Source organism: Spinacia oleracea, chromosome 5 (assembly GCF_020520425.1).
Source record: "Spinacia oleracea cultivar Varoflay chromosome 5, BTI_SOV_V1, whole genome shotgun sequence".
Lineage (NCBI taxonomy): Eukaryota > Viridiplantae > Streptophyta > Magnoliopsida > Caryophyllales > Amaranthaceae > Spinacia > Spinacia oleracea.
Genome location: NC_079491.1, coordinates 25,759,767 through 25,831,855, shown reverse-complemented (window position 1 = coordinate 25,831,855; position 72,089 = coordinate 25,759,767). Strand labels below are relative to the sequence as shown.

Sequence of the window (72,089 nt, the reverse complement as noted above, 5' to 3'; positions counted from 1 at the left end):
CTCCGATCCCAATGTTAAAAGCCAAATTCAGAAATTTGAGAAACACAAACTGAAACATAAGAAAGAATCGCTGATGTTTTGAGTTGTTAAAGGGTGTTACAAGGGCATGTTTGGCTCTGAAGTCTGAAATAGTGCAAAAGCTTTTAAAACTTTAAAAGACAAAAGACAGTATAAATACGCTGCTAATTACCTAACAGTTCATTAACATCTCAGCAAAATAAACAAAACCATCAAAGACTAAAAATGCTTTACTTCATAAAGTGTCTTTATGTAGTATGATGCATCTTCAAGAACCTACTTACAAGGAGAAATCCAGTGTAGTGTGATGCAAAGCCAATTGAAAACATCATAAATAAACATCTCAAAGTAACAACGCGAGACCTTTACATGAGGATGAGACGGCCTAGAGAAAAAATGACTTTCCAACAGTAAAGTTACTCCCTTCGACCCTTTTTATTTCCCCAAGGCCAATCAAAGAGGGACAGAGGGAGTAGCTAGAAAGGACAACCTCAAGTCTGTATAATACTAATTAGATGTAGAACTTGCAGAAGAAAGTAGGATTATATGCAACAGTTGATGCTCAAAATTAAACTCTAAAATTAAAAAATTAATTGCAAACCAAGCTAAGACTATTCTTAGTAGCAAAACTCAATACCAATGAATTGAAGTAACTAATAAGACTTCTTATAAAAAGTAGATCCAGAAATTTATTATAAATATATATCAACAACAAGCTCTGCACTCCGCAGTTGCAATATTGTTCAATTGATGAATTCCTTGTTACACCAATGCTCAAGAAAGAAAGACCAAGATGAATGTCAACTAGGAAACTACAATTTCTGATGTTAAGGGAGGCTCCTTCTCTAACAACATTTTGGCATTCAAGTACGCCATTAGTAATGGTGACAGTAACAATGTAATTTTCCAAACAAGGCATAATCAAATGCTCGTAAAAAATTCATGAAAAAACAAATGCCTGCGGCTCTAAGGCTCTGAGTTATGGCCACTCTATGGGAATGTCTACTTATGAGTGTTATTTTTACTGAAACTGATCAATTCAGCTATTTCAGCTTGATTATACCTGTTTTCTGAAAACTAAAACTAAACATCATTCTTCCCAATCCAGCTATTTTAGCTTGATTATACCTGGTTCCTGAAAACTAAAACTGGACATCAATCTGCCCAACATAAGGTCTTATTTTTATTGCTCATGAACTTTTCCAGTTTTAAATAAAAGAGACAAAAAAGAAAGTAAACTAATTTCTGTTAATTATGAGAATGTTAATTATACTGGTGTAAACAGAAGGGACCACTGAAGTCTATGAGATTTTAATTATGCCCGAATAATCTCATCATATGAGACTCAAGTAACAAAGAATTCTAAATTCTAAATCTCAAGTCTTTAGAAGCTGCACAACTTTTGTTTTTTTGAAAGCTGCACAACTTGGACTGATTGTACCAAAACCATTTTAACACACAAAATCAAGCAAGAACATCATTCGTAATCTTAACATAAGCATCGGCATGAACAAAAACCAAAACAAAAACCCTACCGTACAAAGTCAATATCAAATCCAATTAAAAATACACAAATTTACGATCTTCAAAGATACCAAATTATACGACAAAATATCTAATTTTTACCTCACTTCAAAAATCCAAATCAAAGTAACATGTCTATACAATACCTACCAATCAACCAAATTTCATACGCCCATATAAAAATCAGATTATCAAGCAAACACGTTCAAGAGAAAACTAATTACTGAATCATATATGTAAAAAACCTTAGAAACCAAATCAAATTCATGGCGGAAAAAAAAAAACATGAAAAATAAATGAAGATATACCTTGCTCTGTTAGCTGTTGTTTGAGCTCCGCGACTTACTCACCATACGAAACCTCCAAGGTTGATAAACTTTACAATGGAAAAATTGGAAACTATTGTATCAATTAAAGTCGGAAATTTAAATTCAGATTTCGAAAATTAGGGTTCTTTTATTCAGTTTCGATGAGCTGCAGAAATAGTGATCTGCAAGAATATAAATTGGGGATTTTGATTGAGAATAACGGAGTGAGAAGTTTGAGATGAATGAATTCGCTGCGAATTCAATTAGATCTGAAATTGAGAGGTATTGGGGGTTATTTTCGATGTACAGGGAAGGGAGAGAGAGAGAGGAAGGGGTTATGGTTTCTGACTTTCTGACCTTCTAATACGGAGTAATAATTTAATAATTGAGGAGCAGACCTTTTATAGAGCTAACGGGTCTCTTCTTCTTTACTTAGTGGACCCCGTCTCTACGAGAAACCTTTTATCTAAGATAACGGGTCTTTTTTTTGCGGCCAGATGACATAAGAGACCTCTTATTTGTAATACGAGGTCTTATTAAATAAAGAGACCCGTTAAGTACTCTAACGGATCTGTTTTTTTAGATCTCTTTGGATATTTTTGTAGTAGTGCATCTTGGATCCTACAAAGCCAGAACAAGTCGTCTTTATTGGATGCGATGTGCCTGACACCATCAGGTCGGAGCTTAGAACATTTCTCAAAGCCAACGCAGATTGTTTCGCATGGTCCCATGAAGATATGCCAGGTATCATCCTAGACGTCATCACTGACAATCTCAGTGTTGACCCACACCACAAACCTGTCAAGCAGAAACGACGAAAGTTCGCCCCAGAACGCAACCAGATTATCAACGACGAGGTTCAGCAACTACTAGACACTAGGAAGATCAGGGAAGTGAAATACCCAGATTGGCTGGCCAACGTCGTAGTAGTCAGAAAGAAGAACGGGAAATGGCGTGTTTGCATAGACTTCACCGACATCAACAAAGCATGCCCTAAAGACTCCTTTCCACTACCCCACATCAACGCCATGGTTGATGCTACTGCGCGCTGGGCATGAAATGCTCACCTTTATGGACGCATTCAGTGGATATAATCAGATTCTGATGCACCCAGACGATCAGGAGAAGACCACCTTCATCACGGAACGTGGAACTTACTGTTACAAAGTCATGCCCTTCGGCTTGAGGAATGCTGGCGCTACCTATCAACGCCTCGTCAACAAGATGTTCTAAAAGTAGTTGGGAGACACTATGGAGGTTTACATCGACGACATGCTGGTAAAGTCCAAGAAAGCTTCAGATCACATCTCGCACCTCCAGCAAGCCTTCGACGTCTTACGAGAATACAACATGAAACTCAACCCCACCAAGTGCTCGTTTGGAGTCTCCTTTGAAAAATTCATAGGTTACATGGTCACTCAAAGAGGAATCGAAGCTAGTTCCGACCAGATCCGTGCAATTATCAATCTACAGTCACCACGAAATCAAAAAGACGTGCAAAAGTTGGCAGAAAGAGTAGCTGCTCTCAACCGTTTCATTTCCAGGTCGTCAGACAAATGCAAATTTTTTACGACATCCTCAAGAAAAATGAGAAGTTCAGCTAGACCGACCGGCACGAAGCTGCGCTACAACAACTAAAACATTACTTGTCAGAGTCGACAATTAGTGCAGTCCTGGTACGGGAAGAAGACGGCAAGCAACTACCCGTCTACTATGTCAGTAAGTCCTTACTTAGCGCCGAAACAAGGTACTCACGTCTTGAAAAACTTGTACTTGCCTTAATTGTTGCTTCTACCAAATTACTCCCTTATTTTGAGTGTCATCCCATAACTGTTAGAACTAACTATCCCATGAAGTCATTCATGAGGAAACCTGAGTTATCTGGCAGGATGTCCAAATGTGCAATACAGTTAGGTTGTTACGACATCAGGTATGAACCTCGCACAGCCATCAAGTCACAAACCCTAGCAGATTTTGTGGCTGACTTAAGCCCAAGTATCCAACATGAAGTAGACAAGGAAGTCAACATGCTAACCGATGATGGACTCTCGTCAACATGGACCTTACACACTGACGGCTCCTCCAACATACGAGGGACAGGTCTAGGTATTGTGCTAAAGTCGCCACAAGGGGACACCATAGTGCAATCTGTCTGTTGCGAGTTCAAAGCTACCAAGAACGAGGCGGAGTACGAAGCCTTGATCTTAGGATTGTCACTAGCACTCGACATGAGTATCCGTCGACTCAAAGTACGTTGTGATTCATTATTGATTATCAGTCAAATTAAAGGTTCGTATGCAGCAAAGGATTCTAAGATGCAGGGCTACCTGGAAATAGCAAAAAGACTCGTCAACAAGTTCGACTCATGCACCCTACAACAAATACCAATAGATCAGAACACCCAGGCTGATGCCTTAGCCAACCTTGGCTCAAATATCAATCCTAAGCTCACCTCAATCCCCGTAGTCCACTTGATGTATCCAGCCATCACCATAGACAACCTACCCATCACTGAACAAACTCCACCAACTCAAATGCCCACATCATGGCGCGACCCCTACATACATTGGCTCAAACTGAAGGAAATAATGCCCTTCCAAGTATGCATTTAATGTTAAGTCTAATAAATGCGGTTCAGTATTAATTAAACAAATTAATAATTCAGTGAGATCAAGTGAGCTGAATGCCTAGCTAGAGGCCGCTTCAGTTCAAGTGGAATTAATGATATTAATCCACAGCTTACTCTTGACTGAACCCGTAGGGTCACACAAATAGTATGTAAACGGATCAAGTATTTAATGGCATTAAATACTCTATCTATGGTTATTCGGAATCGACGGATCTTGGTTTCAGTGGGAGCTAAGATCGTCAAAGGCAAGTAAATGAATACTCCGGAAACGATGATATTGCCGGAAACGGAAATATGGATCGTATCGGAAATATAAATATTATCCAAGTCGTAGATGTTGCCGGAAACGGAAACATGGTACATATCGGAAAATATTATCGGAAATGGAAATGTTGCCGGAATCGGAAATATTGCCGGAAACGGAAATATTGTCAGAATCAGAAATATTATCGGAATCGAAAAATAATTCCGGAAACGGAAATATTAACTATTTGTTCGAAACGGAAATTAATTCCAGAATCGGAAATGTTAAATATTGTTCGTATCGGAAATGAATTCCGGAATCGGGAATTTAATCGGAAGCGTATCGTACGAATTAGCATCGGACGAGACTTGCTAGACGAAGGCCCAGCACGAAGCCAGGCCATCGCCCAGCAAGCCACATGCATCAACACACGCCAAAGCCTCGCCAGGCCCAGCGCAAGGCCAGGCCCAGCAAGGCATGGTGCGCGCGCTCAGCGAATGGGCTGCGAACATTGGGCCAAGGCGCCGTGCAGCTTGCGTGGGCCGCGAGGCATGCGCGCGGGCTGTGCGGTGCTCGTGCTCGTGCTCGTGTGCGTGCTATACGAATCCTAAAGCTATCAGAATTCGTGCTATGATTACATCCTAATCCTAAAAGATAAAATTAATTATTTAGAGTTTTAAAAGGATTCTAATTAATTAATTAGTATTCTAACAGGATTCGAAATCCCTTTCCATGGTTCTATAAATATATGTCTAGGGTCATAAATTTATACACGAGTTTTTTTAATAAGTATTCATACAATAAAAGCTGTGATTTTTGAGCAGAAAAATCAGTCACATTACTTGCCATTTAGCCGAAAATAATAGTACCTTAAGGGCGATTCTAGTTGGTTAATCTTAAGGCGGATCTGGACGTGCTGTGGACTATCTACGGAGGGACGAAACTTGGAGTCCTAAAGACTTGTTCTTGTTCGGTTCGGGCGCAGCTAGGGAGGGCACGCTACAAAGTGTATGCATCTGAATAATGCTAACTGATTATGTGTAAATAATATGTTTCCTGGCATTAAGGTTTTTCCGCATGATTTATGTTTTTCATATGTATCATAACCTAACAGTGGTATCACGAGCCTCTTATTATTTACATAATCTAAATTGCATAACATGTTTAAATTTTACAAATTTGCAAAGAATTAAAAGGGGTGATTAATTTTCGTAATTGTTAATTAATTGCAAATCGCGTTTATTTAATTATATGTACGCAGTTTTTCGGCAGTTTATTCGTTACTCATCCAAATCGAGTGATTTTTGTGTCAATTCCGCATGTAAAAGGCATTCTAAAATTTTGACAAAAATAACTATTTTTCGGCCGGACCCAGAATTCCCAAATTCGAAGCCTAACTATGACTTTTCGGAGGTTTTAGTTTTTCGAACGTAAAAGTTTGTAAATTTAAGATGTTAAATTGAATATTTGCGATTCTTGTTGATAAATCTTGAATTTTTGATTGACCTACTGTATATGTTTAACAATTTTGAATGCCTAGACTTGTTAAATATACAACCTAATTTGTAATTATGATTAATTTGTTAAAATTCGAATAATTTAGAATTGATTTGATTTTCATAATTAATTAATGATTTAATTAGGTATCCATGATTAAAAACCACCATAAAAATTGTTAATTTATGATAAATTTTAAATTTTTATGACCTAGATTTGAATCCATGTTAATCGGAAATTAATTGATTAATAAATTTTCGATTTTTCGCCCTAAAATTATGAAATTAATATGATTTATTAATTTGTCATTAATTTTGAATTAAAAATTTTAAATTTTTATGAAATACGCTCATGAATGTTGCACGCACAAAGCAATGGAAGCTACGTGTTACCCTTAAGGGGTGTTGTATAGTGCGGGCACGCGACGACGAGCAAGGGAGCTCATCGCCCGTGCGGTACGAATGTAGCGAGCAACAAGCTAGGCGGCACGCAAGGTTGGAAGCCTAGGCGTGCATGCTGGACTATGGGCGAGGGCAATGGGCAAGCACATGCGATGAGCAAGATGCGTGTGGGCAGCGATGTGCTGCGCCACGACGCACCAGGCCCGCCGAGAGATAGGCAGCCACGACACAGCACGAAGCTGCGGGCAGCGTAGCCAGCAAAGCTGCGTGTGTGCGTGGCAGAGGGGCAGTGTTCGTGTGGCTGTGCTAGCCGTGTGCAACGATCAATGGCACGGGGCATGGGGCCTCGTAGCTCGATGGGGCTTGGGCGCAAGCCCAAGTGCCTCGTCTTGCGACAATTGATGCGTTTCGTTTTAATTTTAGATGTTCAGTTCGGAAATAATTTTGATTAATTTTAAAATTAATAATTTAAATTGTTTTCTCGGATTTTAATTTTGAATATTATAATTATTATAAATTTTAATTTATACTAATTATTTTACTGAAATTAAACCTTGAATTAATTTAAATTCGTTTAATTCAACTGAAAATAAATTAAATAAATGGATTCGATTATAATTTTATATGAGCTTTAAATTTTAATTAAACTTGTATGTTTCCGGTTAGACTAGAAATACATTTTTATGTTTAAAATTAGTAAAGCATATAAAGTTATTGGTTTGAGTGGGAGCATTTTTAGTCATAAACTCTTGATTAGGTCTACAAATCCTTTAAGGTTAAAATAACTTGATTAGAATTAATAAGGACTGAATAATTGGTAGATTATTGGTGCCCTTGATTAATTGCTGCAAATATTTATGTGATGCATAACAATGTGTTTTACTAACCAGCTATGTGGTCCATTCATGATAATGAATGGGTGAATGGTATATATTGTATATGTACTGTTTTGCAGGTTATGAGGTGACTAGTATGGCCCAAATAGGATAGAAAATATGGTTTGTGTACCATTAAATTTGAATGTAATTGGTCTAATGCACCAAAGTTTGTTTTTCAATTCAAATATGGTCTGCGCACCATCAAATAGTTGTAATTAGTTTAATTATAGCTTATCCTATTTGAAGAAAATGGCGCCTCCCACGGTGAAATTCAAGACTGAGTTTCCAATCCATTTTCAAGACGGACTTTGAAGTTGAAGCTTCAAGATGAAGTCGGGCCATACTAGATCACATTTATCTTATGCATGCTTTAAGTTATTTATTGCTTTTAAATATGTCTTAAATATGCATGAGATTGTGGCTTGATTATGTTGCATGATTAAGGATTTTAGTTCACTTAAAATCTAACCAACATAGTAAGAGCCTTAAGTTCCAAACTTAAAAATTGAGTTAAAAGGTGCCATGCCAAAATAACACATACTTAGATAACCTTTACATCAATCTTAGTAATAGTTTTCCGCCATAGCGAGGTGTTACTTATTGATTCTAAAGGGGTAAGGTACACAAACAATTGTGAGTACATGTTAGTTTTGGTGAAACTCAACGATATAAGTAAGGAGTCCTTTTATGTCGTGGCAAATTCGATAGGTTTACCTAATAAGTTCTTAGACGTACCTATCAACCAAGAGTAGTTCTAGACTATTAGCAAAAGGCTTTTGCTTACCTAAAAGATTTTAGAATTGAGTCAAAATACATAATGTGCTTAATTCTTCAATGGTTTTTAGGGTCTTGGAATCATTTTATTCACACCTGCCGGAACACATAACTTGAATAAAATGCTTAATGAACATGAAATTATGCATGTATGCTAGAATTTAAGTTTATTAAGAGAAACTGTGAATGATTATTTATTTGTTTATTCTTTTTCTATTGTAATTTTACTATGGCAAACAACAATCAAAACATCATCATGGGTTCTGAGCTTATGGTCAAGCTGAACCTAACAAAATTTCTTGAATGGGAAGTTAAGCTAGTTGAAATAGTCAGACTCAATGGACTTGAGTATGTACTGTTACATCCCATGCCAAGCTACTATATATGTGTAACACCCCGACAATTCTCCCTTTTCTAAAATACTCTTTTAATGTAAAACATAGAGAATTATCAAGGCATTATCGCCCGTGTGAAAACGTAACGGCTTATTCAGAATTTTGCAGCGGAAACATAAAACTAACTTTTAGGTTTATAAATATTCGATTACATATTAAGTTCAAAAACCAATTAACGAAAATAAGGAAATACGAATAGTACGACAAATTTCAAGTCCAAATTAACAAACCAAATCACTTGGCAAAACAAATCTAAATATAAGCTCTCTAATCCTGATCCCAATGATGCATCATCTTCAAACCTGTAGATGGCAACGCTTATTGATCCCTAGAGACTGCTCACCAAAATGGGTCATCACAGGATCAATAAGGCATAGCCATGATCAACACACACACAAACAAAGCACGTAATCAGCAAAGCTGAGTACTACATATTAAATCAATAATAATAATCCTAACATGATTATATTAAACGATCAATCCTAACATGATACTAATAAAACATAAATAAGGGCAGACAAAACATATTAATTTGAAGATCACACTTGACTAGACTAGGCTAGACTGGACTAGAACTTTTATAACAATAATATTATTTTAATTTAAATAGACAATGGACCGAGTTTTCTAGCTAGAGGCTTCACTAAGGAAGACGAGGTATGGGCGCGACTCCGTAACCTCAGTGACCTGCGATATCGAGGAACGTTTGAATAAAAATAGGACACGGTGATCAATCCGGTCCGAGATAAAGGCCATGGGCTACCACCATGAACCCCAACTCCTGTTTGTCCGTCACTTTAGACGTGCACAGTCTAAAGCTATTGCTACTCAGTTTCACTTTACATGATTTACAAATTGAAACCTTGTTATGACTCAACAATCACATAAGGCATACAATCCACATATGTTCACAACTGTTTTTATCTTGGAATTAAGTAAGTGATCACAAAGGTATCAAACAAGACTCATTCCAATTAAATCCAACCTTTCCTTTAATACTGATCAACCCCTCTATATGGGTATAAGATTTCAACTTACTAAACAAGGTCTACGGCCCTCATAAAGTTGTTAAAAACTAAAAGGGAACAATGAACAATCGATCTGAATCAATATATATATAAAATAATATAGTGTTCCCAATCAAACATGTTTGCATCAATCATCTACTAACATGTTATAATCCTTGTAACGAAATACATATGTTCAACATGTTCATCCAACAATATTAAACATGAAATTCCTAACTAATCAGGTTCATCAATAAATTTCAACTTGGTTTCAACAGATAACACACATTCCAAGCACACAGGTATGTACGTACCTTGTGTAAACAAACTGATACGTCACTTTAACACTGTCAAATGTGCCTAAAGAGAATTCTCCACCTAAACCAACCAACACATATTCCCAATCAATTTCTAATCATTCGCAACCATAATAAAGCATTCCAAATACATCCTAAACATATTTAGAACATTCTCCCATATCGAAACTTAACTAATTAACCTCAAAGCATAATAATAATTATATTAAGGATCCCAAATCTTAAACTCCAATAAACTTTCCTTTTTAAATTTCCAGCAATCTAAAATAATTAAAAGCTTACTCAAAATATATTTGACATCTTTAAAATCATAAAAATAATAACTTTAATAATATATAATCGTTCTATTATGATTTAAAGCCATTAAAACTTCAAAAGTCACACTTTACTACTTAAAGACACTAATTTAACCAATATAATATAATATGAAAATTAGTAACTTTATTATGTAATTCGTATAATCTGAAATCTATAATTTAAATCATAAAAACTATAACTTTAATTAAAGAAAACATAATTCGAATTAATAAAACATGATTAAACCCTAACTTATATTTTAATCAACCAAAACTGAAAATAATTAGTTTATAATATCAACACCAAATCTGAAAATCATATTCAAACCATAAAGATTATAAGTTTAAATCAAGAACATAAATCAAATTATAAAAAAAAAAAAATTAAACATTAATTAGTTTTAAGGGTTTAGAAATAACCAAATAAAGGAGGGGGAGAATGTGCTGGCCGACGGACAGAGGCACGACGGCGGAAGGGTCGCTCGCCGCAGAAGGGTCGGGGCGGTCTCGGAGGTTGGACACCGCAACTGGTGGCGCGGGTGGTTGGTGATTTCTATGGTTGCGTGCGAAAGGAGAAAACAAAGAGGAGGAGAAGAAAAGCAACGGCTTGACTGCAGCAACGGCTAGTGCGACGGCCGACGGGGTAAGTGGTCGACGGACGCGGCGGCACTGGTCTGTGGTGGAGGGCTGTCGGAGGTGGTTTGCTGCTTCGACAAATAGAACAACGAGTGAGGGGGAAAACGAAAGAGAAAAAAACGAAACAAGGGGTAAACGACGAGAGGGGAGAGGAGGAGGAGATTACCGGCGACGCAGGGGCGGCTGAAACGCCGGTGGGGTGGCTGACGGCTGAGAGCAAGGAATGGAGGCTTGAGTATTTTGCAATTCACGTAAATCTTGAGGAGAAGGAAGGGTTTTGTTTTCTTGTTTAGTTTTTACGTGAATTGAAAGAGAAGGGAGTAGAGTTTTGGGTCTTATTATTTGGGCTTCACCCAATTGGGATAGCATTAAGATTGAGGTTGTTTGAATCCAAAAATGGTTAGGATTGTTTTTCCAAATTCAATTGAACGTATTTTCGTAATTCGAATTCTTTTCAACGTAAAATTCTAAAATTATTTTTGATTTCGTAAACCGTTAAAATACTTAAAATGTAATTAAATAAAATAGATAAACGTTAATTATATATTTATTACTAAAATTCGTAAATTCTATTTAAAATATAAATAACTATACGTTAAATTATATTAATAAAATTTATAAATTTACGGGGGATTACAATCTACCCCTCTTAAAAGAAGTTTCGTCCCGAAACTTGACACTTATATTCACACCTTTTTCAAAAGTTTTCAACTTATTCATACTAAAGAAGTACTTGTGCCACTCATGTCCACTCTTTTGCCAACTTAAAGTTGTTTGTGTTACTTATGAACACACTTTTCTTATGCAGAGAATCTAATTACTTGCATCAACATGTATAAGTTGCTAAAAATAAGCATAAAATGCATAAAAAATACCATAAAAATAGGTAAAAAGTGCGAATTTCTATCGCATTCTACCCCCTTAAAGAAAACGAGTTATGCCCTCGTAACTCATCTCAGGGAATACTTTGGATATTTCTACTTCAACGAATCATGTCCCCAACGCTATACTTCCACTAAAATCGTAACAAGTGGGATTTCTACACTTCTTTCCACACAATGCCTCAACAGGTGCATCTTAAAGCTCGCATAGTAACTATTGTTGCAAGAAATTCAATCGACTCTAGGTGGTTTTCCCAATTACCCTTAAAGTCAATAACACAGGTTTTCAACATATATTCCGTTAGTAATCTCAATCTGTCTATCGGTTGCAGGGTGGAAAACAATACTCATTTTCAATGTCGTCCCCAAGATTCATTGGACCTTTTTGTCACAATTTCAGACTCTTATGGTCGGTAAGGATCTTACATGTTTCCCCATAAAGGTAATGTCTCCAAATATTCGCAGATAACACAATAGTAGCTAGCTTTAGGTCATGAGTAGGTTAATTAGTCCCATAGGGTTTCAACTAACGCGACAACATGTGCAGAGGTTAAATGTTCTTTTCAAACTTGGAAAGTTTACTCCCATTTCTCACTCCACTTTAATTTCGATTCCTTTTTCAAACAGGTTGGTCATTGGTTTTGCTTTCTTCCAAAATATTTTCCCAACCTCCTATAATGGTCATCTAGGCTTAGAAAACTACTTTTATCAAACGCGTTCTTTGGAGTAGGTCACTTACTCACAGCTTGAATCTTAGCAGGATCTACAGAAACTCCTCCTGCTCAACTTTTCCTTTTTACCAAACCTCATTACGCCTTTAATAGATGTATAACTTTTGGCTTAACTCTTATATCTTACACCAATTCATGTGTTTCCTCCCGTCTTTTCAATACAACAAATGATTTCTAACGATCCTGGACCACTCGAATCTTCTCTTAAATTTATTCCCTTACGTAACATAGTTCTCAATCAATTTAGTCCTTCACTTTTCCGTCGGTGTCACTTATACACATATGACTTCAAAATTTGTATACTTCATTTAATAAAACTAGATTCTTTCTAAGAGTCTCCAAGTAATTCTCAAGTGTTTGTCATGCTCTTTCTCATTCCTTGAACAAATCGGGATATCATCAATAACATAATAACGAACTTAATTCGGAATTCGTATAAAATCTCATTGATCAAATCCATAATTAATGCAGGTGCATTGGTTAACCCAAAAGACATTACTTTAAACTCACAATGACCATAACGAGTCCTAAATAAGGTTTGAGACCCTTATCAGCTATTCTCAATTGGTGGTACTTCAAACACAAATCAGTCTTCGAGAACACACTCGCCCAATTCAATTGATCCAATATGTCATCTCTCCTAGGCTAGGGGTACTTGTTCTTGATTGTGTTTAGTTCCCTAAATCGATGCATAATTCCATACTCTTAACAAACAACATAGGAGCTCCCCACGGTGATGCACTAGGCCTAATATATTCCTTGACCAAACAACTCTTGCAACTGTGTCCTAATTAGCTTATTTCAGGAGGTGTCATGCTATACGGTGTTTTAGATATAGGTGTTGTTTCAGGATTTAACTCTATAGTGAACTCAAATGCTCTAGCTGGTGACATACTCGCAATTCCACTCGAAAACACATCAATGAATTCATTCCTATTGGGAACATCCTCGATCTTCACTCCAACTTATTTTCTCCCAACTAGCACGCTACAGAGAAATAGCTCACACTCCATATTCATCAATTCCTCACTTGCATTACCGAAATAACTAAGGGTTATTGGAATGCTCAAAACGTCTATATGAGGTCAACCTTCTAATAGGGTTCCTTAAACTTACTTTCTGAATTACACAGTCTATCTTAGCCTTGTACAAACTTAGCCAATCCATCCCTAGAATTACATCTAGGTCCCTAAAATTAAACTTTTGTCAAATCAGAAGGGAGAACGCAATCTTTTGTCTTCAAAGGCAAGTTCTTAAATAATCTTATACACCTTATGGTTGCACTAGTATACATAATAACAGGTAAATCAATCATTCAAAATCTACTAACTTCAGACTCTTAATACAGATGACAAAACGAAAGAATAAGTTGCTACCGAATCAAATAATGTTTTAACTAGCACGAAGTTTATAGAAAAAAAAAGTACCATGAACTACGTCTGCAGAACGTTCAGTTTCATTTCTACTCATCACGAACAGTTTTCCCGGAGCCTTATTCTGGTTGTTGTTCTTATTGGCAGACTTACTGTGGTTTCCCTAGGTGTTTTGCGACCCTATAGGCTTCGAACTCTAATTTCTTGACTGGTTAAATCCCGACTTCACCTGGTTACCACTCCCATTACCATTTTGTTCCTTTTTCTGCTTAGTAAAGCACTCATACTTCCTATGCCCCTTTTTCTGACAATAGTTACAGTTCATTAATTCTCCCTTACAATTTCTACCAGGATGGTTGTTATTGCACATCTTACAGTGATACACTCTCTCAGATTGGTTCCTATTGTTGTGCCCCTGACTGTTTCCTCCTCGAAAATTTCCATTTCCATTTCCATTCCTATTCTCATTCATATTCCTCTTGAAATTCCCTTGGTTTTCCCGGACATTAAACTCTTTTCGTTTCTCCCCAACAACATTTTTCTTGTCCCTTATGGACTGCAAACCATAAATTTGAGCGGTTCTCTCACACACATTATCTAAAGATGTAAAGGTTTCTCCACCTAATCCCAACTGAATCTCATCGGTCAACCCTTGCTCAAACCTCTGAGACTTTATCTCTTCTGTGGCTACAACCTCAGGTGCAAACCTCGACAATGCTATAAATTTGTTATAGTAATCAGCAATGGTCATACTTCCCATCCTAAGGTTTATGAATTCTTGTGCCTTTTGCTTTCTCATAAAAGGATTCCTTAAGGAAGTAACAAACGAATCCCAATTGAATCCCTCAACAACGCTAAGTCTAGCCCCATTTTCTCTCCACCATAAATAAACTTCATCTTCCAAGTACAGTACAACTTGACCCACTCTAATGTTCTCAAGACAGTTCACAACCCCAAACAATTTCTCAAACTCTCTAACCTAGTTCTCTAAAAAGGTAAGATCAACTTGCCCCTTAAAGTATGGTGGCTTAACTTTGGCTAGTCTCTCAAACATGACCCTAGTAGAATCAGGACGCTCAGTTCTCTCTTGAGCCAGTCTTTTCGTCAAAAGACGAATAGCAGCAACTAACTCACTATTGTTGGCCATTCTACAAAACGACCTGAAATTAATATATTCTACTTTAGGTTCGAAACTTCACTCATTATCCTAACAAAATACTCACATCCAAACACGACTTTCTTCATAAAGAGATATTTTATTCCTGAAAGAAACAACTTAACGTCTCAATAACGATTTCCCAACCAAACCATAATCAAGGTTCAATAAAGCAATAAGTTCGATGGAATCAAACAATCTCTCTAATGCACATTTAAATGCAACACTTAAACACTTAACACATGCACATAGCAAGTAACTTCTTATGCTAGCAATTAAATACTAATGCACATATAATTCTATCCTATATGCCCTTTCCTATATTACCCATCTCTCATAATAAATTATAATAGGTCAAACATTGAAGAATTTAAAGAATAAAACAAGAACGATTAATAAGAAATAATTTTATTAAACGAATTAATAATAAACGAATAAATAAAATAAAGATTTTTTTTAAACGAATAAATAATAAGAAATTTTTGTTAAACAAATAAACAATAAACGAATAAATATTTATTAAACGAATAAATATTAAACGAATAAATATACTTAAGGAATAAGATTTTTATTTTTTTGAATATATTTAATTTAATTTCGAAAAGAAAGAAAAATCATCTCACGACACGAGCTGACGACAACCATGAGAAGCGAGATATTTTTTGAAATCGATTGATCGCCGAAAAGGTACGAAGTTGGACTAATTAGGAAACATTGGGCCCAGGTCCGGGCAATGCTCATTTATAGCACAGAGATGAAAGACCAATTCATAAAACGAAAAGTTTCGATTAAATAAGTTAATTTCTAACTTAAATAAGAAATATTAATATACTTTCAAACAAAATAAAATGAATTTGGTCCCCCAAAAAAAAGTACGCATTTTTGAACGATATAATGAATAGGAGCTCAATTCTAGGAAATTCGTTTTAGAAAACTAGCTAGTTTAGGAGCCTAAAAATCATTGAAGTAAAACCATAAGCTTCTAGATACCACTTTGTAACACCCCGACAATTCTCCCTTTTCTAAAATACTCTTTTAATGTAAAACATAGAGAATTATCAAGGCATTATCGCCCGTGTGAAAACGTAACGGCTTATTCAGAATTTTGTAGCAGATACATAAAACTAACTTTTAGGTTTATAAATATTCGATTACATATTAAGTTCAAAAACCAATTAACGAAAATAAGGAAATACGAATAGTACGACAAATTTCAAGTCCAAATTAACAAACCAAATCACTTGGCAAAACAAATCTAAATATAAGCTCTCTAATCCTGATCCCAATGATGCATCATCTTCAAACCTGTAGATGGCAACGCTTATTGATCCCTAGAGACTGCTCACCAAAATGGGTCATCACAGGATCAATAAGGCATAGCAATGATCAACACACACACAAACAAAGCACGTAATCAGCAAAGCTGAGTACTACATATTAAATCAATAATAATCCTAACATGATTCTATTAAACGATCAATCCTAACATGATACTAATAAAACATAAATAAGGGCAGACAAAACATATTAATTTGAAGATCACACTTGACTACACTAGGCTAGACTGGACTAGAACTTTTATAACAATAATATTATTTTAATTGAAATAGACAATGGACCGAGTTTTCTAGCTAGAGGTTTCACTAAGGAAGACGAGGTACGGGCGCGACTCCGTAACCTCAGTGACCTGCGATATCAAGGAACGTTTGAATAAAAATAGGACACGGTGATCAATCCGGTCCGAGATAAAGGCCATGGGCTACCACCATGAACCCCAACTCCTGTTTGTCCGTCACTTTAGACGTGCACAGTCTAAAGCTATTGCTACTCAGTTTCACTTTACATGATTTACAAATTGAAACCTTGTTATGACTCAACAATCACACAAGGCATACAATCCACATTTATTAACCACTGTTTTTATCTTTGAATTAAGTAACTGATCACAAAGGTATCAAACAAGACTCATTCCAATTAAATCCAACCTTTCCTTTAATACTGATCAACCCATCTATATGGGTATAAGGTTTACACTTACTAAACAAGGTCCACGGCCCTCATAAAGTTGTGAAAAACTAAAAGGGAACAATGAACAATCGATTCGAATCAATATATATATAAAATAATCTAGTGTTCCCAATCAAACATGTTTGCATCAATCATCTACTAACATGTTATAATCCTTGTAACGAAATACATATGTTCAACATGTTCATCCAACAATATTAAACATGAAATTCCGACATAATCAGGTTCATCAATAAATTTCAACTTGGTTTCAATAGATAACACACATTCCAAGCACACAGGTATGTACGTACCTTGTGTAAACAAACTGATACGTCACTTTAACACTGTCAAATGTGCCTAAACAGAATTCTCCGCCTAAAACAACCAACACATATTCCCAATCAATTTCTAATCATTTGCAACCATAATAAAGCATTCCAAATACATCCTAAAAATATTTAGAACATTCTCCCATATCGAAACTTAAGTAATTAACCTCAAAGCATAATAATAATTATATTAAGGATCCCAAATCTTAAACTCCAATAAACTTTCCTTTTTAAATTTCCAGCAATCTAAAATAATTAAAAGCTTACTCAAAATATATTCGACATCTTTAAAATCATAAAAATAATGACTTTAATAATATATAATCGTTCTATTATGATTTAAAGCCATTAAAACTTCAAAAGTCACACTTTACTACTTAAAGGCACTAATTTAACCAATATAATATAATTTGAAAATTAGTAACTTTATAATGTAATTCGTATAATCTGAAATCTATAATTTAAATCATAAAAACTATAACTTTAATTCAAGAAAACATGATTCGAATTAATAAAACATGATTAAACCCTAACTTATATTTTAATCAACCAAAACTGAAAATAATTAGTTTATAATATCAACACCAAATCTGAAAATCATATTCAAACCATAAAGATTATAAGTTTAATTCAAGAACATAAATCAAATTATAAAAATAATAATTAAACATTAATTAGTTTTAAGGGTTTAGAAATAACCAAATAAAGGAGGGGGAGAATGTGCTGGCCGACAGACAGAGGCACGACGGCGGAAGGGTCGCTCGCCGCAGAAGGGTCGGGGCGGTCTCGGAGGTTGGACACCGCAACTGGTGGCGCGGGTGGTTGATGATTTCTCTGGTTGCGTGCGAAAGGTGAAAACAAAGAGGAGGAGAAGAAAAGCAATGGCCTGACTGCAGCAACGGCTAGTGCGACGGCCGACGGGGTAGGTGGTCGACGGACGCGGCGGCGCTGGTCTGTGGTGGAGGGCTGTCGGAGGTGGTTTGCTGCTTCAACAAATAGAACAACGAGTGAGGAGGAAAACAAAAGAGAAAAAAAACGAAACAAGGGGTAAACGACGAGAGGGGAGAGGAGGAGGAGATTACCGGCGACGGAGGGGCGGCTGAAACGCCGGTGGGGTGGCTGACGGCTGAGAGCAAGGAATGGAGGCTTGAGTATTTTGCAATTCACGTAAATCTTGAGGAGAAGGAAGGGTTTTGTTTTCTTGTTTAGTTTTTACGTGAATTGAAAGAAAAGGGAGTAGAGTTTTGGGTCTTATTATTTGGGCTTCACCCAATTGGGCTAGCATTAGGATTGAGGTTGTTTGAATCCAAAAATGGTTAGGATTGTTTTTCCAAATTCAATTGAACGTATTTTCGTAATTCGAATTCTTTTCAACGTAAAATTCTAAAATTATTTTTGATTTCGTAAACCGTTAAAATACTTAAAATGTAATTAAATAAAATAGATAAACGTTAATTATATATTTATTACTAAAATTCGTAAATTCTATTTAAAATATAAATAACTATACGTTAAATTATATTAATAAAATTTATAAATTTACGGGGGATTACACTATGCCAGAGACATGACCCCTGAAAGATTTTCCGCCTGGGATGCGGATTTCAAAAAGGTTATGAGTCTCATGCTGAACAATACCCCTGATGAATGGGCTAGAAGGTTGGTAGCTTACGAACCTTTTACGCTCATCAAGAATCTGAGGGATATCTGTCATGGAAGCACGGAGGATAGGGACCTAAACGTCCATGAGGTGATTGAATCAATGTCTGGTCTAAAGGTTAGTTCTCCTAACAGGTGTTATAGGATGGAGGTCCAAGAAACACATGTTCAGCTCCTTCGCACTAAACAAAGGGTAGGCGTCCCACTAAGGTTCCATGTGGAACTTATGCTTTCATATTTTGATCGCCTAAGTCTGCTAGGAACACCAATAAGCGAAAGGATGGCAGTCTCTATCTTGCTCAATTCACTGCACAGTGGGTTTGGTCGCTTCAAGCAACTATACCTAAGTGAACCAAGAGAAGAAACAGTTGCAGAATTTGTTCACCTTGTCAGAAAGGCTGAGATAATACTCGACTGTGAAGCCAAGGATTTACTCAAGGCTAAAGGGAGACCCTTCAAGAAAGGTGGAAAGTCCAAGGGCAATGCTAAATTAAAGCAAGACAAGTCCACAACAAGCTGTCTTTATTGTGATGGAATAGGCCATTACAAAAGAGAATGTCCAAAGCTTAAGGAAGATCAGAAGAATGGAACAATCGTTCCATCTTCAGGTATTTTCGTTATAGACTGTATACTTGCTAATTCAACTTCTTGGGTATTAGATACAGGTTGTGGCTCACACTTATGTTCCAATTCACAGGGACTAAGAAGAAGTAGAAGGTTAAGCAAGGGTGAAGTCGACCTACGTGTGGGAAATGGAGCAAGGATTGCTGCATTAGCTGTAGGAACTTATTATTTGTCGTTGCCCTCTGGGCTAGTTTTGGAACTGGAAGACTGTTTCCATGTTCCAAGTCTTACTAAAAACATCATTTATGTTTCTTCCTTAGATGCTAAGGGATTTTCCTTTTTAATAAGAGACAATAGTTGTTCGTTTTATTTTAAAGAGATGTTTTATGGATCTGCTAGATTAGGCAATGGACTTTATTTATTAGATCACGACAAACAAGTTTATAACATAAATACCAAAAAGGCCAAAAAGGATGATTCAGATCTCACTTATCTGTGGCATTGTTGATTAGGCCATATTAACTTGAAACGCATGGAAAGACTTCAAAAGGAAGGAATTCTAGAACCATTTGACTTAGAGGATTATGGTAAGTGCGAATCATGTTTACTTGGCAAAATGACAAAGCAACCTTTCTCTAAAGTTGGAGAAAGAGAAACTGAACTATTGGGTCTAATCCATACATATGTATGTGGACCAATGAGTACAAATGCTAGAGGTTGTTTCAGTTACTTTATCACTTTCACTAATGACTTCAGTAGATATGGTTATGTCTACCTAATGAAGCATAAGTCTGAATCCTTTGACAAATTCAAGGAATTTCAGAGAGAAGTAGAGAATCAATTAGGCAAGAAGATCAAGGCACTGCGGTCTGATAGAGACGGTGAATATCTGAGCTATGAATTTGATGACCATCTGAAAGAATGTGGAATTCTATCAGAATTGACTCCTCCTGGAACACCACAATGGAACGGTGTGTCGGAACGGAGGAACAGAACCTTTCTAGACATGGTTAGATTAATGATGGGTCAGGCCGAACTTCCAATAGAATTTTGGGGACATGCACTAAATACAGCTGCACTCACTATAAATAGAGCTCCGTCTAAAGCTGTTGAAAAGACTCCATATGAGTTATGGTTTGGAAAGCCTCCAAAAGTGTCTTTTCTTAAGATTTGGGGATGTGAAGTATACGTCAAACGATTAATTTCAGACAAACTTCATCCAAAATCTGACAAATGTATCCTCGTGGGCTACCCAAAGGAAACAAAGAGGTATTACTTCTACAATACATCTGAGAACAAGGTGTTTGTTGCTCGAGATGGTATCTTTTTGGAAAAGGATCACATTTCCAAAATGACAAGTGGGAAAAAGTAGACCTCGAAGAAATTCGAGTCGAACAACAAACTCTAGAGAATGCTCAAGATGACTTTCAGGATGAAACTAAGAGATCTTTAGAAGAATCTGGTGAGAATCAAGGACTATCTAGAGATGTAACCCCGCGTAGATCGCAAAGATATAGATCTCAACCGGAAAGGTACTTAGGTATTTTGACGAACTAGAGGTATGACGTTCTATTACTTGAAAGTGATGAACCTGCGACTTACAAACAAGCTATGACGAGCCCTAGCTCCAAGCAATGGCAAGAAGCCATGCAATCTGAATTAGACTCCATGTCTGAAAACCAAGTTTGAGATTTGGTCGATTTGCCAGATGGCTACCAAGCCATTGGAAGCAAATGGGTTTTCAAACTGAAAAAGGACAAGGGTGGGAAACTAGAAGTTTTCAAAGCTAGATTGGTTGCAAAAGGTTACAGGCAAGTCCACGGTGTGGATTACGATGAAACCTTTTCACCAGTTGCAATGCTAAAGTCTATTCGGATAATGTTAGCAATCGCTGCATATTACGATTACGAAATATGGCAGATGGATGTCAAAACCGCTTTCTTAAACGGCGTTTTAACAGAAACTGTGTTTATGACACAGCCTGAGGGTTTTGAGGATCCAAAGAATGCTAAAAAGGTATGCAAGCTTAAGAAATCAATCTACGGATTAAAGCAGGCATCAAGGAGCTGGAATATACATTTTGATGAAGCAGTCAGTGACTTTGGTTTCATCAAGAACGCAGACGAATCTTGTGTATACAAGAAGGTCAGTGGGAGAAAAATTGCTTTTCTAGTATTATATGTCGACGACATATTACTTATCGGAAATGACATTCCTATGTTGAACTCTGTCAAGATTTGGCTTGGGAAATGTTTTTCGATGAAGGATCTAGGAGAAGCACAGTACATACTGGGCATCAAGATCTACAGAAATAGATCTAAAAAGATGATTGGACTTAGTCAGAGCACTTATATCAATAAGGTACTTGATAGGTTCAAGATGGCAGACTCCAAGCGAGGCTACCTACCCATGTCTCATGGAATGACTCTAAGCAAGACTCAGTGCCCAAAAACACTTGATGAGCGTAGACGAATGAGTGGGATTCCATATGCATCATTGATTGGTTCAATAATGTATGCTATGATATGTATACGCCCGGATGTTGCGTACGCACTCAGTGCTACGAGCAGATACCAGTCAGACCCAGGAGAGGCACATTGGACTGCTGCTAAGAATATTCTGAAGTACCTGAAAAGGCACAAAGATGACTTCCTGGTCTATGGTGGAGGTGATGAATTAATTGTTAAAGGCTATACGGACGTGTAGACACCTACTTTTGTCCCCATTCCCGAAAGGGAAGGTTCGATGATGAAAACATAAATCTCCACTTGACAACGCATCTCCTATAAAATAACGAATCTCAAATCCCCTTTTCATTTCACCCGAAACCTGCTATTTATGGAAACCTGCTAAAAATAGTAACTGCCGTAATGGGCAGCTGTTAAAAGTGGCAAGTCATAAAAGATAGAAACCTGTCAGAATTAGGTGTTGCACTCCAACATAAATCCTAAATGAGATAGAAACTGCGAGAGAATCCTATTCCTAATACGATTCGAAAATAAGAGTTACGTATTGATCGAAATCCTAACGAGCCTAGAGTTCGTAACGGGCCCAGACGCATTCCGTCATAAAATTAATACGCACTAAAAGACTCGATTAAGTCTCATACACTCCGGATTCTAAGAGTTCGAATCAGACAAAGAAACAGCCCAAAACAGCAATTTCAACGCCCAGCCATGGGCGCTGAAATTGCCTGGATCCTATTTTCAACGCCCAGAGCTTGGCGCCGAAATCTTCGGCGCCCAGACCTAGGCGCTGAAAATACCTGGTACGTGTTTTTTCCTAATTCCTCGTGGATTAGAGTTCTGCAATTCTATCTTTCCACGAACTCTTTCCTATAAATAGACCCTTAAGTTCGACGTGAAACACAACACACAATTCATATTCTGAGTATTGACTCCAACCCTTAGCCTAAGCCTCACGCTGCGAAATTGTTCACGCCTTCTGTCGCAATCGATCCATAAATCGAACAGAACGTATCTTGTCCCATAATTTGAGATTCGTTAAATAAAAAGGAGAAATAGCAAAGTCAAAGTGGTTAGTTTTCTGAGAACCGTGACGCACTTCTCAAGGGTGCGTCGTAATGTGCCCCTTCTCGATGATTTAATTGCTTTCCTCGCCCTTTTTATGAACTGTTAAACTAACTAAATCTGATTGTTCTACCATGCCTAACAAATATAATATTTTTGGGAAATTGGATTATCATGCTAGGTCCCTAAATGCAATCTAAATCAGATAATCGCGATCGATCTAGTATTATATGTTGCATATTGCTAAAATCAACTCAGATTAGTTTAATAGTTAACGCATGTCCCTTCAATTATTTATGCTGAGCTAGTAAGGATATCCTGCCTCTGGAGTTATCGACGAGCGAAGTACTCCTCTCGGTAGTTACAGTCCCCCGAACCCTCAATCTCTACCTTGCGGGTGTATGTTGAGAGATCCCCACACCAGGGATCATAAGGGAACCTACGGCCGTCGTGGTCAAACATAATTGCACTCCCTTTATGTCACGATAACCGGGTTTTGTCAGTTTTTCTCATTGTTGTTAAAAACTGAATGGCGACTCCTATATTACTAGTCAATTGGGTGTAAACTCACAGGAAATCCAATTACACTTGATTGAATATAAAAGAATCGTCACACCCACGAGGGACGAGGTCACGCATTAGCCTCGTGCTTTTTCGACCCCCTGACAGTGGCGACTCCGCTGGGGACAGTGAAGCAAATACTCGTACTTGTAGGTAATCAAAATATCCGAAGGGTGAAACGATCCTACCCCGCGTTTATTTCCCCATCAAGTTGGGACGACCTGAAAATCAGCATATTAATGTGAATGGGCAGAACCGCATAACGAATCTCGACTCCCTCGGGAGTTGGGACTAAGGATACCTTTTTCCGCCAATAGGGGGGTGCATACGCCGCACATGTTTCCCACTCGGTACTTGTGCAGGTAGTACACCTATATCGAACCCAATCGCTCGCCCATTAGGTCCCTCTCGCCTGCATGCCCCCTTGGCTTGCACTTGCGGGTTGGCCTCTTGGGCGAAATTCGTCTGTTGAAGACACTACCTCGACCAGGGCATGTGTTGGATCTACGAAAGAAGCGGTACCAAGCTAGGCGCAAATACTACCCATAGAAGCCTATCATAAACTACGTGACATATTTAATTTTCAAATCCATGTTTGTAATGTAGTTATATGTAGCGAACTATGTGACTATGTTATGATTGTGCGTACGAATGATGCTAGACAAATAATTCTAGAAAACCAACGACCTTAAAAATTGCCCAAACATTCATGAACCAATTGGCCAAAGAGTTATACTAAAATACGTGTTCCGCAAACCCGAACGATCGCCACAAAATTAGCGACGCTCGGGATGGCCTGTAACGAATCCCACAAACGCTGCACAACGCGTAAAGGATGTTATAAGACAAGCACGCAAAATTAAAGTCGCAAAAACAAAAGCGGACGAAAGCAGAAAACGAGAACCAGCCAGGGACGCATTTTCAGCGCCCCTGGCTGGGCGCCGATATTTCTCACGCCCTTCTTTGGGCGCTGAAGTTGCTGCCAGCCAGGGACGCATTTTCAGCGCCCCTGGCTGGGCGCCGATATTTCTCACGCCCTTCTTTGGGCGCTGAAGTTGCTGCCTGGCCTTTTGGTCAGGCACAACAGCCTCGGTGCCCACGCATGAAGAAAATACGTAGCAAAAAAAAAACTTTTCGAAAAAAATTGCTACGAGGGCGTATGAAAAAGCACTCGATTCTAAAAGCGACTTATAAAAAAATAAATAACTCTTTGTGTCGTTGTTAGGCCTCCTACGACGACGATGATCGGCTCCAAAACCGAGCACGCTAATTGAAATAACCTTGAATGTCACATGGGCAAAGTATTCAAAAAAAAAATAATGTTCAAATGAAATTTTTTAGGAAAAATAATGTTCGAATAAAAAGCAAATCCGAGTCTAGACTAGGCTATGCCAAAGTACAATCTAAATCCTAAGTCTTAGTTGTCTTATCCATAGAATCGGTCCTAATGCTTGGTGTCGTTCTGCAAGTCAAAAGGTTAAACCATATTGAGTCTCCCTTCCTAACATTTAAATCAATGAGCACCCATATGTAATTGTCATCCCTTGCTAAGAGTCTACGGCCTCAATACTCTCTCTCACCAATAAAAAGAATATATTATAGTATTTGCAAAATGGAACGGTCACATTCTGAAAATCATTCCCCCATAGTCGCACAACCCCCAAAGTGAGCCTAAGGTGTCAATACCATTAGCAAAAATTAATGGCCTCAAGGCTTATGATCACATTGGGTCACGACTATCATAGTCCTCTCGAGCCACTCGCTCCTTTAAATACTCCTAAGTACGGACTAAAAGATTTTCCATGAATGCAACATGACCAACCATGAAAATACCCAAATCGGCATACCATAAGGCTACCATTGGGGTAAAGCAATACACACTAAGAGAGAAGCCGCACTAATGATTCTAGTCTTGCAAAAATAAAAATTCGGCCTCCCCAATTAACTACCTTGCCAACATTAAGCAAAATGGCGCATGACAAATGAACACCCAAGGGTTAAAATCTAAAGTGTCAACCAACAAAAGTTATGGTCCAATTAGCCTAAGTCTGAGAGTCGCTTGGTCAAGTATTATAGGCTTACGACATGTCATTATTTTGAGTCTAGGCCACCTCCTTGTATTCATACACGGGTTATAATCAGAAAGATTGATGAAAGTTTGAGTCTAAATCACAACTTCCAGTTAAAATCCGAGAAACTGGAATCTGAAAAAGAAGCAAAAAATTATTTCGATGTAATTCTTTCGTTAAATTTCAATAAGGTAAAAACAACATTTTGAATCTATGCTATTTGCACATTTTAAGAAACGACTAAATACGCTTGCAAAGTAAGACAATTTAAAGGTCCACCCTAGGCCTACTAAAGTTAAAGGTCCACTATAGGCCTACCAAACGAGGCTCACTCAGTCTCGCCTCGTGACTCAAAGACCTCAACCATCTACCTTTTAGCCCAAATAAAAAAAAAATTGAAGTATTTATGTTGGGGAGAAATCCCACGCAAAAAGAAGAAAAATAGAAAGAGAAAAGAGCAAGCCATGAAATACTTAAAAAGAAAGAGAAAAGGGAGAGCGAAAAGAGCGAGCCATGGAATACTTATCCCGTACCTCCCAAAGTGCAACATTTACCCAAGTAAACGAAGGAAAAGAATCGAGTCAACCAATCCAAATCATAAGATTCTACGATATCTACCCTTTCCAATCCTTATGCTCTTAGACGCCTTCGCTCTGGGGTCCCTGTTCAGCTCATGTAACCCATCCATGTTCTCAATGCCATAACCCAAGAAACCATTACCTCGACTCTTGTCCTTGAACTTGTTGTCAACCGCAAACCACGCACGGCCATTGACACGTGCGTCATACCCGTTATTTCCAAAGTCCAAGCCCATTATTACACCACCGTTAGCATAATGACCATATAACTTGTTTGAATACATCCTGTTGATATACCCTTGAGCCGTCCCCATGCTACTCATTGGCCTTGGTAGATGTAAACTCATGACACTAGTTCGAGGCTGCAAATTGTGAGCCCTAGCAAATATAATCCTCATGCTTGACCAATACCTATACAAATTTTCCTATCTCATTCAACCCATCTTTCAAACCGTCTTGAGTCACGAATATAAAAAAAAGAAATGAAGAGTACAAAAAATGTAAATAATACAAAAGCAAACTTTGCAAAGCGCCTCTACAGTTAGTCTAAAAAGGAAAAGAAACATCTAGCGCACCAAAAAAGATCCGCCCAGAAGTCATTTTCAGCGCCCATAGCTGGGCGCCGAAATCTTTAGCGCCCCAGCCTGGGCGCTGAATCTCTCTGCTTGCCAAATTTTGTCCAGAAGTGCTCGTCATTTTATCCGCACATGCACGGAAAAATAACGAACACTTGGAGGGGTACAGCATGTATTCAGATATACGTACCACCAAAAAATACATGTACTCAAAAAAAATATATAAAACAAATTTTTGGCTTACGGCAAGGCAACAGATTAAAATAATAATAAACTTCACTTATTCCACCGTTTCAAATAATATGTTTCCACCTCAGAACGTACTTGTTTAAAATCGGCATTCTAAGAAACCATTTTCTAGGCTAAGAACTACGCAAGACCTGATTCCAAATTAAAATCATTTAAGGCGGATACGTAGGCAATCCATGATTCGGTCCAACCAATTTGCAAAAATATTAAAAGCCTATAGAATAACAAGAATAAGAAATCGAGTCCCTTATTGAAATTTAAATACTTGCAACCCAAGTCGAAAGAAAAATAGAAGTGAAAGGCAGAATCCAACTCATCAAAATGCCAAAACGAGCACACATCGAAAAATAATAAGGGCACGTACTCTTGCCAGAAGGAGCACTCACACTCCTAGGCACTTAGCCAAGACTCAAAAGACCGCTTTGCCTCAATTGAATGGGGGCTAGCGCAAGCGTCCGTGACCTCTAAAATACTCGACTTGACCCTCCCTAAAGCGAACTAACTCACTTAAAGACTTTCTTTCACCACTAGACATAGTCATTCGCTTAAAGACCTTCTTTCACCACTAGACACAATCATGATCGCCAACAAGTAGTAAAGGCAGTAAGCTTGCAAAACAAAAAAAAGAGAATTGTTCTACGGCATTGCCCCATTGTTCCTTCGAACTCAGGGCACCCGTTCATGGTAATTCAAATGCTTGCGAACCCGACATGTGACACGGGCATCTAAAGTCAAAATTTGAAAGCATCATTAATGGGAAGACATAACAGCAACTGGGGGCTAAAAAATTGAAATTAAAGAACTAGGGAAAGAGCTAAGTATACCTTGACCTTTTTTACAGACATACACCAAGTAAATCTAAGTCGATTTGAAAACGGTTATATTCTCGCAATCCTGGAAAAGATGGCCCTAAAAGCCTAAAGCATATGCCAAACGGGCACAATATATCTTGACGCCTGCACCCTGGCTTTCAGCAAATCCTTAGGCAGCATTCCAAAAATCGTAACAGTATTTTGATTCACTCATGTAATCCTGTACGAACCTTTCTATAAGTCAACCTACTTAGGACACCTCGGATTGTACACAGTAGGACTCGGATTTTAAATAATTTTCAAAAGATTTTTAAAGACTTCTTCGAACATAATAAAGTGTCGTTGGTTTAAGCTTAGTATGCGTCTATCTCAACGTTGCAAGTGAGTCAAAAAGATTTTTAAATATTATTATGGGTAAAGAAAGGCACCTAGCTTTTGGTCATGGCACACTTCGACATGTGACTACCTTGACCATGGCAATGTCGCACAATACGACATTTACAAGAAAAGTAGCAGATCACTACTCGAACGTACCTCGCACTAAACGAGTCTGGTTCAAACTATTCATGATCCGTGTCACCATGAATGCATAAAAAACGTATGCAAAGCATTATAGCACCAAGCCAATCCCGTAGCTACAATTGGGGCTTGAGAAAAAACACTCTAAAAATGCTCGAAATGACGATTTTATCGCAAATTCTCGACGCTAATGCTATACATACATCATAGGGGCACGATCCTAAGGTCTAATCATGTAAAACGAACCTTAGAATGGCTACAACCCCTCCCAAATTCTAAACGCTACTTAGAATATATAAAGTCGCCCCACTAACAAGGGTAACTGAAAATCGCGAGTCACCAAAACTCCGATCAAACCACTGCACATAACGCTCGCCCTATAAAGAGCCCGTTACACAGTCTACCTCGTTCCAAAGAAAAAGCGAAAGAAAAAAAATCAAGGATAAAAACTGTCAAAATATACCCAGAAATCATTTTCAACGCCCAGAGCTGGGCGTCGATATCTTTAACGCCCCAGCCTGGGCGTTGATTCTTTCTGCTAGACAAGTTTTGCCCAGATATAAAAATAAGAAAGAAACACCTATGAATCCTCGCATCGAACGAAGTAATAAGCCGTGCAAACCCATGCAGAAGGTGCTACACTTGTTCGAACACCTGAACGAGGCGTGATGAAATCCTCCAATGCAAAAAATAATAATGATATCCCAACACCTGGAGGAATGTTCTAAGACACGCCGTTAGGCCACACAAGCCTACGTCGCACCATAAGTTCAACCGGCCCACGGTACAAGTCTAAAAAAAGAGGATAAGGCATATCGCACTAATGCGGGTACGACCAAGAGCATGTGTAAAAGAGGCAAAGACTACTTATAGCCCAAATTCAAAATGCAAGCCACACGACTTCTACATTAAGGATTGAAAGTAGCAAAATATTACCTACCACGAAAGGGATAGCTCGCACCTACACGAGCGGAACCCCAGGGCATCTGTCTCGAAAGAACCTACAAAAAATCGTACGCCAAAAGGAAGCATCCCAACATGCATACTTGGGGGCTCCAAGCTACGAAACGACCATAGCAAAATAAAAAAAAAATCTCGAAGCAAATGTTTGAACAATCGAAAGGGCACGATGTTTGAGCCCACTTCATGAATGGGCCTGAACCCTATCAAGCTTCTAAGCAAACTATTCAAAATCAGTCATTGCTCAAAAAAATGATTCAAACAAACTGATTAATGGACCGCACACAATGGCCATTCTATGAACGCTCGTTCGCACATACATATCATCATCGAACATTCACGAACACGTTCAAAAGGAAAAATATACAACAACAAGAGCGGTCAAAGTCTTACGCCTCAAGATATGTTCCTCGGGCCATATAGACTCGCCCAACTATCGCAATAACTGTACGCCTTAAGAGCAACAATTCCTTAAAATAATCGCCCCAAAGCGACAAGCACCGTAGTCCACCAATCGGCTACGGCTTCTCAAGAAAATCATCACGTTCTAAAAACAAAGAAAAAATGAAAGAAAAGAGAATACATAGAACTTCCAAGTGAAATAAACGAATGAACAAAAGGCCAACTGTGTCATCAAAAGACCAGCCCAAACAACACTTTCAACGCCCCACCTGGGCGTGAATTATTTCAACGCCCAGGCCTGGGCGCCGAAAATGTACCCAGGCTCAAAAAAGGCCCTGACTTCTAGTGGGCCCTGCCATACTCATTCGACTTGAAAATTGCCGAAAGTCGTACCTCACGACTTTGTCAAAGTAGCACACCACTACAAAGATCGCTCGCACTTACGAGCACGATCCCAAACACGATCAAAGACATTACAAAATGCGTAGGAACCTCTTTGACAAAAAATGACCGTCAAGCACGAGTGCTTGGGGGCTCGAAAGAAAATATATATTTCAAAAGAAAAGTGTGCAAAGTTAAAACGGTATTCCCAGACTACGCTGTACGAAGTCCCGTGTTTGGATGTCTCAAAAAATAAAACCGGTTTACGACCTCAAGACAAAGGTCGCCATTGACACTTATACATAGTCCCCTAATCAAGGACCCAGGTAGTGGCAAGATTGAGCCATAAAGACTAGCTCAAAACCATGAAAGATGATGACCACAAGACAATGGTCCGTCTAAGCACGTTGTCAACCCACATTCAGGTTACAACTAAATCCGAGCATCCCTCGAAAGAATTCGCTCTTGCAAGAATGAATAAAAGAAATTCTCAAAAGAAATCACGACTTGCCCACCTCAATCGGGCAAGATCGCGCCACGAACCACGCAAGTTCCAAATCAAGGAAAAAACGAATTCAGGGATGACCACCCTTAGCGGACAGGGCTCGCCCACCTTCAGCGGGCGGGGTCTGCGTCACTAGGCGCGCAGGTCCTCAGTTTTCCAAAAATGAAATTTTCAAAAATAAAAAATGAAACAGGCTCGCCATCTTCAGCCGGCGGGGTCTACGGCACAAACCACGTAGGTCCTTATTTTCAAAAAAATGAACATAAAACAAATTTCAAAATAGATTCGTCCACTTCTATCGGACGGGGTGTCCACCCTTAGCGGACAGGCTCGCCATCTTCAGCCGGCGGGGTCTACGTCACAAACCATGTAGGTCCTTATTTTCAAAAAGCACAAACAAATTTCAAAATAGATTCGTCCACTTCTATCGGACGGGGTGTCCACCCTTAGCGGACAGGTTCTCCATCTTCAGCCGGCGGGGTCTACGTCACAAACCATGTAGGTCCTTATTTTCAAATTTCAAAAACAGATTCGTCCACTTCTATCGGACGGGGTGTCCACCCTTAGCGGACAGGCTCGCCATCTTTAGCCGGCGGGGTCTGCGCCACTAACCGCGCAGGTCCTTAGTCGCTGCAGCGATAACTTTTTCTGGTTTTCCCTTTTTCCAAAAATTAAAGGGCTGGTTTTCCCTTTTTCCAAAAATTAAAGGGCTGGTTTTCCCTTTTTCCAAAAATTAAAGGAATGGTTTTCCGTTTTTTCCAAAAAGAGCGATGTGCTGGATTTTCCTTCGTTTTACGTCCCATAAAAACAAGGGGGTTTTCTCGTTTAGCTAGCCCTGAAAATGAGAATCTTTAAAAACATTTTTACCTCGTGGTTGGGCTTGGCCAGGCCCAATTACACTTTATAGCTTTGATTTCGAAAACATCTGTAGCTACTCCCAATGACAAAGTGAGGAAGTTTCTACACTTCTTTAGATCCTTCCAATGACAAAGTGAGGAAGTTTCTATACTATCCGTTGACAAATTCCAATGACACGTGAGGGATATGTCGACACTTCAAGTGATAACCCTTAAGTCAAATGTTATCACTCGGGGGCTCGTGAGACCCTCGCCAAAACAGGTCACCATGGCTTGTGCGACGCACTCCGTCTAATACTTTGACCATCGTCTTACTCCAAGACTTAGTCAAAGTGGGGGCTAACTATAGACACCTACTTTTGTCCCCATTCCCGAAAGGGAAGGTTCGATGATGTAAACATAAATCTCCACTTGACAACGCATCTCCTATAAAATAACGAATCTCAAATCCCCTTTTCATTTCACCCGAAACCTGCTATTTATGGAAACCTGCTAAAAATAGTAACTGCCGTAATGGGCAGCTGTTAAAAGTGGCAAGTCATAAAAGATAGAACCTGTCAGAATTAGGTGTTGCACTCCAACATAAATCCTAAATGAGATAGAAACTGCGAGAGAATCCTATTCCTAATACGATTCGAAAATAAGAGTTACGTATTGATCGAAATCCTAACGAGCCTAGAGTTCGTAACGGGCCCAGACGCATTCCGTCATAAAATTAATACGCACTAAAAGACTCGATTAAGTCTCATACACTCCGGATTCTAAGAGTCCGAATCTGACAAAGAAACAGCCCAAAACAGCAATTTCAACGCCCAGCCATGGGCGCTGAAATTGCCTGGATCCTATTTTCAACGCCCAGAGCTGGGCGCCGAAATCTTCGGCGCCCAGACCTAGGCGCTGAAAATACCTAGTACGTGTTTTTTCCTAATTCCTCGTGGATTAGAGTTCTGCAATTCTATCTTTCCACGAACTCTTTCCTATAAATAGACCCTTAAGTTCGACGTGAAACACAACACACAATTCATATTCTGAGTATTGACTCCAACCCTTAGCCTAAGCCTCACGCTGCGAAATTGTTCACGCCTTCTGTCGCAATCGATCCATAAATCGAACAGAACGTATCCTGTCCCATAATTTGAGATTCGTTAAATAAAAAGGAGAAATAGCAAAGTCAAAGTGGTTAGTTTTCTGAGAACCGTGACGCACTTCTCAAGGGTGCGTCGTAATGTGCCCCTTCTCGATGATTTAATTGCTTTCCTCGCCCTTTTTATGAACTGTTAAACTAACTAAATCTGATTGTTCTACCACGCCTAACAAATATAATATTTTTGGGAAATTGGATTATCATGCTAGGTCCCTTAATGCAATCTAAATCAGATAATCGCGATCGATCTAGTATTATATGTTGCATATTGCTAAAATCAACTCAGATTAGTTTAATAGTTAACGCATGTCCCTTCAATTATTTATGCTGAGCTAGTAAGGATATCCTGCCTCTGGAGTTATCGACGAGCGAAGTACTCCTCTCGGTAGTTACAGTCCCCCGAACCCTCAATCTCTACCTTGCGGGTGTATGTTGAGAGATCCCCACACCAGGGATCACAAGGGAACCTACGGCCGCCGTGGTCAAACATAATTGCACTCCCTTTATGTCACGATAACCGGGTTTTGTCAGGTTTTCTCATTGTTGTTAAAAACTGAATGGCGACTCCTATATTACTAGTCAATTGGGTGTAAACTCACAGAAATCCAATTACACTTGATTGAATATAAAAGAATCGTCACACCCACGAGGGACAAGGTCACGCATTAGCCTCGTGCTTTTTCGACCCCCTCACAGGACGCAAGTTTCCAAACCGACAAAGATGATTTCAGATCACAGTCTGGGTTTGTCTTCTGCCTCAACGGAGGTGCAGTAAGCTGGAAAAATGTTAAGCAAAGCACCAGTGCGGATTCTACAACTGAAGCGGAGTACATTGCTGCACATGAAGAAGCAAAGGAAGCTATATGGCTAAGGAAGTTCATAGGTGAAGTTGGTGTAGTCCCCTCCTTTAAAGGACCAATAGCCCTATATTGTGATAATAATGGAGCTATTGCACAGGCAAAAGAGCCTAGACACCACCAGAGAGTCAAGCATGTACTTCGTAGATTTCACCTTCTACGAGAGTTCGTTGAAAGAAAAGAAGTCGAGATAAGCAAGATTGGAACTGATGACAACATATGAGATCCATTGACTAAACCTCTGCCGCAGGCGAAGCACAACTCGCACACTGCAGCTATGGGAATCAAGCATATTGGAGAATGACTTTGATGTCCTTGTTTAATGTTTTAAAGTTTTAGAGTTTAATACTTTGTAAAACATTATTGGTTAATCATTCACAATAAATGAATAGAATTCAGTTTTCCATTTAATTTGTTGTTTATTAAATGATGAGTCCCTTCAAATTGACGATATATTCAAGATAGACTGTCAGGACCAGTCCTGTGACTAAGAAATATCTATCAAGTGAACTTGAATGTCAAAAGTTGAAAATGGTCCCTGGTCGGAGTATTCTATAAAGATGGACGCATAGAAAACGTTAGACGACTAGAATGCAAGATGACTAGTAGTTCTGTTTCTTGAACTATGTGGACATGGCAATGTCGTAATCATTTGCATAGATACTTACTTTGAGAAGACTAGTAACGGACAGACCTATGAAACTTTACAGTATGAGATGAAAATCTGTCATAAGTAAATTTCATTAAAATTATTAGACACTAATCCTCAATACCTGAGTGATTTGAGATTACTTGTTGGAGAACTGCTTACTTTGACGTTGTCAACCGTCGCACCGTAAAAGGAGGCTATAAAGGCAACGCTCAGGTAATCACCTATCAAACGAAGTCTAATCTGAAGATCGCAAGATTGGGATTGTCCTACAATAAATCGGGATGAGATGCTGAAAGTTTTACAAGGCCACTCGGAGAGCTAGAAACTGTAAAATGCATGGTCGTTCTCAGATGAATCATAGGCTATGATTATCTGTTTATTTGATCAGTTGAACTCTGAAACCGAGAAACACCTCTGGACATAATAAGGATGACAACTCTTACCTTATGTTCAAGAGCAAGCATCGAGCGACAAAGGAATTAGGAAATGCACACTTGTCCCTAAGGACAAGTGGGAGACTGAAGGAAATAATGCCCTTGGTCCAAGTATGCATTTAATGTTAAGTCTAATAAATGCGGTTCAGTATTAATTAAACAAGTTAATAATTCAGTGAGATCAAGTGAGTTGAATGCCTAGCTAGAGGCCGCTTCAGTTCAAGTGGAATTAATGATATTAATCCACAGCTTACTCTTGACTGAACCCGTAGGGTCACACAAATAGTACGTAAACGGATCAAGTATTTAATGGCATTAAATACTCCATCTATGGTTATTCGGAATCGACAGATCTTGGTTTCAGTGGGAGCTAAGATCGTCAAAGGCAAGTAAATGAATACTCCGGAAACGATGATATTGCCGGAAACGGAAATATGGATCGTATCGGAAATATAAATATTATCCAAGTCGTAGATGTTGCCGGAAACGGAAACATGGTACGTATCGGAAAATATTATCGGAAATGGAAATGTTGCTGGAATCGGAAATATTGTCGGAAACGGAAATATTGTCAGAATCGGAAATATTATCGGAATCGGAAAATAATTCCGGGAACGGAAATATTAAATATTTGTTCGAAACGGAAATTAATTCCGGAATCGGAAATGTTAAATATTGTTGGTATCGGAAATGAATTCCGGAATCGGAATTTAATCGGAAGCGTATCGTACGAATTAGCATCGGATGAGACTTTCTAGACGAAGGCCCAGCACGAAGCCAGGCCATCGCCCAGCAAGCCACACGCATCAACACACGCCAAAGCCTCGCCAGGCCCAGCGCAAGGCCAGGCCCAGCAAGGCATGGCGCGCGCGCTCAGCGAATGGGCTGCGAGCATTGGGCCAAGGCGCCGTGCAGCTCGCGTGGGCCGCGAGGCGTGCGCGCGGGCTGTGCGCTGCTCGTGCTCCTGCTCGTGTGCGTGCTATACGAATCCTAAAGCTATCAGAATAATCGTAAAAGATAAAATTAATTATTTAGAGTTCTAAAAGGATTCTAATTAATTAATTAGTATTCTAACATGATTCGAAATCCTTTTCCATGGTTCTATAAATATATGTCTAGGATCATAAATTTATACACGAGTTTTTTTTTAACAAGTATTCATACAATAAAAGCTGTGATTTTTGAGCAGAAAAATCAGTCACATTACTTGCCCATTTAGCCGAAAATAATAGTACCTTAAGGGCGATTCTAGTTGGTCAATCTTAAGGAGGTTTCGGACGTGCTGTGGACTATCTACGGAGGGACGACACTTGGAGTCCTAAAGACTTGTTCTTGTTCGGTTCGGGCGCAGCTAGGGAGGGCACGCTACAAAGTGTATGCATCTGAATTATGCTAACTGATTATGTGTAAATAATATGTTTCCTGGCATTAAGGTTTTTCCGCATGATTTATGTTTTTCATACGTATCATAACCTAACACAAATACCATACCATCCCACCTGGAATCACCCACGAAAAATCCTTCCGTATGAAAGCCTACAGGCTCATCCTAATCCATTGGGTACTGTTCAGGAAGTCAGTTGCAGGACCATATATGAGATGCTTAGATCATGGCAAGATCGAGTCGACACTGAGGAACATCCATGATGGCGAATGCGGAAATCACGCTGGAGGAAGAAGCTTGGCCCACAAAACTCTAACCATGGGATATTTTTGGCCAACTATGAAGAAAGATGCAATTACCTTCGGTAGGAAATGTGACTCTTGCCAACGGTTCACATATATCTCTCACCAACCTTGTGAAGAGCTCCATCCTATCTTGTCCCCCTGGCCCTTCATGAAGTGGGGAATGGATATAGTGGGCCCCTTAACACAGGAGTCGGGGCAACGCGTCTTCATGTTTGCAATGACCGATTACTTCTCCAAATGGATCGAAGAAGAAGCATTCAAACGAGTCTGAGATACTGAAGTCATATCATTCATCAAACGGAACATCCTTAGTCGTTTCGGAATCCCCTACGAGATCGTCTGCGACAACGGTTCTCAGTTCATCAGCAACAAAGCCAAAGAATTCTGTGGCAGGTACAACATTACCTTACACACCTCAACACCAAGGTATCCTCAAGCAAATGGCCAGGCCGAATCAAGTAACAAGATCATCATCAACAACCTCAAGAAACGCCTCAATGATGCCAAAGGAAGATGGGCAGACGAACTACCTATGATCCTTTGGGCTGACAGGACGACACCCAAGACGGTAACTAATCATACTCCTTTCTCTTTGGTCTTTGGTTTCAAGGCAGTCATCCCTCCCGAAGTCGAACTCCCCACAGCAAGAAGTAGTTTCATGACACCAGGAATGAACGACTCAGTCCTGTCCTATGACATCGACACCGTTGACGAGCTTAGAGAAGCAACACTGGTCAGGATGGCATCCTACCAACAGACAGTCGCAAATAGTTACAACAAGAATGTACGAGTTCGAGCATTCCAACAAGGAGATTGGGTTCTGCGCAAAGTCTTTCCCAACACCAAAGATCCGTGACATGGAAAGTTGGCTCTAACATGGGAAGTCCCTTATCGTTTCGAAAGACGAAAAGGTCATGGTGCATACAAACTGGCAGAAAGAGATGGAAAACTGATACTGAGAAGCTGGAACGCGACACACTTAAAGTTGTATCATTTCTAGTCTCTAACTTATTGTGTACAAGCATGTTTTCTTTTTTGCAAACACCCCACTTGCAGAGATGAACAGGTCACTATTGCTGGAATCAAACTGACGACTCCGAGACGGGGGACAACACAAACCCGTCGCAGTCACTACACAGAGGGTAACAACCACGCTAGACGATTCCCAAACCAGATAAATAACTCAACAATTCAATCCTCTCTTTTCTTATTTGTCCATTTTCTTACCATTACTGACTTAAGCATCGGAGGGCCGTTGGCACACTCAACGGTCAACTTTGACGCCTTTAGCTCGTCTTACAGAATAAAAAATTATGACGATCCATCTTGGAACAACTTCAAGGCGTATACATATATTTCACAAATCCTGTTGAACCATGGGAAACCATTTACAATTACACTTACATTTACAATTTACAATTTACATTTACAACGTTACATCTTACACATTACAATTTACATCTTACAAGTTGGGCCATACAAAACGCCTGGGAAACGTTGGCCAATACAAAATGCTTGGGAAACATCGGCCAATACAAAATGCCTGGGAAACGACTTACACGTTACATATTACAAACTATAAGTTACATTGTACATCTTACGGTTTGCATCTCTACCGGAATACAGGATCATATTTCCCACACTTTACAGCACATCATCCGTCGAGCTGAAGTCGTCAGAACAAGGTCAAGTGTCGAGAAACCTGCAAAAAAGACAGCAAACCAGCAACAAACAAGAAAACACACCAAAACTCACATATGCCACACACACAATCAATACCTGAAATCCACTAAATATTTCAAAAGATCTATTCCCTAAAAACAAGCCACAATGTTTTCTGACCACCTACGGGTCGTCCAAAACCAAACCAAAGTATTCTTAACAGTACCTACAAACACTTATATCTAAAATCTTATCAGGGGGACTACTCCAGAGGATCTTCCGGGCCTGCATTCTCCCTTTGCTCGACATTGCCTGGTGCCAACTCGACTTCGGCGTTGGGACTGGTTGCAATTGTGCCCTACTCAACGTCTTCCTCGTCACTCTCGGCACCAGGGGGGACATACTCCTCAGGGAATGCAGTGTTGAATTGGGAAATCTCTTCCTTTGGAGTCCAAACCATCCTGCTTGCCATCCAAAATAAAATCCTTCATCAAACTCAGGCCGAACATCGAAGTCGACATTCTCTATTTGTTTACCATCACTTGGTACCGTCTCGACGTTGGTGTTGGGACTTGTGGTAGTTGTGCTTACCTCACCATCATCATCGTCATCCTCGGCACCAGGGGGGACATAATCATTAGGGAATGCTCGACGAAAGTCATTGATATCAGCTTGAGGGGTCCAACCATTATGCTTCCCATCCAATAATACCTTCATCAAGTCGGACCTGGTCTTCCACATATAATAACCGGCACACTCCCAATTTTTCTTCTTGACCTTGTCCAGCGACGCCTTCAACTCGACATTTTCAGCAGACAACACCTCCATGTCGTCCGTGAGAGTTACAACATCAACCGACGACTTCATCTCGTCAATCTCTAGCGGAACGACCTGTCGGCCCCTACAAAAACACCAATTATGGACAACTCAGTCTCGTCACCCCATATCTTCTACTTATTTATTTTTTATACTAACGCTAATCGTTTACCTGTTAATATTGTCATTTTCTCAAGATCAGTTGGCATTCTTGTTGTCATCATTACATCTTGCCGGTTGGTAAGAAGTCGGGAAGTTTTTTTCCTTCCTTTCTGAAGATTAAACCCATTCTCTCCTTTGAGCTTCTCGGAAGAATTCGAAAATGGTTTGGGGACAATTGTTTGGGCGAAAAAATACCCTCCTCGTGACGTGGTAAGGTGGACCATTCAAAGGGTCATATGACAACCATCAAGACAGTAATAAAAGTTATGAGCATTGATCAAGGGAAACAGCTAAAGTAAAGGAACTGTTACTAATATTGAAAGCAATGCTGAAATCAAGGGACGGTTACATGCATTGAATGATATGGGAGTTACACCCAATTACTCCTTGATTAAATGCTCGATGTATGTTACAAAACAATGATTCATGTATAAATAGGAAATGATAGGCTAATTGTATGCATGCCATCACTAGTAGAAAAAACCCTTGTTGCAGCGGGCTTTTAGACCCCTGTTGCAGCGTACATCGTATGCTGCAACTGGGGGGCCTGCAACAAGTCTGGACTTGTTGCAGCGTACAATGTTCGCTGCAAAAAGTACTTTTTTTCAGCGTACATATGCATGTACGCTGCAACAAGTGTAAAAAAATTGGCCAAAATTTTGACTTTTTGCAGCGTACAAATTCATGTACGCTGCAAAAGACCCCACCTATTGCAGGGTACATCTATTTGTACGCTGCAACAAGTCTGAAATTTTACCAAATTTTACACCCGTGTTGCAGCGTACACATATATATGTACGCTGCAACAAAGCAATTTTGGCGGGAAAATTTTTGTTTTGTTCAGGGATACCTAGAGTGCTTTGCACCAAATATAGAAACCTGTCACAACAATAATAAAATATCCCAACCTGTATAACAAATATAAAAACAATAATTGTTGTTTTGTATACATGAAACCAAAGTGCACGTACATTTAAATATATGTTCCAATTTCAATGTAAGTATACATTTTAATATAAAAGATTGTTCTATAACATCTAAACCAACTCGATCAAGCGCGCTCAGGCCAATAATAAATATTTGCTGGTAAAACACTTAGGCCATTGCTCACGAACCACATCAATTTCCTCACTAGCATAAGGCGCATTCCTTAGAGTATAGACCTTTACAAAAAACAAAAATTTCAATTAAGCATTAGATTAAATGAAAATTAAATGCAAATTCAAGCAACTAATGACAATGTCCTAATAGTCTAGAATACGAATCAAGAGTAAGGAAAATGTTATTTTAGCCTAAATATGACCTATAACGATTCAATGAGCCTTAAATGTGCATAAATATATTGGAATGAGTTTAAGAAAATTCAAACTATGCATATTAATCATGTAATAAGAATAAAACGAGTCCATAGGTTCTTTAGTTCAAAGTTGGAAGCGTAAATGTCATTTTAGCTCTAAATATGACCTATAGCAATCTAATGAGCCTTAAATGTGCATAAATAGATTGGAATTAGTTTAAGAAAGTTAAAATATATGCATATTAATCATTTAATAAGAATCAAATGAGTCCATAGGTTCTTTAGTTCAAAGTTGGGAGCGTAAATGTCATCTTAGCTCTAAATATGACCTATAACGAATTAACGACCCAATGATCCTTAAATGTGCATACGCATATTAGAATGAGTTTTAGAAAGTTAAACTATGCATATTAATCATGTAAATAAGAATCAAATGAGTCCTTAGGTTCTTTAGTTCAAAGTTGGGAGTGGAAAGGTCATTTTAGCTCTAAATATGACCAATAACGACCCAATGAGCTTTAAATGTGCATACATAGATTGGAATGAGTTTTAGAAAGTTAAAAATATGCATATTAATCATGTAATAAGAATCAAATGAGTCCATAGGTTCTTTAGTTCAAAGTTGGGAGCGTAAATGTCATTTTAGCTCTAAATATGACCTATAGCGACCCAATGAGCCTTAAATGTGCATACGCAGATTAGAATGAGTTTTAGAAAGTTAAAATATGCATATTAATCATGTAATAAGAATCAAATGAGTCCTTAGGTTCTTTAGTTCAAAGTTGGTAGTGGAAATGTCATTTTAGCTCTAAATATGACCAATAACGACCCAATGAGCTTTAAATGTGCATACATAGATTGGAATGAGTTTTATAAAGTTAAAAATATGCATATTAATCATTTAATAAGAATCAAATGAGTCCTTAGGTTTTTTAGTTCAAAGTTGGGAGCGTAAATGTTATTTTAGCTCTAAATATGACCTATAAATATCTAATGAGCCTTAAATGTGCATAAATAGATTGGAATGAGTTTCAGAAAGTTAATACTATGTATATTAATCATGTAATAAGAATAAAATGAGTCCTTAGGTTCTTTAGTTCAAAGTTGGGAGCGGAAATGTCATTTAAGCTCTAAATATGACCTATAGCGATCTAATGAGCCTTAAATGTGCATAAATAGATTGGAATTAGTTTAAGATAGTTAAAACTATGCATATTAATCATGTAATAAGAATCAAATGAGTCCTTAGGTTCTTTAGTTCAAAGTTGGGAGCGGAAATGTCATTTAAGCTCTAAATATGACCTATAGCGATCTAATGAGCCTTAAATGTGCATAAATAGATTGGAATTAGTTTAAGAAAGTTAAAACTATGCATATTAATCATGTAATAAGAATCAAATGAGTCCATAGGTTCTTTAGTTCAAAGTTGGGAGCGTAAATGTCATTTTAGCTCTAAATATGACCTATAACGACCCAATGAGCCTTAAATGTGCATACACAGATTAGAATGAGTTTTAGAAAGTTAAACTATGCATATTAATTATGTAATAAGAATCAAATAAGTCCTTAGGTTCCTTAGGTTCTTTAGTTCAAAGTTGGGAGCGGAAATGTCATTTTAGCTCTAAATATGACCAATAAAGACCCAATGAGCCTTAAATGTGCATACATAGATTGGAATGAGTTTTAGAAAGTTAAAAAAATATGCATATTAATCATTTAATAAGAATAAAATGTGTCCTTAGGATCTTTGGCACAATTAAAAGAGAAGGCCAAATCACGACTTCTACTTATTGCTGAAAAGAGGAACATAAAACTTACAATACCCCGCACAAGCAAACCCGCTACTTTGGCAGCAACAGGGTATCGGGCAGCATCTTCATTGGCCTAAATATATAACGAGAGACACACTTTCAGAGGGATGCTAGTGGACCTCCAAGGTAATCACATAGTTATAATTATCAAGGAAATTTACTATTATCCCATCCTATACATAGAAAGCAGATTACATGTCCACTTATCAGTAAAGGGTTTCTGCCCTCATCAATAAGAACAGAATCGACCTCATCAAAAATTGCAAAATGAAATGGCTTTGGCCTGTTTACAATTTCTAGATTAAACTCTCATAGGGCAAAAAAAGAAAAATCAAACAGAAATTCAATATTATTTGGAGAAGTACCATCTCATCACAAGCTCTCCACTAGTTTTCTGAAAGATAGGACACAGAAAGCCATTTGGCATGATGTTTACATTAAATATTAGAATAGATGGAAACATAATATGAAGCAATAGATTTCTCGTTTACGCCTCATAATATATACAAAAAGAAATTGCGGATTTGAAAGTCTTCCTTTAAATTCAGCAAGTCAAATAGATTTTTACTTCTTTAACAATAGCACATATTACTGCATGAATAACATTTGCATGGAAAAAAAGCACTAGGATATTAAATTTAAGGCACCAACTGTATGTCTGTGTATTTCAGCTAGTCAAATTGTTGAACAGGTAGACATGATTATCAAATGAAAGAACAAAAATACCTGCTTTCAGCAAAACTGTTTGTAGGCATTTCTTCAAAGCTGCACGCAAACCAAGATAAATATAAGGGGCCAAGAATAATCAATGAAGATGAGGTGCAAAATCTTAGATGAAAATAAAGAATTACAACACAGCAAAAAATAAGAGAGAAGAATGAGATCCCACCCCATCTGAAGGAAAATATCTTTCAATTGCTTCCGTACCTGAAACATCGAATGATGTCAAATGTAAATAAAAAAAATGATTACCAGTTGATGGGATGAGATGATAAGAACATATTAAGATAAAGAATCTGTCAGGAAGAATTTAGCTTGTAGTAATTTACAGACTTAGCATTCTGCTTCCATGAAGAAACAGTTCATCCATTTTATCTTATCTTTAGGCTTTCTCTTGCTGGTTAATATCATATTCCTCAATGCCTCATTTTGCAAAATATAACTATATTGCATGCAGAATTGCAGATCCCTTTTACAATTTTGTATTGGAGTGCATCTAGTCATCCAACATAATATTCTACAATATAAGTTGATAAACAAAATAAACCCGAATTGCAGTCGGCATAACCAAGGTTGAAACTGATTGTAACCGATAGGCGGCAGTACGATTAAATATCAAGCAAAGTAAACTAGTTAAGCATACGCTTATCTGAGATGTATTTGTTAATTTGGATCTTGTAAAAGATATACTCATTGACATGTAAATGATTACACATCATACAGCAGCAAGAGGTTTTCTCACCCTTTGCCTTTTCACTATTTTACTACCATCATATTTATTTAGTTTTTTTATCTTTTAAGAGGGCCAATTGAAAGAAAACTACATTGATGGGAACCAAAGAAGTGCCATAATGTCATGCAATTTTAATCAGAATTCGACCAAGTAGCATGCAATAACAAGAACTATTTAACGATATGAGCTTGAGAACATTTTCACATTAGAACGGTGTCAGACGTACACCACACAGATACAACATCCAAATAGAAGCTCATCTGGTAAGAACCTGAGATTTGATCGAATTTTTGCAATTATGCTTTTGTCTGAATTTGAATATAACAAATTCAGACAAAAGAAAACTTCAATCGAAATGATTCATACAAAAGCATAATTGCAAAAAATCAATCAAATCTCCAACCAATTTAAACTAATCGTCAAGCAATACTATCAAATCTGCAAGAAATACATGAAATTTGAGCATAAAAAACCCTAAACTTCTGGAATTTAATAAGAAAAAAATAGCAGGGAAGGAAAAATCAGCAAACTACACTTTTCTACCTACCACTCACGGAAGAAAATGAGCTAGTTTATCAAATGATTACGCAATCTAACAACAATAGGATCTGTTTATGCCGATTTCAAACAAACAATTGACATTAAGGTATGACAAAAAAACAAACATATAATCACAACAATGGCAGAAATTAAACAAATCAATAGCTAAGAAGACTGTTCCTTTTTCATACAAATTTATACGAAAATCTAAGAGATTGAATCAAAAGTTATTACAATAACATAATAAACAAAATCTGAATCCAAATCTGACCACTTTGTCCAAAATCAATCCAAATCCAGTAACCAATTAAATTGCGGATTAGGGTTCTTCACCATATTAATTTTCCATATATATTCTCTGTAAATCAAAATGCAATAAAATTATCAAATTAAAAACATAAAATAGCTAATACAAGTATACAACTCCAAATTCAAATATTACAACTAACCTTCGTTGTTCGCAATTCACTTATGTAGATTTTCACTTTTTCATCACTTAGATCCATTCGAAAATCAAAATCATTCTCTGTTGTTCGCAATTTCATTCTCTCGAGATCGTTTAACAGATGATTTCCTGTTGTTTTGTATCCCACCAGCAGCATCTGTATCCTTGGGTGTTACAGCAATCTCAGAAACTCGGTGAAGATTAGTCTGCATCTGAATCTATCGGTTCAAAGTTCAAAATCTGCAAACAAAAACAGTCAATTTATTAAGCCTAAACAAACTGTGTCAGTTATTGTGACATATACAAGTATACAACAATATTGCATACCTCTCTGACTGATCAAGAGCGAATTCAAAGAATATCCTGTCAGTATCAGGTGAATGCAGCAGCTCTTCATTCAAGGGACTGAGGATGGATGACTCATTACTACTGTATAATATACTGCTCCGAAGATACATGCTAGTACAACTCTAACTGGTGAAATTTTGACCAAATGCTTTCTTATGTCTAACTGAAGATGGTACTGAGCAATACCAGCTGAAGCCAAGGAACTGTTGGCATCACTTGCAGAAGTCCCTCTAGCAGAAGATGTCGGTAAATGACTTGCAAGGCTAATCTTGGCACTGGATGCAACCAATGGAAGACAAGCCCAACCATGGCCACACCGTGAAGGATAAACATGAGGTACACATGCTGAGATAACTTCTTGAACAAAATAAGTAGACATGATATCTGCTACATTTTCAGCTGCTTCGGTGCTGCCTTGCTCAAAAACTAGGCGAGTTACAAGCTGTACAAAAAGCATGAAAATCATGAAAGGCCTTAACATACACCCTGGTAGCTTTCCAGCGGCATGATTATAATTTCTTTTACATCGCGCCTACATGAATTAAGATAAGCGCACAGAAACAGCCGAAACAGGCATAAACTCAGACCCGACACCAAACCAAACCATATATGGGTGAGAAAGTAATTTTGTTCACTGTAAAAGGAAGCTATGTTTCATGTGACTGCCACCAATACTACCCAACTACATAAGATAATAAGGCTGTAAAGTAAAGAATAAAAGCTTATTTAGAAAACGGAAATGAGCAGCCGAACTCCCAGCCTAAACAAGTAAACTATCTGAAATGTGAAATCAGTGAGGAACAACATAAGTCGAATATCTAAGAACAATGCCGGAGAAGCCATCCAAGTATACTTTGAAATTTCACAAGCTATAGAATTTCCATCCAATTCAACATAAGAGAATCCTAAACCATCAAACTTGCGAGCCAGTTTATAATTTTGCAACCTATAAATTATTGATTGTATGAGATATCGAATTGTACCAGCTGTCCTAATCTTATTTTAGGCTCCAATTTGAAATTCTACCGTAACAAGCTGCTTTATGTTCGTAACCCTAGTTTTCTGAACCCCAGATTATTTTCATACAGATTCAAACTCAAATTCAGATTCATCAATCAATTAAACAAAGAAATTAACTACATGAACCATATGCATAAGTAAATCAACTAATTAAATTTATTACAAACCACATTTACCATAATATTTAAACAACAAATCCAACAAGGTTTTCAATAATTGCATAAATTTAACAAATCAAACAAGATTATACCTCATTTGCGCTTGTTCTTTCCTCAAAATTAATCAATGCATTTCTTTTGCAGCAGATAGGAACCCCAACTCCAATCTTCTGAAACCTCCTTGACCTGCTAATTTTGGAACGAACAGAATATTGAGCAATTGAAACACGGGAACAACCCCATGACTTCTAGGGTTTTTTTTTCCGGTATAGGTGAGAGGAGAGAGAAAAAGAAGTGTGCGTGGTCGTCTGGGTATGCCCTCACGTCCACCACTGAGTGTGGTGTTTGCCGGTCCGTAGAGGAGATCTGAGGAAAGAAGAAGAAGGGGGAAGGTCAATTTGAGCAGGCTTTGAAAATTTTCAGATTGAAAATATTCTAAGTTCAGCCCTAGGGCGACTGACGAGGAGGCGAGAATAGAGGACCCACTGGCGACTGGCGAGAACCACCGACGAGGAAGCTACATTGATTACGACGCAGGAAAGCTGAGGGAAGAAGAAGGGAGTTGAGCTCGGGAGGCGTGAGTATGAAATTTTTGGTCTAGAGTTTTGAGATTATTTTGGTCTAAATTGAACTAACCTGCTAAACCTGGTTGGGTTGCAGCGAAAAACTTTTACAATGTGTTATTGCAGGGGGCTTTTACAATGTACGCTGCAATAGTAACGGGCTATTGTAGGGGGCTTTTATAACGTACGCTGCAACAAACTTTTTTGCAGGGAACAATTAATTTGTACGCTGCAACAACCCTTTAAAGGGTTTGACCCGCGTTGACCGACTGCTTGTTGAAGCGTATTAATACATGTACGCTGCAACAAGGGGGCTGCAACAGGGGTTTTTTCTACTAGTGCATTCACACTTGACAATAATATACTACCCCTCTCCCCCTTTTCTGTAAGAGTTTTCCACCTTTGTTCCCACCATCTTTATATTATCTTGCTCATTCGGATTGTTAGCACCCCTTCCTCCGACGAATTCGACCCTAGGTAAAATTCGTCCAAAACAAGGTAGTACTATACAAGAGGTATTTTTATCAAAATTACATTTTAATAGAAAACAAGTTTATTGGTAGTTTGTTACCAATGAAGAAGTACAAGTATCTCCCCTCCTCCAGGTTTACAAAATTTTGGGTTAACTTCTTAGGACAAAAATACTCAAATTAATTTCTTTTTTCGGCCCCCTCTCTTCGGTTTAGTCTTGTTTTATTGTTAATTTCAATAAATTTTTGTATTTTGAGTGCTCTCTGATGGGTGTTGCATGTTCTACCTAGTTTAGTTTTATGAGTTTAGTCTAGTACAAGTTATTTTCTTGGCAGTGTAATATTTATCAGAGGTCGAAAAAGGTCAATTCTTCTACGACATCAGATGATCGAATCAAACGACAATCACTTTCACGGTTACAACAGACTTATAGACGCCTTCGCTGAAGAAGTCTGTAAAACATATCAATATAAATAAGACAGGGGATAAAAAACGATCAATATGCAACGACTATATATAGTACGTTTTGGGGAAAAGACGTTTTTATTTGATTCAATTGTTGTGTATATGTTCGACACAAATCTCTTTGTAGATGTATTATGACTTTTATGAGAACGTGTTACAAAAATACTACATGCGTTTTAAAATGATTTTTTCGGTTACTATTTGCACAAATTTTAAGACAACATAGGAAAAGTGTGTAAAAAGGTGAGGTGGATATAATAAAGTATTTCATGTGTTTCAAAAATTACACCAACTTTGACCATATATTTTACTAATCTATTAAAAGCAAATGTTATCAAGTAATATTTCATTGAATTGATCTCATTATATAATTTCATAATACTATATTTTATAATTCTTTTAGGACAAGATAATTAGAGATAATTATGGTCAAATTGGTATCTTGGCAAACGTGCTAGTTAAAGTGTTGCAATTTTTTTGAAACAGAGGAAGTCTGGATAAAGTATGGTAGATGGGCAAAAAGGTGTGTGGGTGTAAGAAGAAAAATGAATAAAGTAAAAGAAAATGAGTAGAAATTTGTAAATGTTGTGGGGTAATATAGTAAATTTTTATGTCAAAAAACAGAATAAAACAAAGTATAAAGAACATTATGAATCAGAATAAATCGAAAAGTGTAAAGATCATTTTGAAACGGATGTATTCCCTCCGCCCCTTAATACTCGCCCCGCTTTAATAGACACATCGTTTTAGGTAATTTAATTGACTTATTAATTTATTAGGTGGTAGTTGATAGTGAGGTACTTTTTTAATATAGTTAATGGAAAATGTGTCAAATAAAGGGGTGGGGGGTTGGGGTGGAGTGGGGGTTGAATTTTTTTAAGGTTTTTTAGGAAGTAGGAATATATGTAGATCCATAGTTAATTGATAGAAATGATATACGTTGTAATATTAGTACAATTATACCATTTACTAGTCTTATATGCACGCGATGCGTGCGAGATAATATCAGAACTTTAAATTGTTCTATTACAACTACTGACCAAAAATAATATGCCACAAAGTTCATTTAAAGAAAAATTATACATCATGCTTATTTAAATAGCAACTGACGATAGAAAATTATACATCATCCCTATTTAAATAGCAACTGAGAAAAGTGATATCATTAGGTTTATGGTTGCTAATTGCATATGCTTAAATATATTGAGAGCCACCCTCGTGTACCCACTTTGAGCATAAGCAGATATCATTGCGGTCCGAGCAATAAGATCATTTGGATGAAGCTGGTCAAATAGCAGCCGAGATGGGTCCGCTCACCAAACTTTTCATACATTTTCAAAAGAGTTGTCCTAACAGAAAAAAATACTGCATTAACATCCACACTTCCACAACATACAATAGTAATACTAATAGTTCAGTTTGATTTCCCTCAAAAAAAAAAGTTCAGTTTGTTAAACTGTTACCTGTGCAAGAATAAGCCCCGAGACTCGAACAGGTTAGGACTGAGGTCACAGGAAATGCATCATACGTACAGGATTGACCACTTTGAGGTGAGTGACCACAATTATTTGATAATAATTGTGTCCTTTCTCATTTACTAATTAGCGTGTTGAGTCTTGAATTGTTATTCAGATTTTAAGTTGAGAAGCTCACTAATGGTATCAGTAGCACATTTATAACAGACCTGCTGCAAGGCAGACAGTGAAACAATCATGTCCTCAATATCCGTGATAATTTGTAGACCCGAAGTTTATCACAAATTCACATTAGCTTATTCTTCATCTATAGGAATGAAATTAGGAATTCTCATCATTTGGGTGATCATGCACCTTTATACAGAAGGATGTTACTCCATCTTCTGTATCGTAAATATTTCTTTAATGATCAGGAAATCACCCAAACTCTTCTTGACTATGCTAACACTGATATTATGTCTTTCAGTCACATTAAATTGTCTAATGAAGTATTAGTAAAATGAGATTACTTTTCCCTCTCTATGGCCAATGTACATGACACACCAATGACAAACTGAATCACTGTTTTTATTGATGAGACATGGAGATCGAAGAAGAAAATAAGATTAGCATCAAAATTTAATCGCACAGATAAATAAAATTTCTCGAAGAAAGCCTAGAGATTCCAATCAAACCAAATATCAAAATCAATAATCAGATCGTAAATTATGCGACGTTACCTAATTCATTAGTCCATCCAGCAGTATTCAACACTTTATGTGACGTTAAATTGCAATTTCCTATTCCTATACCTAACCAAACACATTACTGAACTACTGAAGTCAATAAAATTACACTAACAATAGTCATTCATACTACACTAATTTAATTAAGACAAACATAAAAATATTTTCATCTACCAAAAGCAAAGAACCTTAAAAATAACAAACTCAATTGAAAATAATTGGGTGAAATAAGCTCATGTTTGGAAAGGAACCACTCCTGCCAGTAGGCTCTACAACATTTCCTTTTTAACATCACCATCTTCAAATCTTCCCTTCATCCACTTTTTTTTCTTATGCATTTTTTACAGAACCTTAAGATTTTCTTTCTTAACATCAAATTTTTTTAACATCACCTAATTAGCATTTATTTTTATTGGATCTGACCCTCTAACTCCGCCACAATTAGGGAATTTAAGTCTGCAATACACAAAATCCCATTGCTGACTCCTCTTTACATACAATTACGATCTAGATACTCAAGCATTGCCAATTACTTAGACTATCACCCAGATTAAGCAAACTACAAATATTAGGTGTACTTTGGACCAAATCAATCAAATTTAAACCAAATACAGACACACTGTAGTAATTAAAACCAATTATCAACAAACCCTAAAAGATCAAAGCTTTTTACCAATTGTTCCTTTAAACCCAAAAACAAAACTCCAGCAAATTCACCATAAACCATGGAAGTAATCAAGAAACCACTAACATATAACAACTAATCATTATCTATAAAGATCAGAAATTTGCAACTGGGTATCAAGTATTTCGCAATTTCATGTCCCCGGTTTTTCGAAATAGACAGAAAGGTTAACTCCAATTCAAATTTAAGGTAATAAATTGAGATTGAATTTATGTCTTGCTAATTAATGCAATTTAATCCAAAATCAATTGAAATCAATCAATTGAAGTATTATATGAAAATTTTGAAATCAGATTAACAAAAAAAGATGCATAAATTCATACTTGTATAAGGAGTCTCCGAAGTCAGATCCAGACAATTGAGGGAAAAGGGGATCGCGGAGATGGAGAAGAGCAGAGGGAAGGAGAAGATGCGAAGACAACGACTGGAGGGGGGAAATCTAGGGTTTGATAGACTACTTCAACTTCGGTTTGTTTGCATTTACAGTCTCCATAACATTGAAGTCTGGCATTGTCATTTAGTTGAGCTAGTATCTTTGAATAAGCTGCTTCTGCCACCCTGGTTTAATGACACTGGCAGATTCCGTTCACACGTGGACAACCCTCTAATTTGCAGTCATTGAGGCTGCTACACCGATCTGGCTTTGTTTCAGTTCCAGATTCTTTTGAAAGTGTTAAACCTGCTAAGACTCACAATGATGTATTAGATACTTTTAATAAATGCTAAATTATTAATTGTAGTGTCACATCTGTAGTTATGTAAATAGTGGGAAGAAGAATAAGCAATGCACTTCTGATAGGGAAGGGATTGTGTTTTCTTTACCAAATGAAATAGTGAAGAGGATCACCAACAGAACTCAGACCGCCAAAGCGAAAGCTTTAGTCAAGCGAAAACTTTTGTGAACCAATTTCTTTTACAAAAATAAATAAATTAATGGATCTGTCACCCAAGTCACCACATCATAAGCACAATTATACTTATGACAACAATATAGTTATGGAGTAGGAGAGAAATATGTGAAGCATTAAGCAAAATCATACACTCCCAAAATTAATCAAAACAGAAGAGCAAAACCCATGTTATCAACAAACCTAAGTAGGTGATCTCTATGCCTCTATACCAAAAATAACAACTCACTCGTCAAAATAGTTTCTCGGCGCAATCCGGAAACCTCAACCGCAAAATTGATGAGAACAGTTACTCTTAAATTTTGAATTTATCCAGAAATAGCAACAAAAGCTAATAGTTTTAGGTACATGATCTCATTTAGCACCAAATCTTGGCGTTGCAAATTACATCAAAGATTTTAAACAAATAGAAAAACCTTTGTCGAAGTCGTAACTACAAAAACACAATGCACTAATATTTACCAATTTACTTAAAACAAATTATCAATTGAAATCTCAACTTAATTATCCCGTGTAAGGAAGAATCACGTTCACTTATATCGACAAAAAAATTAAATTAAAAAAAAAAAAAGAGATTCTGTCCATCGGAATTCGACTAAAATAAGGGAACACACACAAAAATCAACAAAAACCCACACTGATGCACCAGAAAACAGAGCAGGAGCATAGAAATCATGGCAAAAAATCACCTATCCCAGTAACCCTTCATTCATTATGCACAAAGCGCAAATTACAAATTAATTAAGTACCCTTCAATTCCAAATAAAAGAACTTAAATTGAACCCTAAAAAAATCCAAATCCCCAAAAATTTAGAACATCCAAGTTCATAATTTTCAAAAGAAAAATCCAGAAGAACTTGAAACCTCAAAATTCAGACTTTTTGGGAAAAATTGAAAGTTCCACCATATCTACATTGAAATCAAACAAATTAACCTCAAATCAAATTCAAAATTAAAAACTCTAGGAGTGATAAGCAAACAATTCCATAAAATAACAACAAAATCCAAACAAAAATAAAAACCCTAGGAGAGAGAAAGGTACCTTGAGGACATCATGGGTGTGCTAAGGAGCTCGATCTTATTCTTCAGGTGGTGATCTTCTGAGTATTTTTCACGAATTTGGCGAATTGATCCCTAATTTCCGAAAATGTAGTACATTTCTTCCCTGGTGATGTTGAAGTGCATATCAGAGGAAGAATTAACCAAATTAACCAAAATGCGTCAAGTGCAAAGGACCTAAAACCCTAAAAATAAGTTTAACCAAAGATCTAATCAAAATATCTGAAGATTGTGAAGCTTGATGTAGTTCCAAGTCGCTGAAGGTGGGAGAGACCAAAATACCTCTATTATTTTTGAAGAAATGAGGCTTCGATCTTTTTGCAGCACCAGTAGCGGTCGTTGATGCGGTGGTGAAGGAATTTGCTGCCGCCAATAGAGCTCTGCATTTCCCTCCGATTGACCTCATAGTCGCCATTAAAGAGGGACGACGGCGAGGAATTGTAACCTAGGAAGACCTAGAAAAGAAGGTGAGAGGAGAGAGAAAAGTGAGAGGGGGAGAGAGGCTCAGATCTCCTCAACAAAATTACCGAGAAAAGTGAGAGGGGGAGAGAAGCAGGTGAGAGGAGAGAGATGGGATAAACGAAACCTCGCCCTAGAAACGAAGGCTCAGCAAGCCCCGATAAACAACCAATGAGGGGTATTTTCGTCTTTTTGCTTGGGGCACGAAAAGTTGAGTTACTAAAATACCCTCAGCTGTTCCCTTATATAATAGAGATAAAAATGGAGCGAGTATTAAAGAACGAATTTATAAGGAAAGCGGGGCGAGTATTAAGGAACAAAGAGAGTAGTAGTAATTAAGGGAAAATAGCTTTAAATAATACCAACCATAATTAATGGGTACCATCTTAGATATGTTCTGTAAATAATTAATATCAACTTTCAATCATTGTGTGCAAAATTTTTTATTTTTATGTTGAAACTATCATTGTGTGCTAAATGATATGAAGGAGGCTAGAGTAGGTAAATAATTAAGAGAATATTATAACTAAAATATTACTTCCTCCGATTTTTAATACTCGCAATGTTTGTGATTTCTACACTATTCACATATTATACTTTGACCATTGTTCGTGATTTATACGTAAGACAAAACATAGTCATGTGGGATCTTTTTAGATTCGTCTTAATGTGTAATTTCAAAATATAAACTTTTTATAATTTTTGCTTAGAGAGAATGAAAGATATTAATGATTAAAGTTGTAAATTGACATGCGTGAAAATGACAAACGTTGCGAGTAAAAATGAAGGGAGGAAGTATTTAATTATTATAAAATCCATAAATAAATTAAATTTTTTTTGTTACTAATTTTAAATGTTTATTAAGTTTAGCATAATTAATGTTCATTAGTTGATGAACAATAAATTGATTTTATTTTGTTATTTAATTAACCATTTTCGTAAGATTTAATTAGTTTTTGTTAGTGAATTACATTTTCAATTATCTTGGGATTGATTTTTGTTAGCTTAACAATTTTGGTCATTTAATTAAAATTTTAACAATGAAACTTACAACTCCAGAAATAGCTTTTAATAGCGTTTCTTTAATAGCGCTTTTGCCTCTTTTGCTATCAAAAGATTAAAAAATAACATATTATAGCGCTTATTAGAAAAACACTATCGTATTTGAACATATGATAGCGGTTTAGTAGGGTACGCTGTCATATGATGACAGTTTCTTATAGGGCTTCCAAATAAAACGCTATTGAAAACGTAATTAAAAAAATAAAAAATAAAATAAGAACCTCCTAAAACATTTTACTTCCCACATTTCTTTACTGTGCAAAAACCAAAACCTCAAACCTAAGACTCCCATGGACGGCGAAACCTACCATAATCCTCTTCCCAACGGCGATTTACGATGATGGAGATTTAGGTGGCAACGTTTTCTTTCCCGATGGTGCTTCTTCCGACGGAATTTCGAATTTGAAGGTAATCTCCCTTTCTTTTGCGAAATTCTGTTGATTTATGGTGGGTTGTTCTTATTTTGCGTTTGAAGTGTGGGATTATTGTTGATTATTTTTATTGAATTGGTTTTGTGGGGAGGGGGCTTGGATTCAGTTAGGGTTGGTTAATTATGGGTTTTGTGTTTTGTTCCTCTGAATTGGTAGACGTAATTAGCCTTATTTAGTTTGGATTTGGGTTCTGATTCTTTATTTTGATAATGGGTTGATTCATTTTTTGATTTCATGATTGCACTGGAGTACAACGTTTTTGCTGAATTTTCGTTTCATCATGAGATTAGCACAGAACTATAATAATGGAAGAAAAAGTCATGTTTAGTTAGCTCTAAGAAAAAAATCATGTTTATGCTTTGTCACGTTAGTTGTTAGTTCAACCAGTAGAGTTCAATAAGCCTTCATACGGCTAGCAAGATCAGTTAACAAGTATGGTTGTCATCAAAGTAAAACAAGTTGCTGAACAGAAAACATCGAACGATCCCACACGCTTCTTTTCACTTTCAGCAATAAGGACCATTTTCTTTTTAATTTACCTAGTCGAGGATACTGCAGTGAGCAGAAACATACTGCAGTCAGCAGTAGCATACTGCACTGAGCAGCAACATACTGCAATCAGCAGCAACATACTGCAGTCAGCAACATCAGCTGACTCGTTCTACCTTTTCTGGTTCTTATACTCTCTAATTCAGTCTAAGTGTTTTCATTTGAACAACTAACATGATAAAGTGTCATTTATAGGAGATAGATTGAACAATTAACATTACAAAGTTTTATTTAAGAAAAATTCATGTTTAGTTAGCTTAAGCGCCTAATTCTGGGATTATGAAACCCTTAAGCTAACTTAACATAGTTTTTGAAATTCTGGAATGATGGGATTGTATTTCCAGAACTAAAATAATGGAAGAAAATGTAGTAGCTCTCAACTAGAAATTCAATTGGTGAGGTCGTTGGTAGGCTAAAGTCGTATCACCTAATCAAAAATAACCTAAGGTCCACTAGCTAGGTAGCAAGGGAAGTCAGGATCGAATCCACAGGGAGACATGCGTTCTTTCTACTATTAATTAATTAAACTAAACTATTGGGAACAAGATTTGGTTGATTGTTTGTAAACTAATACTACGAACGATAATTAAATAAGTATGAATCAAGATATTAAGGGAATCTTGGGCATAGGTTCACCAGCGATTAACAATCCAGGACAATGAACAATCACGATAATCAACAAAGTAATTAATTAGACTAGCATGCTCTCTCGAATCGATACTAGTCATAGACTTAGAATTAACGTGCTCTCGCTACTTATTAATCCCAATTATACCTATTGACACAAGCCTAAACATCAAATTGCATCTCTCGAATTTTAACTTGATATTGCATAACTACACAATTAAACCTGCGCAAATCTAATTGAATAGTGGAATAAACCAATCAATAGGAATTAATCACAATGTCAATAATCACAATTATTCAAAATCCCATCATATTAATTCATGGATCCCCAAACCCTAGAAATTAAACTACTCACACATATTATCAATAAACAAAGCAAGCATATTAATTGAAAGCATAATTGAAACAAAGTAATAAATCAAAGTAAGAAAATAATACCTAATGGAAGAACAATGGAATACTAAAGTTTGAACTTTTAATTGGAAATAAAACTAAGTGTTGGAACAATTGGAGAGAAAACTAAGCTTAGGAAAATAAACTAAGTGTTTGAAACTAGAAAATAAGGTCTTATTCTAAAAATATAAGGGGCTAGTATTTATAGTTTGCCCAAAATACAAGCCAAAAACCGGAAAGAAAACACGCGCATAAGTGCAGGAGGTTGGCGTCACCCGATCGGGCGTCGCTCCGCCCGATCGGGCGATGCACTCGATAGCCGGCCCGATCGGGCCAAAATTCGCCCGATCGGGCCAAAATCCGCCCGATCGGGCGAATTGCGAACTCTCCACATAAGCTTCCAGATGACCGCCAGATCCGGATCGGGCGAGCTGTGCCCGATCGGGCGCGCGTTGATGAGTCCAATTTGCTTCAATTCCGCCCGATGGTTGCATTTCGCCCTCAACTTACAGGGCGATTTGCAATCTTCAATATAACTCGCCCATATCACTGAGTCTAACTCTCGGGGCTCAACCATAAGCATCCAAGGCTCCCGAAAGTCGACGATGGAGGTCCCGAACTTCCTCGGGCTCATATAGTGGCCTAGATCAACATGAAATGGGTCTAAAAAGACCAATTTCTCATAATCAAACCTGAAACTCAAGGCACACTCAATAACACACATTAGTACTAGAAACGGGTCCTAAGAGCACGTTTGACACATAAAAAGTACTAAGGGACGGGGGTGAAACACTATATAAAACGCACATATCAAACCTCCCCAAGCTAGATCCTTGCTTGTCCCTAAGCAAGGAAATCATCGATGAACACAAGACCAACTTCACCCCCAACATATTTCAAAATGAAAACATAATCCAAGGTAAAATCCAACAAGCATGCATCAATGTCAACCAATCAAATCTATTCAATCGCTAATCCTTCTTAACAATCGTAACGCAAAGCGAACCACAAATGCACATTGGAATTCAAGACTAGTGCTCACACACTCGTTACTCATTTATGTGGCGGATAAAAGATGTACCCGTTCGCTCCCCTCCCAACATATAAGTGAACAATGCCCTCCCAAACTCACAACACTCGTGTGTCTAGAAAAACATACACTCAACCTAGTAGTCGACTCGGAATGTGTCTTGTCATAACTTGCATTGATAAACAACTATTTTCACATAAGTACGACTCTATGCACAAAGGTCGGAAGGTCTTCAAAGCTTGTAATGTTAGGCTTAGGTAAGGGTGCGATAAATTTGGGTATAATGTGAGCTTTAAAGCCTTGGCTTTGGGGAGCATAAATCCTAAAAACAACCGTGATTAATCAACATAATGACCATAATCTCCCACTCAACACATGACAAAACAACAAATAGCCAACACCATACTTTCTTGCCTTTTTTCACAATTGTAACCAATCACTCATAAGGATATGAATTTGCAGAACTTGATTGAAACAACACTTTGAACTTTTTATGAGAGTAATAGATTTTTCTCTTTCTTTTCTTTTTCAATTTCTCTTTTTTTTTTCTTTCTTTTTTAGCAACCTTCACATTTGTTTTGTTCTTTCATCTCTTTTCATTTTCAACTCATTTTCAACAACAAACATGATAAGACGAACTCCATTTTCAATACCCACTTTGTGCTCAAAATGTAGCACACTACAACTCCCTCACCTCACTACTATTAGCTCCCCCAAGCTAGGCTTGGGACTAGTAACCAATGGGGTTTTTCATGGGCTTGTAATATGGCTAGTCACCGAATAAAAGGGCACAAGCAACAACATGGGTAGAAAAGGAGGGGACAAATGTATCTAATTTCATCTGAAGGCTACCTAAATAGAAAAAATGCCTTCGTCCTCCACAATGTGCATGTATATGAGTCATAAAACACTATTAATAGTTGCAAATGAATACTCAAAATCAATGACACACCAGGAAGCTATCACACATCCTAACCAAATCAACTAGTCAAGCACCAAGTCCACAAATAGTTAGTCGGAGTTGACTCATGTTAAGGCATCAAAGCAATCGAATATCAAATCATGGCTAACACATCAATATTGCCCATCATCAAATACCAAGAATCAAAACAATTTTCGCTCAAGGGGCACAGGGAAGCATGATATTGTATTCATCGGAACGTACTTTTTTTTTTTTTTTCAAAGCAATAAACTACTCTAGAAAACATTAAACACACCAAAATAAACACACAAAAATAAGTAAATGCAAAAATAAAAGGAAAAACATACCTAATATGTACAAGTGAGTGAAACACCCCCCCCCAAGCTAAATCAGACAATGTCCTCATTGGCTCAAGGGGTATCATGAGGAAAGTGAGCAACCCGTGGCTTATTTGTCGCTGATTCGCAAATCGCCTGATCGGGCAGCAGATCGCCCGTTCGGGCGAATTTCGAACCTTTTCGTTGAATCTCTGCGCGCCCGATCGGGCGCACCTCGCCCGATCCGGATCGGGCGAAATGCAATGCCTTGACCTTTCTAAAACACGGGCGGAATCCTTCCTTCCTTTCTACGACGTCATCATCAACCGCCCGATCGGGCGGAATTTCGCCCGATCGGGCATTTCACTCGCCTTTTGTGTCGATCGGGCCACTTTCGCCCGGTCGGGCGATTTCCCAAATTTTTCTTTGTATCGACACGCGCCCGATCGGGCGCTCTTCGCCCGATCCGGGTCGGGCGAAATGCAAGCTGCTCCGTTTGGCTTTAATTCAACTTTTTCGAGTTTGGGGCCTTAGACCTGCATAACATTAAACACCAAAACCATAAAATACACTCATCTCGCCTCTCCAATACCAAGGACTACACTGAATCACACACTTGATTAAAAATTATACTAAAACATACAAAACGAAAGCATAAAGTACACTACGGAAAGCAATAAATGGATAGTTAAGTACTCATCCCCTATTAGATTGGTGTAATGTCCCCATTACACAATCTCAGTTTATGCACAGACAACGAAAGGAAGGGGATGAGAGCCACGACAACTCATCGAATGGGGGCACCAAAGATGGTGCCATCTGGTGTCAAATCAATTGCTTTGGATGAGCTATGTGGCGCGGGGGGTGACAGACCACGACCCCGATCATGAATGCGATGCCCACAGTTCACCGAACTTTCGGCCTTTTGGGTCTCAGCATCATCAAATCGTGCTTCCCTTCGAACCCATGCCGAAGAGTTCATACTCCGATTACCCCCACCTGCAAAACAATTTGAAACATGCTCTTTTTCCGAAGGATTGTTGGAGTTAGTATGAGTCAATTTAGTATTAAAATAATCATTAGAAACATTGACTCCAAAACATGACTCCTCTACCATAGGGCTCTTAGAAACATGGGTTAAATTGAAAGTAACCTTGTCATCCCCCACATTTAAGGTCAGCTTGCCATTCTTGACATCTATGATTGCCCCCGCAGTGTGTAGGAAAGGTCGACCTAAAATAATAGGGATCTGCCTGTCCTCTTCCATGTCCAACATAACAAAATCAACAGGGATAAAAAATTTACCTACTCTAACAGGTACATCTTCTAGAACACCTAGGGGGTATTTTACAGATCGATCGGCCATTTGCAGTGTTATGTTGGTAACTTTTAAATCACCCATGTTCAATTTAGTACAGACAGACAAGGGCATGACACTAACACTGGCACCTAAATCACATAAGGCTTTGTCAATAAAAAGGTTGCCAATATTACACGGGATAGAGAAACTCCCGGGGTCCTTCAACTTGGGTGGAGACTTATTTTGTAGTAAGGCACTGCACTCTTCAGTAAATGCAACAGTCTCCACCTCACTAAATGCTCTCTTCCTAGTCAAGATGTCTTTCATGTATTTAGCATATGCAGGTACTTGAGTAATTAATTCAGTGAAAGGGACCGTTACCTGTAGATTCTTTACCACTTCTTAGAACTTACCAAACTGCTTTTCTAGCTTGTTCTTTAGCTGACGATGAGGGAAGGGAAGTTTGATAGGTGGAATTTGTATCTCAACTTTCTTCTCAACCCTTGTGTCAGCTTCCTTCTCTTTGACCACATTCTCACTTTCTCTTGGCACAGCACCACTTACAGATACTTCAACCCCTTCCTCTATAGTCATAGGTGGCCCATCATACTCATATCCACTCCGCAAAGTGACAGCATTTACAGACTCTCTGGTCACAGGCCGTGAAGGGAGTTGACCCTTGGGTCTCTCTGCCAGAGTAGTAGCCATTTGTGCCAACTGTTTATCCATGATCTTGTTATGAGCAGTGAGGGCATCGATTTTGGCATCCTTTTCGCTCAGAGACTTCTGCAATTCTAACATCATATTCCGCATCTCAACAAGCATGGGATCAGGCTGTGTGGGTTGAGGCTGTGAAGGTAAGCCAGGTGGTCCACTAGGCTGCGGGTTGTAGTTACTTCGCGGTTGGTAGGGCTGCTGTGGTGGTGGTTGGTAAGGTTGTTATGGTGGTGGAGTGTGTTGAATCTGGTGGGGGTTCTGAACATTAGTACTCCTATATGATAATAGGGGGTTGTTTTTATACCCCTCATTGTATGAGTTGTAGTACGGATTGTTCTTCTTGTAGGCCTGGAATGCATTGCATTGTTCTATAGAGCTCCGGCATTCTTGTGCATAATGGTCTTGCATCCCACAACTATTACAGACATTGGCAGATTGGGCACTCATTGCAGCGACACTAGCATGTTGGGTGGATTGGGAGGATGCGATCTGTTATTATCTAGCTTGTGATATGATGTAGGGCAGTTAGCTGAGCAGTAAGCTGTTCAATAGAGTTCTTCTCATGCTTAACACCCCGGTCGGCAAAACCTCTAGGATTCCCATATTGGGCATTATGGATGGCCATCTCCTCAATCACCTCTAAAGCTCTAGGCACCTCCAGTTGCATAAATCTCCCACTGGCAGCTGAATCCAAAAGACACCTAGACTCATTACCCAGACCATTATAGAACTGCTGAACCAGGAACCAGTCATCCAAACCATGATGCGGGCACTCTCTCTGCAAATCCTTGAATCTCTCCCAAACTTCAAACAAACTCTCATCTGCTTGTTCAGAGATACCTAATATCTGACCCCTTAGACGAGCTGTCTTCTCAGGTGGGAAATATTTAACATAGAATGCAAGGGCCAAAGAATTCCAATCGGTGATTTTCATAGTTGCGCGGTTGAGACTATTAATCCATAGCTTTGCCTTCCCACTCAATGAAAATGGAAAGAGTATCTCCATAGTCTGCTCCAGTGTTAAATTTGGCATAGGCTAAAGTCGTATCACCTAATCAAAAATAACCTAAGGTCCACTAGCTAGGTAGCAAGGGAAGTCAGGATCGAATCCACAGGGACACATGTGTTCTTTCTACTATTAATTAATTAAACTAAACTATTGGGAACAAGATTTGGTTGATTGTTTGTAAACTAATACTACGAACGATAATTAAATAAGTTTGAATCAAGATATTAAGGGAATCTAGGGCATAGGTTCACCAGCGATTAACAATCCAGGACAATGAACAATCACGATAATCAACAAAGTAATTAATTAGACTAGCATGCTCTCTCGAATCGACACTAGTCATAGACTTAGAATAAACGGGCTCTCGCTACTTATTAATCCCAATTCTACCTATTGACACAAGCCTAAACATCAAATTGCATATCTCGAATTTGAACTTGATATTGCATAACTACACAATTAAACCTGCGCAAATCTAATTGAATAGTGGAATAAACCAATCAATAGGAATTAATCACAATGTCAATAATCACAATTATTCAAAATCCCATCATATTAATTCATGGATCCCCAAACCCTAGAAATTAAACTACTCACACATATTATCAATAAACAAAGCAAGCATATTAATTGAAAGCATAATTGAAACAAAATAATAAATCAAAGTAAGAAAATAATACCTAATTGAAGAACAATGGAATACTAGAGTTTGAACTTTTAATTGGAAATAAAACTAAGTGTTGGAACAATTGGAGAGAAAACTAAGCTTAGGAAAATAAACTAAGTGTTTTAAACTAGAAAATAAGGTGTCTCTAAAAATATAAGGGGCTAGTATTTATAGTTTGCCCAAAATACAAGCCAAAAACCGGAAAGAAGACACGCGCATAAGTGCAGGAGGTTGGCGTCGCCCGATCGGGCGTCGCTTCGCCCGATCGGGCGATGCACTCGATAGTCGGCCCGATTGGGCCAAAATCCGCCCGATCGGGCGGATTGCGAACTCTCCACATAAGCTTCTGGATGACCGACCGATCCGGATCGGGCGAGCTGCGCCCAATCGGGCGCGCGTTGATGAGTCCAATTTGCTTCAATTCCGCCCGATGGTTGCATTTCGCCCTCAGCTTCCAGGGCGATTTGCAATCTTCAATATAACTCGCCCACATCACTGAGTCTAACCCTCGGGGCTCAACCATAAGCATCCAAGGCTCCCGAAAGTCGACGATGGAGGTCCCGAACTTCCTCGGACTCATATAGTGGCCTAGATCAACATGAAACGGGTCTAAAAAGACCAATTTCTCATAATCAAACCTGAAACTCAAGGCACACTCAATAACACACATTAGTACTAGAAACGGCTCCTAAGAGCACGTTTGACATATAAAAAGTACTAAGGGACGGGGGTGAAACACTATATAAAACGCACATATCAAACCTCCCCAAGCTAGATCCTTGCTTGTCCCTAAGCAAGGAAATCATCGATGAACACAAGACCAACTTCACCCCCAACATATTTCAAAATGAAAACATAATCCAAGGTAAAATCCAACAAGCATGCATCAATGATTCCAAGCTGGAAATGGGACTGTATTTCTATGGACTTTGTCACTTGTTTACCGAAGTCAAAGACTGGGAATCATACAATTTGGGTTGTAGTAGATAGGTTGACCAAGTCAGCAGTGTTTATACCAATGAAGGAAACCTGGAAAATGGAACAACTTGCTAAAGCCTACATTAAGAAGGTTGTGAGGTTACATGGAGTTCCTAAGGATATCGTATCCGATAGGGATTCGAGATTTCTTTCGAATTTCTGGAAAAGTGTGCAGAAGAGCTTTGGTACGACATTGAAAATGAGTACAGCCTTCCACCCAGCCGCGGATGGACAAACTGAAAGGACTATCCAAACCCTGGAGGACATGCTTTGGGCATGCGTTATTGATTTCCAAGGAATTGAAGTTGGGAAGATAGCCTAGATCTGATTGAGTTTTCCTATAACAATAGCTATCATGCTAGCATTGGAATGGCACCATTTGAAGCTTTGTATGGATGAAAGTGTAGAAGTCCACTTTGTTGGAACGATATTAGTGTAACTGTAGTGTTGGGACTTCAAATGATAGAGGACACCATGAACCAAATCCGAACCATCCAATCAAATATTCAAGCGGCGCAAGATCGCGAAAAGAGTTATGCAGACTTGAAACGTAGGGATGAAGAGTTCAACATAGGTGATAAAGTGTTGCTCAAAGTGTCACCAATGAAAGGTGTCATGAGATTTGGGAAGAAAGGGAAGTTAAGCCCTAAGTACCTAGGCCCGTATGAGATCTTAGAAAGAATCGGAAAGGTAGCTTATAGACTAGCCTTGCCTATAGACTTGCATAGAGTGCATAATGTGTTCCCCATATCTCAGTTAAGGAAATATGTCCCGGATAAATCGCATGTGTTGCAACCGGAGACCATAGAATTAGACCAAAGTCTAACCTTTGAGGAAAGACCTGTCCAAATCCTTGATAGCAAAGTGCGTAGTACGCGTACTAAAGATGTGAAAATTGTCAAAGTGTTGTGGTCTAATCAAGAATCTGAGGAAGCCACTTGGGAAGCGGAGGACGAAATGAGAAAGAAATATCCCGAGCTTTTTCCCGAGGTTAGTTGAGTTACGGGGTCGTAACTCGTGTCTTTTAAGGGGGGTAGAGTGCGGTAGAATTTCACGCTTTTTACCTTGTTTTCCCCTATTTTATGCTTAATTTAGTGCTTTCTATTAAATTTGCACTTATTATTGTCCTGTTTAATCATGTAAAGAGTACAGCAACATAAAACTTTTGTAAATGAACGTATTGAAAGTTACAGAAAGTCTCAAGTTTGAGTTGAATTTTGATTTCCGAACCCAAGTTTCGGGACGAAACTTCTTTTAAGAAGGGTAGACTGTAATACCTCGTATTTTTATAATATTTATAAATATATTTTATTATATTTATAAAGCATTTTACGATTTATTATCGTTTAAATAATATTTAAATGCATTTTATTTAATGTATTTTAATTAATTAGAATATTTATTATTTTAATTAATTACGAAACGAATTTAATTCTTGAGTCGGGAAATTAAATGAGTTGCAAATGATTTTTAAAGCTTCGGGTTTTAAATAAAAAGTCCAGTTCGTTTTATTAAACGAGCCCAATCCAAACAGTTTAATTTAAATCCTAAGCTAGCCCAATTCATTTAATTCCTAAGCCCAACTCAAATATCCTAAGCCTAGCCCATCAAGGGATTAGGGAGCCTATAAATAGACTCCCCCATCATTAAATGAACCCCTAAAATTTCATAAACCCCCTTTTTGATTTCTTGCACCTCACTCCTCTCCTCTCTTTGCTCGGCACACCGCACGCACGCACACAGCCCCGTGCCCGTGCTGCTGTGCTCTCGTGCTGCTCGGCCTCACGCCCAGCGCTGCACTCTCTCGCTCGTGCCCTCGCGCGCAGCGCCCACACCTCCCTCACTCTCTCGCTCGTTCCCTCGCGCGCAGCGCCCACGCCTCCCTCGCTCTCTCGCTCGTGTCCGCATGCACAGCGCCTAGCCACACTCTCGCCTTCTCTCGCTCTCTCCTCGCGCACAGCGCGCGCCCCTGCTGCCCTCGTCCCCTCGTCGCAGCGCGCGCCCCTGTGCCTCGTCCTTTCGCCGCTGCGCGCACACACACACGATCGTGTGTGTGTGTGTGTGTTGTTGTTCGTGTTCGTTTTCCAATCTCTTTTCGCCCAATCACAATTAATTCGTGGTTATTCCGTGCTATAGGCCGGATTGGTATAATTCTCTTCTTCCTTACCTATACTATTTAAATTCCGTATTTTAAATTATTATATTAATATTGTTTTGAGTAATTAAAATGTTGGGAACCGGTTATGAATACCGTGGTTTGAGGATTTGTGTGTTGTGATTCATTAGGGTTGTTTTAATTATTAAAGGATGAATTTTCAGATTCGTTTAGTTAATAAAGCATTGATTTTCATGATATTAAACTAGTGTTATTGGGATTTTCAAGTTAGGGTTTTAACCTAGACCTAATGAGTCAATTGATTAGCATAATTAGGTGATGATTTTAATTATGATAATCAATTATATTTTCAGATTTGAATAAAGGTTTAAAGTATCGATTTTTATTGATTTTAAAGGCGGAAAAAGTATGTTTTCGTACTAGGGATTGATTTTGCAGATTGAGACGATTTTATTATTGAAAAACGATTGAATTCTAAAGTTTAAAGGAAGTTTTAATTTTTATAAAGTTGCTGGAAATTTAATGAACATGGAAATAATTTAAGTTTCATTATTTTGATGATAGGAGGTGATTTCTAGTTGAGTGCTCGTTATTGCAAAGTGGCCCCTACGCTTAGGAATTCAAGGTACGTACAAGTCTAGGGCGACCACACCTTTTTGTCAATGACATTACACGATTGTTGATGATGTGAATTACATTATGTGGAATCATGTTTATTTTGGTGAACGAGCATGTGATTTGTGATGTTGGATTTATTGAATTAATTGTTGAACAAGCATGTTGAAATTATTATGAGTATGGATTTCATTGTCAATCATGTTGTTCAATATTTATGCATGTATGGTTCAATATATTCACATGCAAGGGATGGATTAATTATTTGTATGCTATTGTACGGGATGTCTAGCATACTTTGAGCCATTTATTTGTACCTCGTTGTACTATTTATTTTACCACATGTGAAGGGTTAGCTCACGTAAGCCACCGCACATGTAGGGTTCAGTTGGGAATATCATGTATGAAATGAATTAGGATTTTTCGTGCAAGGGCACAACCCTCATGTTAATATGCATGATGTGGAGTCTCACTTTGGTGAGGAGGAACATGGTAGTAATATTACAAGTGTCTTGCTTGGTTGATCACAAGTCTTAAAGCACTAAAATAAGATTGTTTTGGTTGTTGTTTATTAATTGTATGTATGCATGTTGTCGAGTCTTGAGTTCGCCTTTATTAAAATATTAATAAACGTAAAGTGCAACCGGAACAAGCTTCAAAACTCTTGGAACGTATATACCTTGAGTATGAACAATGGGGGGAGTCTTGCCGGAAAGCTCGTACTCCTACTAATGATACAAGACGTTGTTTCATTTATATTATGCGCAGGAATTCCGTCGGTATGGCCCGACACTCGGTATGGCCCAATTTTATTATTATTATATTTGGTGTATGGTTGGCTCCCATCACCTTTTCCCTTTGTGGATTATTCTTTTGGCCCGTTCGAAGCTTATTCTAATTAAATTGTGAGTCAAGAGTCGAGTCAAGAGTCGAGTCAAGAGTCGAGTCAAGAGTCGAGTCTTGTGTCTCATGATTGTTTGTTAAGTATTATATGGCTTTTGCATGTTGATTAGTACTTAGTGAGTGATGCATGTTTTAGTTTCATTTACTCTACGCTTGTAAGTACTCAGCTTTTGCTGACTACGTGCTTTGTATGTTTCTGGTCATGGCCTTTGCCTTAATGACCCTATGATGATCCATCATTTGCACTTGCATTGTTGGGGAGTAGATTAATATAGCAGGTTGGTAGATCAAGTACGATCGAAATTATGTGGCTTGGGATGATTGAGAGAGTTGCATGCTTTCGTTCTTTGAAACTATTTTAGTTAATATTTTAATTATGTTTGAAATGTTTGAATTATTTATACTTTGGGTTTTGGGCCATTATGGTTCCAAATTGTAGGAGGCCTCAATATTTCATTAATTATGGTTTTTAAAAGTTAGTTGACATTTAATTCCGCTGCGTAATTCTGGTAATAGCCTTAACCGTTATCACGGTGGCGGTAATGCTTTAGTAATTCCTTTATTTTAAGTTGGAAAATGGTTTTATAAAAGCAAGGAATTATTAGGGTGTTACATAGATGGTGGAGTGCTTCCTTTCTTGTACGTGTTTTCTCTCCCTTATTTTATCTTTGTTTATGCCAAACAAATTTCAATTTTAATGAATTTTGAATGATTTTGCACACGAGGTCTTCAATTCTTTATTAATATCTGATTTTGTATCTAGGTAATTAGAGAATAACAATCTATACTAAATTGGAGGTGGGTTAATTTATGAGGTGTTTATTTCACTAAGTTTTATTAGTAACTTAGTACACAGTGATGTTGTTTTATTTAGTTTATTTTGTGTGTATTAGCAAATGGTGGCTTTTTCACTGGATTATTATTGATGATGGGTATTGGGATACATCAGCTTAAGAGATGTAAGTTCGACAAATGTGACTTGTGCCAACCGAGTTACGAAAAACTAAACCAGGCAAGTTGACTTGTGAAAAAATATGTGTGTTTGCTGGACTATTTAATATCATATAACATTCTTATAATTTGGTATCCGGCAGGGGAGAACCAGAAACCTTTTCCTAAGGATGATAGGGAGACCACTATAGAATGGTTAGACAAATTGTTATGGGATGATCATGATATTATAAATATCATGGTTTTGGCGGGAAAGTTAGTTGCAAAAGTTAGTTAAAATCAGTTAGCTAGCTTTTAAATAAATTCCCTTAATTTTAGGAAGTTGTTAGAAGGTTGTTGCTGATTCCTTATGCCAGCTTATATAAGGCATCATTCATTGTACTTGTTAATCAATGAATATAATAACAACTTCTACTATCTCCTTCTTCTTCTTTCCCTTTTCTTTCTGCGCAAGCTTCCTCTCTTCTTCTCTCATCTATTTCTTAAACACTGTCAACCATTGTTGGAGAGCTTGAGAGCTCCCATATCATTGGTATCAGAGCAAACGCTGCCACACTCTCTCAAATTCTGTAATCAGTTACCTAGACCTGGCTCCTACTGCTACAAGGAAGCGAGCAGCCATGGAAGAACAATTTAGGAATCTGGAAAAGAGATTGGAAGAACAAAATTCCAAACTCGAAGATCAGAACAAGAGGATGGATGAAAAGTTTGATGAGCTGATGAAGTTCATGCAAGCTTTCAAAGATTCTGGAAATAGTAATGAAGACACTTCTGCAAACAGTCACAGATCTCACCAAACCAGATCACTAGGTATGAATCCTAAGCTGAATTTCCCTAAATTCGATGGCACTAATCCTAGAAATTGGGTTAAGAAGTGCTGCAAATACTTTTCATTATGTAAAATTCCTGATAAGTAGAAAGTGGATTTGGCTTCATTGAATGTGATTGATAAGGCTGAAGGATGGATGATGAACTATTTGTCTGTTAGGAAAAGCATGATAGTTGACTGGAATGATTTTGTAGCTGATCTGTATGCTAGATTTAGAGATGATTCTGCGCATAATGTGGTAGAAAATTTTAACAAATTACAGCAGACTGGCTCATTAGAAGAGTATATTGATGAATTTGAGAATTTGAGGTCCATTATGATGATGAACAACCATATTTTGCCTGATGCTTACATGCTTGAGAGTTTTATTGGTGGACTCAAACCCACAGTCAAACCCTTTGTGAAAGCCCTCAGACCTGGTACAATTGCAGATGCTATAGACATAGCTAGATTACAGGAGGAGAATCTGACAGCAATGGGTCACAAACCTACCTACAAACAACCTTATTACAGCCCTAAACCCTTACAATCCATTCCACTCATCCCTAGCAGCAAACCACCCTTGTTACCTACTCCCACAAATAAGCCAAACACAACCTTAACTCTTACCAAATACACCCATCAGAAACCCAAAAACTTCAAATATATCCCTGCTGATGTGAGACAAGAGAAAATTGCAAAGGGATTGTGCTATTACTGTGATGCTCCTTATGATAGGAATCACAAGTGCCAATTCAAAGAACCACAATTATTCACTGTTGAGATTGTGGGAGATGAAGTTGAGGAGGTTAGTGAGGATGATGATGGAGATATGGGAGAAACTGACATCACTGAACCATTAATTTCCATGAGTGCTCTTTCTGGAAGTCAAGGGTTTAGCACTATGAGAGTTAGGGGTATGGTACAGGGCAAACCAATTCAGATATTGGTAGATTCTGGTAGCACACATAACTTTGTGGATCTTAGCATAGCTCAGAAATTGGGTTGCAAAGTGGAAACTATCCCACCTCAAGCAATTACAGTAGCTGATGGGAACCATCTAGCTTGCCAACACATTTACAAAGGTTTCACATGGACTATGCAGGGCATCAGTTTTGAAGCAGATGTTTTACTGATTCCTTTAGGCAGTTGTGATATGGTGTTGGGAGTTCAATGGCTTAGTTTATTGGGACCTATCTCTTGGGATTTCATGCAGCTTCACATGGAGTTTTGCTTTAATGGCAAAACTGTTCTCCTTAAGGGCATCCCAAGCAAGAAACTGAAAGTTATTGAAGGAGAGCCATCTTCCAAGGTATTTTCTACAGCTGTTCAGTTGTGTTTAATTCAAGTACAAGATCAGTCTAGTAATGGTTCAGTAGCTCCTAATCCACAAGTTTTGGTTGCTGAAGAATTAAAAGAATTACAGCTTACTTACCACATGGTATTTGAGGATCCAGTGAAATTACCTCCTTTAAGGGGAGTGTTTGATCACCCAATTCCCTTGTTACCAGATGCAACACCTGTGAACATAAGACCTTATAGATATCCTTTGAAACAAAGGGATATTATTGAACAACTGGTGCAAGAGATGCTGGATAGAGGCATAATTCAAACTAGTGCTTCTCCCTTTGCTTCTCCTGTAGTCTTAGTTGGAAAGAAAGATGGCACATGGAGATTGTGTGTGGACTACAGGGAGTTGAACAATAGAACTGTCAAAAACAAGTTCCCTATTCCAGTTATTGATGAACTGTTGGATGAACTTTCTGGTGCAGCTGTGTTTTCCAAATTAGATCTTAGATCTGGTTATCATCAGATGAGAGTTCACCCACCTGATGTATACAAAACAGCTTTTAAAACACACACTGGTCATTATGAATTCTTAGTTATGCCATTTGGCTTGACTAATGCACCTGCTAGTTTTCAGAACTGGATGAATCAGGTTTTTAAGCCTCTCTTAAGGAAATGTGTGTTAGTCTTTTTTGATGACATCTTGGTGTATAGCAAAACTGTGGAAGAACATTGGACTCACTTAGCCTTAGTGTTTGAATTAATGAAGTCTAACCACATGTTTGCCAAGCTGAGCAAGTGTGTGTTTGCTACAGACAAGGTGGAGTATTTGGGACATTATATTTCAGCTGCTGGAGTTCAAACTGATCCAAATAAGGTGAATGCTGTCCAAAGTTGGCCTGTTCCCACTACAGTCAAAGACCTAAGAGGGTTTCTAGGATTAGCAGGATACTACAGGAAGTTTGTCAAAAACTATGCATCTATCAGCAAACCATTAACTGATCTTCTCAAAAAGAACAATTTCTCTTGGAATGATCATGCTCAGTTGGCATTTGAACATCTCAAAACTGCTTTGGTAACAGCTCCAGTTCTGGCTGTTCCAAACTTTGACAAACAATTTGTGGTGGAAACTGATGCATCTAAGAAGGGCATTGGTGCTGTATTAATGCAGGAGGGTCACCCTTTGGCTTTCATCAGCAGATCATTAGGACCAAAATGGCAACAATTGTCTGTTTATGAGAAGGAATTGTTAGCCATTGTCTTTGCAGTCCAAAAGTGGGAACAATATCTTTTGGGGAGCCACTTTCTCATTAAGACTGATCAAAAAAGTCTGAAATGGTTGTTACAACAGAAAATTTCCACTCCCTTTCAACAATTTTGGCTTTCTAAGTTAATGGGTTTTGACTATGAAATCCAGTACAAAAGTGGCAAGGAAAATGTGGCTGCTGATGCACTTTCTAGAGTCAATGGTACTGAGATTTTGCTGATGGCAATTTCTGTTCTGGATTCCAACCTTTCAGCATTAATTGTGGCTAGTTATCATCTGGATACTGCCCTGCATGATACATATTTGGCTCTTTCTGGTGGACAATTGGTAGATGGGTTTGTGTTACAGAATGGTCTCCTCAAAAAGAAGAATAGAATAGTGGTTGGCCCTGATCCAGTTCTTAGAAAGAAGATTATTGAGTGGCAACATGCTGCACCTGAAAGTGGTCATGGTGGAAGGGAGTTGACTGTTTCCAGAGTTAAGTCTATTTTTTCTTGGAAAGGACTTACTCAAGATGTTAGACACTTTGTTAGACATTGTGTCACTTGTCAGTCTTCTAAATATGATACTGCAGCATCTCCAGGTCTCCTTCAACCACTCCATATTCCAGAACAGGTATGGATGGATGTTTCTATGGATTTCATTTCTGGACTGCCTAAATCTGGTGGCAAAGAAGTTATTTTTGTAGTGGTTGATAGACTCAGTAAATATGCTCATTTTATGGCTCTTTCTCACCCCTATACTGCTATCACAGTTGCTCAGTGTTATCTTGACAATGTATTTAAGCATCATGGGTGGCCAAGAACCATAGTGAGTGATAGGGATTCAGTATTTCTCAGTAGCTTTTGGAAGGGGCTCTTTTCTCTCCATGGTACTTCATTCTTGTTGTCTAGTGCTTATCATCCTCAGACTGATGGCCAAACTGAAGTTGTTAACAGGTGTGTGGAGAATTATCTTAGATGCATGACTGGTGAGCATCCCAAGGATTGGCACATGTGGTTACCTCTGGCTGAGTGGTGGTACAATACTCATTTCCACACTGCTAGTCAGATCACTCCATATGAGGTGGTCTACAATCAACCACCCCCCCTTCATTTGCCTTACTTACCCCTAGAGTCCAATAATGCAAAGGTGGATAGGAGTTTGTTGAGAAGAGAAGCTATGATAGACACTTTGAAATTTCATTTGGCAAAAGCACAAGAGAGGATGAAGGTCCA

The 72,089-nt window shown here is 38.1% G+C and overlaps 1 protein-coding gene and 1 pseudogene across 1 annotated transcript; both read left to right on the top strand.

Annotated features, from left to right (window-relative positions):
* Positions 1–54,850: 54,850 nt before the first annotated feature.
* LOC130461370 (uncharacterized) lies at positions 54,851–71,432 on the top strand. The gene is made up of 6 exons (XM_056829450.1): positions 54,851–55,118; positions 67,453–67,518; positions 67,654–67,778; positions 68,050–68,376; positions 68,428–71,323; positions 71,425–71,432. Exons 1-6 carry the CDS (start codon positions 54,851–54,853, stop codon positions 71,430–71,432), a joined length of 3,690 nt encoding a protein of 1,229 aa, XP_056685428.1.
* Positions 61,027–61,126, top strand: LOC130462343 (uncharacterized; annotated as a pseudogene).
* Positions 71,433–72,089: the final 657 nt, after the last annotated feature.

What these genes read in the sequence shown, in the direction of transcription:
- LOC130461370 (XM_056829450.1), top strand. Translation starts at nt 54,851, where the DNA reads ATGGTTGTCATCAAAGTAAAACAAGTTGCTGAACAGAAAACATCGAAC. An exon ending in GATACATCAGCTTAAGAGAT is followed by an intron (nt 67,519 to 67,653) that starts GTAAGTTCGACA and finishes GGTATCCGGCAG; the next exon opens with GGGAGAACCAGAAACCTTTT. An exon ending in GCACTAATCCTAGAAATTGG is followed by an intron (nt 68,377 to 68,427) that starts GTTAAGAAGTGC and finishes CCTGATAAGTAG; the next exon opens with AAAGTGGATTTGGCTTCATT.